The 72089-nt window shown below is 42.1% G+C and overlaps 5 protein-coding genes across 5 annotated transcripts; 4 read left to right on the forward strand and 1 right to left on the reverse strand.

Annotated features, from left to right (window-relative positions):
* Positions 1-16691: 16691 nt before the first annotated feature.
* On the forward strand, positions 16692-18422 carry LOC135491597 (ATP-dependent DNA helicase pif1-like). Its single transcript, XM_064777568.1, has one exon. It carries the CDS (start codon positions 16692-16694, stop codon positions 18420-18422), a length of 1731 nt encoding a protein of 576 aa, XP_064633638.1.
* Positions 18423-34929: 16507 nt separating this feature from the next.
* Positions 34930-35577, forward strand: LOC135491598 (uncharacterized). Its single transcript, XM_064777570.1, has one exon. It carries the CDS (start codon positions 34930-34932, stop codon positions 35575-35577), a length of 648 nt encoding a protein of 215 aa, XP_064633640.1.
* A 6751-nt stretch (positions 35578-42328) lies between these two features.
* Positions 42329-44412, forward strand: LOC135491599 (zinc finger protein 862-like). The gene is made up of 6 exons (XM_064777571.1): positions 42329-42560; positions 42995-43255; positions 43521-43690; positions 43783-43938; positions 44035-44205; positions 44359-44412. The coding sequence occupies exons 1-6, from the start codon at positions 42329-42331 to the stop codon at positions 44410-44412; spliced, it is 1044 nt and encodes a 347-aa protein (XP_064633641.1).
* A 7803-nt stretch (positions 44413-52215) lies between these two features.
* LOC135491600 (putative nuclease HARBI1) lies at positions 52216-53028 on the reverse strand. The gene has a single exon (XM_064777572.1). It carries the CDS (start codon positions 53026-53028, stop codon positions 52216-52218), a length of 813 nt encoding a protein of 270 aa, XP_064633642.1.
* A 1407-nt stretch (positions 53029-54435) lies between these two features.
* Positions 54436-56465, forward strand: LOC135491601 (uncharacterized). Its single transcript, XM_064777573.1, has 2 exons — positions 54436-54445; positions 56005-56465. Exons 1-2 carry the CDS (start codon positions 54436-54438, stop codon positions 56463-56465), a joined length of 471 nt encoding a protein of 156 aa, XP_064633643.1.
* The last annotated feature ends 15624 nt before the right edge of the window (positions 56466-72089 follow it).

Here is a 72089-nt window from a genome sequence, read left to right on the forward strand (position 1 = left end):
TTTAGACTATAAACACTATGGACTAATTACCGGTATATGAGGCTAACTTAGTCTCAGGTGGCAAACTATAGTTACAGGACCTGGACCCAAACCGGATCCTGCAAGCATACTACATTGCATTAACATGCCATGAATATATCTACCATCCTACTTCATATCGTGTAATCTAATCGCATACAACTCAATTGTAAATTGTTTCTGGCTACTCAACGCAACTAATTACAATTGTCCACCATCAGTAATACACTGCTCTCAGCGGTCAATACTTGGGTAGTTCCCCCAAGAAAACATTATCCTTTGTTACCGGCCTGTATATTTATTACTTTAACATCAGTCTTGGTCAGGTGGTATTAACGTTGGCTTTTTCTAAGGCTCTATTATGCGCCAGCTGTATGGTGGGGGCCACATTAACCCTTTTAACATAAAGTGTAGGTATGTGACAATCCTCGCATTCACCGGCGGCCATTTTCTCTGATCACTGCTGCTGGCTATTTTTAGACGATGCACAGAGGGCTCCCTCAAAAAGCCTGGCTGTGATTGGTTCGCTTGGGGTATGTCCCTGGGAAATACCCCATTTCGAATTTTTCGCATTCGTCAACTTTTTCACGAAGATCCAAGACGGTGAAAAATTTTGTCAACTTTGAACCGATAGTACTCACTTATATGATAAATGACACATATATAAGGTAAGTGGCGACGTAAAACTATATTTTAACTAATAACTGATGAGGCTTCAGAGGAATGTGATGATCAAGAATGACTTAATTCGCTCCGGCGTAACCCATGGTCGGCACGGTCGAGGCCTGATACAGTAATGGCGGACGTAAAATCAATGAAAATAGGCTACAAATTTTTGCCGATTAGCCCTATAACACCTGGAGGCGCCCTATGCCGCCCGCCCCTAGAGGCGCCCTATGACGCCCTGAAATGCCACATTCAAATTTCGCTCGCTGTAAACTTTAGGCTGACGAAACTTCGTCAATGCGCCGCCTAGCAATGATCTATGATACTAATGCTTGAAAATACCCGGATGTGTCAAGGTAGTTGCTGTGGAAGTTTTAGGAGAAATTAGCGATTAATTTTTTTTGTTTACAAAGTGAAATTTAAAGACCCGGAAATGATCGTTAGACATATGAATCGATCGAATGGCTGCCTTATTTGATTCTGATTCGGACTCTGGCTCAGACTTTGGTGGACTTGATCATTTTGACGTGATCCAAGCGGGCAGAGGTGTGCAAAATTTTCAGGCTTGGCAGAACATTGACGATAGTGATATTGACTTCAGTAGTGGTAGTGATGACGACTTCGGTACTTCTGATTCGGATTCCGATGGTGACAACAGGCAAAAGACCAGGCCCAGACCACAGCCTGTTGCAGCAGCAGCTGCACCAAACATTCAATGGCAAGAAAATACGAGATTTGAACCAAATAAAAATTAATTTAGTGGTCCCCAGCCTGGCCCAACTAACGTTCTACCTGATGATGCCCAACCATTAGATTTTTTCTACCAGTTGATGCCGCATGAGTTTTTTGTTTATTTGGCAGAGCAAACTAATTTGTATGCCAGACAGATGCAACAAGAGGCTGGGCCAGATAAATACTTGACTCTAACTTCACCTGAGGAGCTCAAAGCTTTCTTGGGGGTACATGTGATAATGGCGATAGACAGTAAACCTGAAATTGGTTGCTACTGGTCCGAGAACAAATTCATTGGAAATCAAGGCATAAAGGAAACCATGACTAAGAATCGGTTTGAGAAACTCCTACAGTACATGCATATTTCAGACAATACAAAGCAACCAGCCCGTGGCACCCCTGACTATGATCCCTTATACAAAGTGCGCCCTATTATTGAGCAAGTCAAGCTGAGTTCACGGGAGAATTTCAATCCCTTCTGTGAACTCAGCATCGACGAGATGATGATTAGTTTCAAAGGCTGTGTATTCTTCCGCCAATACATGCCAGCGAAGCCAACCAAATGGGGGGTCAAAGTCTGGGCTATCGCAGACCCAATAACAGGATATACATTTGATTTCAATGTATACACAGGGAAGGGCCAAACTGGGTAAGACAAAGCCCACGGTTTGGGTTACAACGTTATCATGGATCTTTCCCGCCCTTATCTAAAGAGAAATCATGAACTCTTCTTCGACAACTTCTTCTCTTCTTCGGACCTTATGGTAGATCTCGTCCAAAAGGACACATATTCAACAGCAACTACGCGGCCAAATCGGAAACAGTTTCCAGAACAGCTGAAAATGCCTAAGGGGAAAAAAAAGCGGGCAGCGGGAGAGAAGAAATGTGTACAGGTTCTAGGTGAATAAGCATGGCTGGCTGGAATGGCCCTAGGTGTTATAGGGTTAAAGTGTTCCATTTGCTTTCTAAAGTAATAATAGCACCTCAGATATGTTTTTTGATATCCTAATATTCTATAAATGTGTTTCACTTGGATGATTTTGTGATCATTTGGCAGATGTTAGCGGATTTATGAACAACATTTTTGTCCATGTCTTGCATTTCTAATGAGTGTCTGATCACATGACCCGAATGCTAGCGTGTGATTGACTGATGATGGTTGTTTTGTAAACAAATGCCATGTGCTTTTTGCATGTGGGTCCAACTCACCTACTTTCCTAGCATTATTTGACAGTTTTCTGACAATAGATTTATAGATTTCACTATTTATATATTTTCCACAGCTGTTTTAGCTAAGCCTAAACATGACATCGAAATAAACCATTCTGCCTACTAGCCTGCTGCCCAACGATTGGTCCATGCGAAAAGCCTGTTAACCGCTATGTAAACATTGTCGCCAATACACATCTCACACATTATCGCAATACCCATTCAGCCAAAGGGTTAATGCATTGGCATCGTTCAAACATCAGCGCGCTTCTGTACACGTGCTCGAATTAGATACGACGGTTTTCATTGGCTTATAAGTTGTGTCACCTGACCATTCACCCGGCTTGAAAATTTCATGAAATTTGGACCAAAATTAACGAAACAGTGGCGATTTCCATGCTTTTTATCGATTTTTCGACAAGTTACAGATTTCGGAATTCTTCAAGACTAGATAGCCAGGTAGGCATAATATCATATATCATAAATACCCCGGCTGTTTTGCATAACTCATTTCAGTTTCGTACAGAATCGTGCGTTTATTCTGAAATTTCTCAAACTTTGATCTGCTCAAATTCAAAATGGCCGACTTGCAGACGGAGATTGAGATGGGGTGCCAAGTTCATCGTACAACATCGAATTCCCTTGATCGTTATTTAGCAAAACGAGTTACTTCCAGTATTCATTTAAATCTTTACTTTTAAAATATATATCTATTTTATGTTAGTTTGCTGTATATTCATGCAGAAAATGCATTTGAAAAACAAATGTCTAAAAATAGTTGAGTTTTGAAGTTCGATGGTCGGGTCTATTTTGGTGAAAGGGGTACAGCATGGGTAATAGTACAATAATAAGTCATGATCGTGCTTATGAACAAGCCATGAGTTAGCATATACCATAGTTTATGTTGAAAATATCTTTACAGATGTAATTGATATATATAGCCTTAAGAATTCGCCAAATATAGAAAAGTTCTTGGTATATTATCCACCTGTTAGCAAAATGAACTCGCCCATTGACCCACATTCCAGTTTGTTGTGGTATTTTTGTACAGGGTGATGCCAAAACAGTGCCTTTTGTTGACTGGTAAACATTCCTTTAGTTACTAAAATGCCTTTTTCTTTAATTTCAGCTGGTTGCATGGTGTGTACTGCAGATAACTTCTCGACTTAATCGGGCTAATGTGATGCTTTAGTTGATTCGAGAGGCTACATGTATATAGGCCCAGTACGTCGACATCATTGATCCGGCGGTGAACAAGATAAGACAAGAGGTAAGTTAAGCGATGTTTCCCTTCATCTATGTATTCACAAACAGATGATTGAAATCATTATACTGTATTCCCGTAGGCTTTGTATGCATGTATTCTATTCTAATAAATTACTCTTTATTTCAGGTTCAGCCTCCAAGATGTGTCACCAGAAATGCATACAAGAGGACATATGCCTGTGTCAGGGATTCTGAACTTCAGATAAAGTTGTTGTATTCCAATCATGCCCTTCGCACTACTGCGAATCTAGGCAATTTTAAGAAGAGCGAGAGAACTTGCAAGAAAGTCTTGGAAACTGGCAAGGAATGTCCTGGTCGTCTAAAAAAGTGTCCTGCTGACAACAATGAAAGGATGTGTCAGAGCTGCTTCAAGCATTTGTTCACCAAGTAAACTCCCCTTGCTTTAATTAGGAGTACTGCGCATGATTTTCGACTCTGATTGACTCTGGCTGGCACATACATACTTTGTGTATTGTTCATTACCCTTTTGTTTGATTATTTACTGTAGATTTAGTTTCGAGTCTAATCTTGAACTGTGATTTTAATAAATTGAGCTTACAGTTCCACAATTTGACAACAATATTCGTGTATACTTTTAGTAAGAAGAATTGTTCATTTGTCTGTTGAAACTTCTATAGCAAGGAATATGAAGATGTGAACTTTGTATTATTATTTTTTGAATGTATGAGAAAGGATTGTTGCGTCACGGCTAAATGAACACATGTCACGCTATGATATGCTCGATGTGAACCAGTCAGCATATCGAAAAGGACATAGCACTGAGACTGTACTTTTGAAGGTGTGCAATGATATCCTCAAGGCCATGGATGTAGGGAATGTGGGTGTTCTTGTTCTGCTCGACTTGTCATCCGCCTTTGATACTGTCGACCACCACATCCTCATCAGTAGACTGTCGAGCCGCATTGGCCTTTCCGGAAAAGCTTTGGAGTGGTTCTCCTCCTACCTCACTGGACGGGAACAGTGTGTGGTGGTCGATGGGTCAAAGTCGGCTTGGTCCCCTCTTTCCTATGGTGTGCCTCAAGGATCTGTGTTAGGGCCTTTACTTTTCACTGTGTATACTCTACCCCTTGGGGATATCATGCGGTCGTGGGAAGTGCCTTTTCAACTTTATGCTGACGATAACCAGCTCATGAACTTTTTTCCTTGTGGCTCAGGAGATGAGAGAGATATTGCGATCTCGAATACAGAGCAGTGCATTGCCAGCATAGAGAAGTGGCTGGTTGTGAACAAACTTTCCTTGAATGCCCCAAAGACAGACATGCTGAACTTTGTTTCGTCACGCAGGACTGGTTCTGTGGAAGGTATCAATGTGGGACAGCAATGGGTTGCAAAGTCAAACAGTGTTCGGGATCTCGGGGTGTGGCTGGATGAGGGCATGACAATGCAGGAGCAAATTAAGGCGATTTGCAAGAATGTAAATGCTGCCTTGTATAAGATAAGCCGAATTAAAAAATTTCTCGACACAAGTAGCATCGAGAGGCTCATCCATGCCTTTGTCATGTCACGCCTTGACTCCAATAATGGGATTCTCTACGGTCTCCCTGACAAGGCGCTGGCTCCCCTCCAGAGACTCCAGAACCGGGCAGCCAGGATCTTGACCGGGACGAAAAAGTATGTCCACATCTCACCGGTTCTTAGGTCTCTTCACTGGCTCCCGGTGAAGCAGCGTGTCATTTTCAAGGTCCTCCTGATGTGTTTCAAGGTGGTCCGGGGTTATGCACCTGCATACCTGAGCCTCAAACATGTTGAGAGGCAGCGTGTCACCAGGTCATCTAATGACACGTCATTGGCGTGTATGCGGATAAAGACAAGATTCGGTGACCGCTGCTTCTCATCATGTGGTCCCCGGTTGTGGAATGCCCTACCGGAGCACATCAGGTGGGCGGACGCGCTGCTTGCTTTTAAACGACTCCTAAAATCCTGGCTGTTCGAGGAAGCATTTCTTGGTGGGGAGGTAGCGCCTTGAGCAGGTTTACCTGGAGTTTGGCGCTCTATAAGACATTGTTGATTGATTGATTGATGAGTCTATTGAATGTAAATTAAATGTATATTGTGAATAACTAATAATAATAATAATGTGTACATTGAAATCATGACTTTTTCATTTTTGTGTACTGGTACTACCTTGATATGTTGTCCTCTGTGACTGTTGTCTCATCTCTCGGAATAACAAGACCCCAAGCTGGATGAGACACCTACATCCCCTGCATATAAAAGATAGGTTGTGACATAATGTCCTCTGTGACTGTTGTCTCATCTCTCTTAATAACAAGGCCTCAAGCGGGATGAGACAACTACATCCCTTGCCTATGATAATAAAGGTTGTAACATATACCGTATTTTCCGGCGTATGACCCGCGGCTTTTTGCCCTCAAACAGGCCCAAAAAGTGGGGGTGCGGGTAATACAAAGGTGCGGGTCTTGCGTGGATTCTGAGAGGGAAAAGCCCCAACCCCAAAGAAAAAAAAGGGGACCAAACTGGTTACTTGATAAGGATTTATGTCCATCGTTTTCGCATTGTTTTCAACCAATATTTCCGCCATGATCGCATAGTTTGTGATGTCTCCGCTAGGGAAAATAGTTACGGCCATGCTGGAATTGATCCACTTTGGTTAACAATTAAAAAAACATGGCGGTTCTAGGATGTCAACATCAATGAATGGCTTACTATTTTTGGAGAATGCGGGTCTTGGAGCAGTGCGGGTCATAATCAGGTGCGGGTCTTGCGTGGCTTTAGGTAATGGTCAAAGGGGGTGCGGGTCATAGGGCAGTGCGGGGGATAATCCGGAAAATACGGTAATGTCCTCTGTGACTGTTGTCTCATCTCTCGGAATAACAAGGCCTCAAGCTGGATGAGACAACTACATCCCTTGCCTATGATCATAAAGGTTGTGACATGTCCTTGGTGACGGTTGTCTCAACTTCACTCCCGGAATTACAAGACCCCAAGCTGGATGAGACACCCGTTGTCCTGCCTATGATATCATAGGTTGTGACCTGTCGATTTTTGCAACTAACTGTCTCATCTTGGTAGGCCTACAATAGGACACATTTGTCCTGCCTATATTTACCATAGGTTAAGACCTGTTCTTTGCAACTATTTGTCTCATTTGTGTACAACAGGGCACCAATCTTTCATACCACAACATAAGTAATGGGCATGGCATTTTCAAATGACGACCATTCTTCACAACGAATAACGAAGTAGGCCCTTTTAAAATGCCTTTTATTTGTCTTTGCCTGAGTGTAAACCTAATCTAATCACAGCCATACAAAGCTATGTTATATGCAGAATATTAAAATGCTTTTTACAGAAGAGTTGGTATCTGGGCTGAAACATAATAGAGGTGCAAACAATCATTAATATTTTTACAGAAAAACTCCATCAAAGTCATCTTTTATACACTACACAGTGCAGGCCCAAGCCTATCCAAGATGGCAGCCGGAATATAATACACAAAGCTTGGTTCAGGTCAAGTTGGTTCTAATAAACGCATGCAATCTTTATTACTACTAACACAATTAAGGGGCATACATGGGTGGATGCAGGCCTTTTATGTAATCCTTAAGTGGTTGGGGTGAGGAACTGGGTTGTTTATTGGGGTAGCAATTAACACCTTCATGCCAGCACCTCCCTAAAAAGCGGCGTCTGGTGCCGTCTGATTAAACTTGCATTTCTATTCTAGCTGAAACAGCTGTGTTTCAGGTAATAATGCCTTCAAAGAAGCGAAAGTCTAGATCGTTTAACGTAGAGACTGGGGTGGGCAGAAAACATCTGCTTGAAAATTACAGCAGCCTACCTGATGCTTCAATTGAATTGAAGTGTGGTCATGTGCTCCACATCTTCTTGACTCTCTGCAAGCAGTCCCGAGCTGATACTGAACGCCATTTGAGGGGACACTTTTCTTCCGAAATGCTGTTACCATCGCTCGTTACGGACATTAACAATGTAGTCTACCATTATCGCAAATTCAAAATATTGACTGACTCTACTGAGTTTGAAAAGTATGTTCAAATGTATGAGGAGCCATTCATTGTGAAAGCAGATGAACCTTGCAGCCCTACCTCGCCTAGTATTTAATCAGTCTTGACTCAGACTGCATCAGCTTTTTCGTCTCCTACCATGACATCACCAGAAGATGAACCTGTGCCATCAACCAGTGCCGAGTGCTTGCCTCAACTCAAGCCACTCCAAGTGTCAACACCACCACCGAATGAACCGCGTTCAGTAACTCCATCCTGTGCTGATCATGTGACGCCTAGCCCTACTGCTCCCCCAGGTCCTCCATCTGCGACTCCAAATTCTGCCACTAGATACTGCGTGAAACTCAACGAGCAAGAGTTAAAACTCCAGCAACGTTTGGACTTTGTGACTGCCTCTAAATCAGACATGAGAGAAGAAGTGAAATCTTTGAAGAGACAGTTAAAAATGCCAAAACGAGTTGTTAACCAAGCAGCAAAATGCAATATAGAATTAATCAAAAATAAGGACTAAGAAATGTCGATGCTGAAGAGAAAATTGGAGGGCAGGCCTCTTGCAATAGAACTGAAAGAGACTAAGAAAGAACTCACTAATCTCAAGGATGCTCACAGCAAACTAAAGAACTATAAAGCTAATAGAAAAACTGTAGCAGCCTCTCTACATAGACAATTCCAACATAAATTGACAGAAAAGAATCAAAGCATAAAGACATTAGAGAATGATAACATGATTCTGAAGGAACAAGTTGAAGAGCTGCAATTCAAGGACAACACTGTAAAAATGAAGTCCGACGAAAAGTCATATTCAACCATGACGAGAATGATGGTGTTTGACCACATTGTAAACCAAGTACTGACAGCAAACATTCCTAATTTGATTAGCCAGAGCCAGACCAGAGCTGGATTGAAGCCAGATGCCATACCACAAAGGAGCACCGTGGAGTTTATGGCACACAAGTTAGGTCCCATATCTGAATTGCAAACAGCTGAAGCAATTTTAAAAACAGAAAATGCAACAGTGGGTTTTGACGCCACAACGCAAGAGGGTGTGCACATTAATTCTGTACACTTTACAACTGAAGAAGCTTGCTGTGCGGGTGTTGTCGATGAACTGCCGGGGGGCACCGCCCAAGACTACGCCGAGTCATATTTGTGATAATGTGGACAGTCTTAGTGAAACTTATTGTCACTTTACGGAGAGCGACTTTCAGGAGACAAAGAAGCAGATGATCAGAAACATTAAAAATTCTATGAGTGATCGTTGTGCTGCAAACCATGCAGCCTTGCAAATTGTAAGTTCTAATTGGAAAAAAACATTTAACGACCTAAACTGCCACCTTCACCCCCTTGATAGCTTTGCTTCTGCTACTCGAGCAGCCTTGAAAAAGATAGAGATGACCAAGGGCAAGGTTTTTGGATATGACTGCATTGCCGCAAATCTGATTGTCCAGATTAATAAAATACGTTACAAAGATGGCAAAGGTGACCCCCGCGGGTTCATCTCATTCTTGGACAAACATGGTCTTCCTCGGTGTATTTTGCCACGTTACCGCGGAAACAGACTTCATATCCTCTACTACATCAGCGCTATTCTACTTGAGAAGCATGATTTATTTCTGGAATTTTTCAGTTCTGGAACATCTCTTGGCAACCTACGTGGTGCTGTTCTGCATGATTTCTCCTCTGATACTGCTAAGATGGAATTGAATGTTCTTGGGCTCATTGGAAAATTGCTAACTGCCCGCTGGATGAAGACGTTCTACACGTCCGTCTCCACTGAGATAAACCATGCTGAAGGGATCAATGTTGTGCGTCAGGTCCTTGAGAAGTTGAAAGTCTTTGCTGAATCTCCAGAAGACCTTCTCACTACTGATGTTGACTTATTTGGAGAGCCTCTTGTTGTCAATCCCATTCTTTCTGCCTTGCGCCAAGGTCCTTTGAACGATCTTTTAAGTTACGCTACCATGATGAAGTCCTGTCTGGAGGCTTTTATTGCAGTTATTGAACGCCAGTACAGCAAATATTTTAGTTGGGACATTGATGAAAAGTTGAGAGAAGAAACAAAATCTGCACGCTCGCACAATATTGATGCGGAGGAGATCATGGGGATGTTCTCTGCATGTCAAAAACCGTCTCCCAATGCAACTCTGTGCTACTTATCTTGCCAAATGCGAGCCAAGAAGAACAAAACGGTTCAATACCTCGATAGCCTTGATGTTGACATCTAAATCTCCATGTACATTTACACTAGGCCTTCCTGTACAAAACCGGAGTAAAAGCATTTGCTAGTCTTTATTCATCACCCATTGTCTGTAAACCAATAACAGAGTGCAATTGGATTACAAAGCTAAATAATTAGAAATAAGATTTGAAATAAAAGTATAAGTTCATCTATAAAGGTTCTAAGTCTTACAGACCAGATACATGTACATTAAAACAATTTGTAAGAGACATGTCATTTTACCTTTGATTGTTACATGACTGCCTTAATGCAGCATAAATTAACTCTTGAGTTAAATCGCACTCAATAACAATAGGCTTCAGCAGCATGAATTAGCCGAGGTACATTTAGATGCACTCTGAAACGTCTAGTTATACTGTACATTTATGTGCATAAACCTTAAAGTTATACAGTCAGCATTTAGCAATATCTAGCATCTTGACTTTCAAGAAACAACTCTTAAAATCCTTGAGGCATCCTAACCAAGTAGAAAGCGGTTAATCGTCAATGCTCCACTAACATTCTCGTCTTCCATAAATCTTAAAACATCCATGGCTATCCCTGTCATGTAAATAAACATGTTGAATAGAAAATGGTTCAAATTGACAACGCCCCACTGTGCCCTGTCTTTCTTAAACAAAAACAATAGTTGCGCTCTTAAAATCCTAAGCTACTGCAGTCAAACAGAAGTGAGTAATCCTCAAGACTCCACTGAAACACTAGTTGCGGCGCTCTTAAAATCCTTAAAGCTACTGCAGTCAAACAGAAGTGCGTAATCCTCATGGTTTCAATAGGAACGTTCACATGATCAGTTACTCATCGTTACCATTCTCATCACTGTCACTGTGGGCTGGCATGTCCACAAACAACACTGCATCACCATCATTGTTATTCTCATCAGCGTCGTGGTGATCAGCGTCCACTGGCTCTGCTTCCTCTGCTGCCCCGTCGCGATCCAACAGGACCTCAAATCCACGGCGTGGTCGATCCGGTGAAACATCAGTCCAAGCGTTGCTGATGATCGCTACTACATCTCGTAGTCTGATAGGATCGCATTGGCCATCCATGCCCGTCCTCTCCTTTTTCCACCTTTTCCAATGCCTTCTAATCTTTGACTTGAAGGAGTACATGACGGCGATATCCAAAGGCTGAGCCAGTGACGTGCAGCCTGCAGGGACGAATTGCAGGATACCCCCAAGGTTTGTTACTGCCATACCAAAGTCCTCTGACCGATGCACCCGGTATCTGTCGACAAGAAGTACAAAGTTCTCATTCTGTCTATTCTCTTCAACGTGTGGTTCAAAGATTTCTGTCATCCAGTGCAGAGCAGTTTCAAGGTGCATCCATCCAGTTTGAGATGAGGTAACAACAACATTATCTGGAAGGTCCATTACTTCTAGCTCTGCCAGCTGTCCCGACAAACCCTCTGCGAGGAAATGTTATGTGGGCCTTGAGCTTGTCTCCCGCTCTCGAGATGCATAACAAGACTGTACATCCTAATTTGACGTTTGTTCTGGAAGTACGTACATCAATGTTCATTTCACCACGCGTGCTACAGGTGTAGAGGCAAGGAAAATCAAACAATACAAAAGTCTGGTCCATATTGAATAGCTCCTCTGGCCTTAGGTGATATACAACAACAAGAGCGTTTAATTCATCTCGTAGAACGGAGATGCGAGCTTGAGCATCGGCTGGGATAAGCGTGCTGTTTTTATTCTTCTTACGAAAGGAAATCCTTTTCCTCTCCTTGAAGCGATCACACCATCCCACCGACGCTTGAAAGCGCACGTGTTCTGGTCTTGTCTGAATGAGACGGTCCCTTTCTTCCTGTGGCAGATCATCCCACCATTCGTTAAAGAGATGGGTGGCTTTCTCCTGTATCTCTAAACATGAAACTGTTATTCCTTTGGCCCTTTCGACAAGAAACCACCCGTGTAGCATGTGTTCAATTTCGGGCCAGTAACCATCATGATCATAATGTAGTCTGCGGCGAGCTTTCTTGTGGTCCGTTGCAGCTTCTTCAAACTTTGCTCATTGCGGTTCCCACTTTCGGAATGTATCAAATGGTATCCGGTAGTGTTCGGCATATTCACGAGCAGTCTGTACCGTTCCAGCAGCCAGGACATTTTCGAAGTCAGTTAGATGTTGACGTTTTTCTTTAACTGTAGAGCTTCGGCGGCGGGCAGGTAACCCACCTTCCGCCATCATTGAGTCTTCGATTTGTACTGATCTGTACGTCTCCTTCCATTTAGATGTTGTTTTAAGCCCTTCCTAACTAAACGTTTTTTACCAATGAAATGGAAGCATTAATTTTACCAAAGCATGTTGCTTTAAAGTCAACGCAAAGCAATAAATCAAAGAATGAGGAATCAAACTCCTAACAATGAGGCAGCTTTCTTGGTTCAAGAAAGATGAGTAGCTATTGATCAAGCATTGTATAGTGATCACCACCTATTGCCTAATCAATAGGATACTGTAGCCTGAAGAGCGTGTCAATCATTCATGACATTTCCAAATTTTGACAAGGCATTCAACTTGGCTACCCATGGTGAATTAGTGTAGTATTATCATTTGAATGACATTTCTGGGAGGAGCTATGACTTAGGCCAGGCCATGCCTACCAGACCTTATATCTGGGATTCTAGTGTATATATATCACAACCATGAAAAGATTCTGTTCTGTTTGCAATTTTGAATAATAAAATATCTTTCTTTTATGACATTATAAAACTTACTCATTTGCCATCATATCATTTTATGACCGTGTATAAGTTACTTTGAATATTTTTCATAAAAAATGTGGGAATGACCCAATAAGCCAGGAATTATTGTCCCCATACTCTCTAACAGAGAGATGTCCAATAACATTTCATAGCCCATTCATGGCAAATGCACGCACCTATCCATAACTAATCAGTAAAATACAAAAGCATTAAGCAAAGTTACATGCACCAACCAACAGTCCCACATCTGCACTCTGAAATTGTACCTTTTCTAACAAAATATCTCTCCTTCACGCCACAGCAATAATGGTCAAACGCAAGTCATCGATTGGGGCACAAACCCGCCGAACACAACAGGCTCGAAAGAGACGGCAGCTACTGCCAACCGAACAACAACTTCAGCAACCACTACAAGTAAGCAACCATCCCAAAGCCTATGGACATGCATCCTGAGCTTCAGGTTTTTGATACTCCTACGTCCCATACAAAACCCTGAGAAAATCCATTAGAATCGACAGCGAAGGGTGGCTGTTCTGATAACCTGATACACTGTGCGTAATGTATGTATATATAGTGTTTTATATGACAATAAAATGTATATGAATAAAGTTTAAGATAATCCTATCGTTAAATTGTTTTATACTTCATCGATTCTATGCTGTTAAACATTGTGTAGACGTGTAATTGTGTTTTAATTAAGTAATGAAATAAATTTGCAGCGGGGTGCGCGCAATACGAAGGAACAGCACTGAAAAATTCAGAATTTTCATAAATACCCGGATGTTCTAAAAATAGCAGCTAATGAAAATACGCGTTTCATGGCGCTGATTGACCTTTGACCCTCGCAAACATGTGGTTTTATCTGTCATCATGGCGTAGTAGTGTTTACATTTTTTCGAGGACTCTTTTTGATCAAAATACATCGATATGTGCTATTTATTACAATGTCTGTGGAGTGTTCCAGACGGTGCAGGTTATGTGGGCAAGAGGTGCCGAACCCTAAGAGTAGGAAAGTGATTTTTAACCCAAAATTGAAGTCAATCCTCCCTGTAATTGCTCGTATTGAAGCTGGCCTATCACCATCATTTACTGCATCTGCATCTTTTACACCGGTACCAGGTCATGGCATTCGTTCGGTAAAGTTTAGGGAACCTTACAAAGGTGATGGTAAGAGTGACATTGTCTGCATATTTTCTCCTCTATCCGATCAAATTCTACAAGCGACTCCATCTTTGAAATTTAACTAACCTACCTCGGACCCGAGCCCTATGGCGCAAAAGACTATACAATTGATAGTGCATCTGAGAGCATTAATTCCTGGGTCCGTGGTTTACGAATTTCCGAGACTCAAATACAACCGACGCTCTGATTGGGCGCTTTTTTTTCTACCGCTACAATCCGTCTGAAGGGCATGGATTTCCCCAGGGGTTTGTAATAGCGAGAGCTGGAGCATATGGAAAACCACTGGGTGCCGAGGATGATGGACATGCAGAGGACAATGTTATCATTCAAACGAACATTGGCGGAATGACGAGATTCTGCCCAGAGTGTCAAGCTTCAAACTTCACTGACGAACCACCAGGAATATGCTATTGCAGTGGAAAAGTTGACCTGCCACTTTATCCGCGGCCACCGGAATATTTGATGTCATTGTTGCAAAACAATATTCACTTCCTAACGAACATAAGAAAGTATAACTCAGCCTTTCAAATGACAAGCTTCGCTTGCAAGACCAGGGATATTCAAGGTTGGGACCCCACTTTCACAGTTCAAGGCCAAGTCTTCCACAATGTTGGTGCCCTCCACCCACAGCCAAATGAAACACCGAAATTTCTTCAAATATACTTCATTGACAATCAGGCAGAACAACTTCAAACGCGACTCTCCGTCACTAATGACCTACAACCACGAATAGTGCAATCTTTATCGACCATGCTCCACGAAACCAACCAGTATGTGAACGCTTTCAAAACAGTCGCTGACATCCTACGTACACGCGATGTTCCTGATTTAGCCGTTGTGATTCATGAAGACAAAAGGCCAGTCAATGAACATGCCCGCCGATTCAATGCCCCAACTGGCAGTGAAGTTGCAATTCTCATGCCAAATGAACCAACTGCCAATCGCGACATCGTTATACACCAGAGAGATGGTCCACTCAAACACATCAGCGAACTCCATCCCGCATACGACACTTTGCAATACCCGCTTCTTTTCCCCTTTGGCACAGATTGATACAATATATATATAACTTGCGGAGAACGACAAAAGAAAGTCACCCAAATGCAGTACTATTCATACCACATCATGTGCAGGGAAACCAATCATCTGCTTCTATGCAGACGATTATTCCAACAGTTCCTCGTGGATGTTTACTGTAAGATTGAAACTGAACGTCTCCAGTTCCTCCGCAGAGAACAAAAGACACTCAGGGCTGATAACTATCAGCATCTTAGAGATAGTCTTTCGACAGCAGACTCGGATCCACACAATGTCGGTCAAAAAGTCATACTTCCGGCTACCTTTACTGGTGGCCCACGATACATGCACCAAAGACAGCAAGACGCCATCACCTACGTTCGTGCCTATGGTCGACCTGACCTCTTCATCACAACCACAACAAACCCCAAATGGCCTGAAATCATCGCAAATCTTCTGCCAGGGCAAACGGCCCCTGACCGTCCTGACATAGTTACACAAGTGTTCAATCTGAAACACAAGAAACTTATGAAACTACTGAAAAATGGTTCATTTGGAGAAACACAGGCCTGGCTTTATTCAGTCGGGTTCCAGAAGAGGGGGCTGCCACACGCCCACATACTCCTATGGTTGAAACCACACGCAAAGATCAAGCCAGAACACATCGACCTACTCATATCTGCAGAAATCCCATCGCCTGCTACTGCACCTCTTCTCCATGATTTAGTCACAACACACATGATCCACGGACCATGTGGTCCCTTCAACAGGAACGGACCATGCATGAAGGACGGCAATTGCACCAAATTATTCCCGAAGGCTTATGTTGACAACACACAGGTCGGACACGATGGTTATCCTCAATACCGAAGACGTACACCTGAAGACGGCGGCTTCACCTTCACGAGAACTAAGGAACACAACGGCAACACCTATGAAACGGTTATTGGAAACCAATGGGTTGTTCCCTACAACCACTTTCTGCTCCGACAAATGAGCTCGCACACTAACGTTGAACTGTGTATGTCGGTCAAAAGCATCAAATATGTCTTGAAGTACGTCAATAAAGGAAGCGACCAAGCCATCTACAGCCTCCAAGAACGAAGCCAAACAGATGAGATACACCAGTACCAACATGCTCGATATGTAGGGAGCACAGAGGCAGCCTATAGGATTCTGGGTTTCCCAATGCATGAGCACTACCCACCAGTTCTCCAATTGGCAGTGCACTTAGAAAACGGTCAAAGAGTGTATTTCACTGAATCAACAGCGCAAGAACAAGCCAAAAAAGAACCACCACAAACCACCCTGACACAATTCTTCACCCTGTGCTAAAGAGATGCCTTCGCTAAGGCACTCACATACCCGGATGTACCACAGTACTACACTTGGAACAACAAGACATGGCAACGCCGCAAAAAAGGCCTCCCACTACCGACTCATCCAGGCATTTTCAAAGCACAATGCCTTGGCCGCATCTACACTATCTCTCCTAATCAAGGAGAGTGCTACTTCCTCCGCATCCTCCTTCATGATGTTCCTGGCCCTTGCAGTTTCCAAGATCTGAAGAAAGTCGACAACACCAATTGTGCTACATTCCGTGAAGCCTGCCTTCGACGTGGCCTCATAGCTGATGACAACCATCTACACAGAGCAATGTCTGAGGCAAATGAATCCAACAGCCCCGCCCTACTCAGAAAACTCTTCGCTGTCATACTAACTTCCTGCGAACCAGCAGACCCCTCCTCGCTTTGGGAACAATATCGTAGCAACCTAGCCGGAGACCTCTTCTGTCCACATAACGTTGAACTCCTCCATGAAAACCAGTGCGAAGAAATCTACAACTCCTGCCTGATATTAATAGAACACCAAGTTCAACAGATGAGGGGACAGCACCTTGCCAGCTACGGATTACCAATCAAGCGTCACAATTCAGACCACAACATGATCGAATATAATCGCTACACACAGTACTCTATTCCACAGCAGGAATCCTTCATTGAAGAAAACCAGCACAAGCTAACAACAGAACAAAGACAAATATACAACCTCTTCTGTTCTCAAGTCCACTCTTCTCAGCCAGGTATCACCTTCCTTGATGCACCAGGTGGCACTGGTAAAACGTTCCTGCTCAACCTCATCCTAGCGACGATACGTTCCAAACAAGCCATTGCTCTTGCTACGGCCTCAAGTGGAATTGCAGCCACACTTCTAACAGGCGGACGAACGTTGCATGCCACTTTCAAGATACCCCTGGATGTGCACATGAAAGACATGCCGACATGTGCAATAAAGAAGAACACTACCCTAGCTAAGGTCATCATTGATTGTAGCGCTATTGTCGTTGATGAAGCCCCAATGACCCACAAGGCAGCATACGAGGCCATAGACCGGACCCTGCAAGACATCAGAGGCAATTCATCTCCCTTTGCTGGAATTCCAACATTGCTGTGCGGTGACTTCCGCCAGATATTGCCAGTTATCAAAAACGGTACACAGGCAAACATCATCGATGCATCCCTAAAGAAATCCTACCTCTGGAAAGACGTCCAAGTCGTACACCTACAAACAAACCTACGTGCTCACCTCACTGGAAATGCTCATGCTGGAAGTTATTCACAGCTCCTCATGTCGATTGGCAATGGAACATATCCCTTGCTTGAACCACCAACCACCATTACCGTTCCTCCCAGTCTACCGAAAGCAGACACAACAGAACAATTGATTCATGCTATCTTTGCCGATTTACCGGAACAAGGACAGAATGATCAATGGATACTCGAACGTGCCATTCTTGCTCCTCTAAATGAAACTGTCGACAACCTCAACCACACCATTCTTGCAACTTTGGACCGTCCAGAAATTACCTACAGGTCATTCGACACAACATTGACAACAGAAGAAGCTACTCATTTCCCTGTTGAGTTCTTGAACTCTCTCAACATTGCTGGCCTGCCACCCCACAAACTGGCGCTTAAGATTGGCTGCCCCATCATTGTACTTCGATCCTTGGACCCACCAAGTATCACAAATGGAACTCGATGTCGCGTTGTAGCTTGCCACACCAATGTCATCGAGGTCCTCATCTTACATGGCCCTGCTGCTGGCAACCATGCCTTCATTCCACGCATTCCATTGGTACCATCGACATCTGACATGCCATTCCTCTTCCGCAGATTGCAATTCCCGATACGCCTTTGTTATGCAATGACTATAAACAAAGCCCAAGGCCAGACATTTCAGACCATAGGTCTCGACCTCACCACGCCGGTCTTCTCGCACGGCATGTTCTATGTCGCCCTGTCCCGCGTTGGAACCGCACAACGGATGCATATCTATGCACCAGAACATAAAACCAAAAATGTGGTGTACCAAGAAGTACTCTAAACTCACACCACATGAAGTTTTTGTGTGGGTTGCAGCACGTGTAGAGGTTCCATCATATTACTTTCACTGACTGTTCACTCATGTTACACTGCTCGATAATGAAGCACCCTTATCCAAGGTGACAATACATAATAATGATTGCTGTTGTTTCGACACTTCTGAATCACTACTCAAAGTTGAGTAATGTAACAATAATGATATTTCCATGAGTGAATGATTAATATATGACCTTTGTCCAAAAGGCTATTAAACATTGCATACACATTTTATATCTGACTTCTCTTATTCTTTCCTTTGGGCGGTTGCAGCACGTGTAGAGGTTCGATCATAGCATAGACAAGAAAGATGTGACTTGGTTGTTGACTAACTGCTATCTCACTTCTATTTATTGGTCAAGAAACATCAGTCATTTCCCCCGCATTGCCTTCACTCAATTCGCCTGACAATTCACAGAACCCCTGGCATGTCCACATCATCCGTCCGCAGGACGGGTACCTTTCTAGTTCATGATAAAACTCCTTCTTTCAGTCGCATCACAAAGGCTGTACACCAGCAGGAAACGTGCACTGAAGGATGGAGAAATGGATGCAGAAAGCACTGCAAAGAACAAGAAATCGAAAAAACAGCGTTCTAGGAAACAAAGGGTAAGATGAATTTTAATATTTAATATGTTCTATACTATACATCAGCTTGAGAAATCACCAGCAATTCAGGTGGAAAGGAAAAAACAAGAAATGTAAGTCATATTTGTTTGTCATTTCAGCTCTTTGATACAAGACAAAAGAGGCTTAAAACCACTAAAGAGAAGGCGACGTGGAAGGGGGTAAAGGAAGTCGACATGTCGGAGGAGGAGGACGCCGTCGAGGGCGGAGAAAAAGTTCTCCGCCGAATAACCAACCAAAGAAAGCGGTCCAGAGACATAAACGACCTAATCGCCGAACTTGATAAGAGGGTGGAGGATGCGGCGCAGGGCCCCAAATTAAGGCGTATCATGTAGCTGTATACTTACTAGAATAGATAATGAATCAAATAAGATCAAGAGTTTGTTATTCTATCTGCATGCGCATGCTAGTAGGAGATGGCATGAATATCAACTATGAGAGCACAAAGCGGTTGTCAATAGCATATGAAGACTTCAAATACTGACATATTATTCCGGCTAAAATGGAATATAATGGGATGTCACAACTGACCCATTCAATATGCTGAATTATACCAGAATAATTAGCATTATATCAAAGGACACGGACATAAATCCAATCATACTAAAGGATATCACATCAATATTTCTCAGAAATCGTGAATATATCACATATAATTTAATTGCATTACTGATATATCCTGACAATATAATGACATGGACTGACGTTATTTTGAGATATCCCGACATATAATGTGATTTCCCAAAGAATCACTGGAATATCCTGACATATACTAGAGTATACTGAAAATATACTTGAAAATATTGGTTCAGTGTCCCTATGTTCCGGTTATTCAGTTATACAAACAGGCGCTGAGTCAGGATACCTGCAATATACCAAAAATATATGCCATTTTATCAAGTAACATGCGATATATATTTTGTTATTAAGTCAGGATTTCAACCCATTTCGTGCAGTGTTGTTTACTCCATTCTTTATAAGATAAGTACAAGCAAATGTGATGATTACGATTGAATGAATTGTTGACTTGAATTTTCTGAGAGTCTTTATTTCTAATGACCTTTTGCTATATTTCAGAGACAGCTGATGAAACATCTGTGCCAGACAGAAGCAAGCAAAAGGAACATCCTCAAGCAGAACCACAGGAACTTCCAGGTAAGGTTTGCATTTTTGTAGCACAAGTTGGCCGACATCTGTCACCAGCCACCATGGCACATTACGTATGCTCGCTGGCTCTGACAATAACTCCGTAACATATAGACTATTTCACCCCATGTTATCATCAGTTCAGCCACCTGGGAGCACTTAATCAAAATGACAAAATTTGCCGTATCGATATGAAATGTTTGATGCTATGGACATCTCAGAAGCATACACAAGATGTTAAACAGGATTCTCAGTTCATCTGCTCTTCAAATATTCTTATGTCATTCCAGATGCTAATGAAATAGTTGCCCCATATGAAACTGAATTGCTACCTCAAGAAGGCATACCACACGATGATGGTGGAGAGCTACATCAGCAAGCTGTTCCAATGAGACTTCCTGGAACCAAGCGGAGTAGATGTCCTGAACAAGAGGCCCAAGGGCCTGGCGCTCAGCTGGATGACCTAATAACATAGGACTGAGGGTATACTATAAAGTAGTAAATATCGGCTTTGTACTACTGTTTGAAGGTCAAGAGAACACGTTATACCACTAAAATTTCCAATGCAGAGCTGCCAGCTGGATGAAATATGATTGAACTAATCAGCCATGGTATGTAAATATTACAGGAGGCAACGGAAGATATCCCTAGTTCAGTATGTTGTATCAGTAGCTTTACAGAAAAAAAGTGTCAGAGAGGATGAGACTTCTCCATGGACAACTGTGGTATGTCCAGGCTGGGTTGTACAGCACAAGGATACAAAATGCTGTCTGTAATTGAGAGGTATCCTGATTTAACAGAGGTCAAAATAAATAGAAATTACCAGTTTGGGACTAGCACCACTTTCTTTTTTTTTTAATAAGGTAGAGATTACAGGAGTCAACAAAATTAATTTTATTGAGAGAAATTGACCTGTCCTGCAGGTGATTGGAATTTACAATACAAAGGGTCGTTTTTCATGACATTGTGCTCTACTGCGTATTCCTAGTCATAGTGAGTCGATCTGGAACCAATCTATCCTTGGCGCAGACAGGTTCAAATTGGCTATATCTTGAATAGATCGAATTGCGATGAAAATCTAATGCAATAAAGGAGCAATATCGAAGAGACAAATTAATCAAACCAATTGTCCACAGACTCGGACCCTGAAATGGCACGATGTATACGTGCATATAAAAGTATATCAATTGGTCCCATAGAGATGATGAGGCAATGTCAATATGCCTTGTTCCTTAGTCAGCAATATGCCCCTTTTTATACGGAGAAGAAGGAGAACCCAGAAAGGCCTTCACATGTCGGCTTCCAAATGGCTCGAACCAACTGTACTATCACTACTATAACTTTAAAATGCGTGCTCCTCCTAGTCCTACATGTAGCAAGGTCTCAGCCAAAAAGGCAAAGTGAGCAGCTCCTTGGTAAGGCCATGTCAGGTTCCGCGCGCCTCTTCAGATACATCAAGTATTGAAAGCTGTGGTGAGCTGAGCACATAAAAGACCATGGTCACCTTAATTTGAAAATCCCTTCATAATCAAGTGCTACCTCTGACTAAAACAGCACAATAGACCACCAATTTGATCCAGCTCCTAACTGCGGGAAAACCCAAGTCCAGCAACCAAAAGTACCAAAAATACATTTTTGTTTACATTTGAACTGCACACATGCGTTTGTTTACAATTTCATTTCCCGCGAAATCTCGAAAATCAGGTGACCTGCAATCGTGGATTGAAAATAACATTAACCTCGGTTCAGCAGGTCAGCAGGTACACCGGGTGTTCCAATCATCCCCCTACAGCCAGCCGTTCAAAAGGTAATGTTATTCACCCCACAGGGAGTGCAAGTAATTGATTAAGCCCCTGCATAACTTAACAGCAATGGCTTGGCTTCTGTGAGTGGTAAGGAGAATTGACAGTTTTTTTATGGGAGTAACATTATTGTGTTGCTTATTAAACGTCTACTTTTTACTCATGTAAGAATCGTAGTACTAATAATAACTTCAGCTTATTTTCCAGTTATGATAACACATTCTAAAAGGCCTTAGTCACAGTATATCATTGTTTCTAATACAAAATACATTACGCCTCGTTTTGATCGGAGCGGTCTTGGTATCGTAACCAATGACCGCCTGGGTAGGTATAAAATTCTGAATTTTAGCAGACGAATTATTTTCACCAAGAAGCAACGACTCAGCCCCACAAGACAATGTCAAGAACACGAGATTTTGAAGTATTCCCCGATATATTGGGATTTGTGAAGTAGGGAGGATACCCGAGGACTCTTTCGAGGTCGTCAGTCAGGATTCAGAAGAGGTCACAGACGAGGAAATGGTAGAAATCGAGCTAGCAGACTGGGAATTCCCTTGCTGCGTGACGTCATCTTCACAAGCAACAATATGGCGGAGTTCCGGACACCAGGCTGGATCATTCTTTGACGAAAACGGAACATATATACCTTTCAAATCGTATTTAATTTGTTTAATTTTGAAACCTTTTAGAATAGAAATTAATACCGAGCTGGCGGTCATTGGTTGTATAATCAAGACCGCTCGGGTAGACCGAAAATGCAGTCCAAAACCCGAGGCGCTTGCCTCGGGTTTTGGACTGCATTTTCGGTCTACCCGAGCGGTCTTGATTATACAACCAATGACCCGAGGCGCTTGCCTCGGGTTTTGGACTGCATTTTCGGTCTACCCGAGCGGTCTTGATTATACAACCAATGACCGCCAGCTCGGTATTAATTCCTTAAACACGCATCTTCATGATCATGATCTTTCTCAAACTAACTGAATGACCTAATCGCCTTGGACGCACAACCTAACCACATATCAATCCGCCCCGACGATCGACACATCCATTCGATTCGATAACCCTCGATAAAGTTTGATAAATAAACTAGAACTGAGATTTCACAGGAGCACCTGTGAATTCATGACTCCAGGGTTGTTTTGAGGGCGATATTGTAAGAGTTGGTCTTGAGTATGGGGACGTGAAGGTCCGTGAGGCACCTGGGGAGAGAAGACTAGTTGAACGATGGGATCATGGAGGTATAAATAATTATTTATACCTCCATGATGGGATCTGACACGGACACTACTATTGATCTCATTATATGAATACCATTTAATTACAAAAAAGTGAAAACAGATCATATCATATTCCTTGGCATAAATTAAAATAGGAGTACGGGAACAAGGTTTTTTAGCAGGAGGAAAGCGAGAACATTTTGCGCCGTCGTATTCCGATTTGGCTGGTTAGTGGTGAAATCTGCTTTTAATTTTGCAAATTAACATTTCTAACGTTGTCTGAATTAAAGATGCTTTCCCAATGCTTGACTGGTCTGGCAAGAGACATTGCCAGGAAAACGTGACGTCATTTTGGCCATTCTTCTTACCGCACGCCCTCTCTCTCCGTAAAAGTTCCTGACATGGTGTGAAGTGGGAGGGCGCACAATGGGAACCACACTGCCGCGATGTTAATAGTTTCTATTTATAGAATTCAGCGGCAGAGATTTTAGGCACGGAAAAAGTGGATTAACTCGGCTAATCTCAATGGATTTTACCCAGGAATGTTTTCAAGGCGAGAGAAACATCTGATTTAAGTACTGCGCTTATTAGATTTCATGTTCAGGCCGAAGATTGGCCTAAAACGTGGACGAAAAGAGTGCATTATCGAGTGTTGGAGAGGTCACGTGATTGGACGAGAAACCTGAACAAAGTTTTCGTGCTTTTAGCTGTCAACATCAATGGCTATAATATACTCCTGCAGAATAGTAGAACTAATAGAACTAATTTCCGAAGTTTCCAATAGTTTGAACACAAATCAGAACATCACCCATCAGCTGGACTCAGATCTGCATAAATTACGATAAATAATGAGGTCGTCGCTTCAATTTCGCAAAGAAAGTTGACTCCATTCGAAGGTTGTTTTGACCAAATTCTGTTGAACTCATCGTTATGAGGCATTTGAACACATTCTCGTTGATCTTTTCTATAAACGTGTGAAGTTTCGTACCAAAATACGTTTCCGTAAAGGCTTAAAAAAGAAAATTTGTCACTTACAAAATCATCGCTCCGGTAGAAATAAAAAGGTCACCGCCATTTTCTTGATGATAGTACTCCAGGTAACCTCGGCGGGAAATTTAAAGCGGGGTCATCCGGGGTAAAACAACAGTTTTGCTCACTACCGCCAACTGGTGATATAAATCGACACTAATCTATTTTATATCAAAACTTCTGTATCATGAAGACCTTTTCAACTTTATTTCAAGCTTTTATCTGCTGGAATAGAGCGTCAAAAAATTGTTTTTTCATTTACGCATTTTGCCCCCTGGGGAGCTGAATTTGAGTCGAATCGCCCAAATTTTTTTCCGTAAGCAACATTTTCTGCGGTGTTTATAAGCAAGACTAGATTTGAAGTGCCTCTGTTGTATGATTACAAAATGCCCAACGTTGTCTACAGATGGCATGATGGAAGGATGGGTGGAAGGACGGACACCAATCGAATAGCTATTTGACTAGCTCCGCTGACTTTGTCAGCTGAGCTAAAAATGGGCCATAAATGTACGAAAGAAAAAAAGAAACCAAGGCCAGAAATACAAAAATCCTGTGGGGATTGTCGTCCCTGCAAAGAAGGTTGGACCAGCTTGTAAATGCAGAAGAAACTACTTTGCTACCATTGGTGATGAAAAAACCGATAACGTGTTCAAGTCATTCTGGGCTCTTGGTAACAAAAACATTCAGGATAGTGTATTATTTGCTGGATGTAAAAGCGCCCCAGTTGCCCGTAGGCGTAGAAGGAATGGTGAGGGAGATGGGCGTAGAGCACGCAGGTGTAGTTTCAAGTACATTATTTGACTCCCAGATAAATGTGATGTGGAGGTATGCCAAGCTGCGTTTATGTCAATCTATGGTATTGGAAAAAAAACCTTCGAACGAGTTCGAAACAGCACAAGCCAGATGACACCGCCTAAGGACAAGAGGGGTTATCATAACAAAGGGCCCAAGGGCCTGGCGCTCAGCTGAGTTAATATCATTAATATCTTCCCGGTGTTTAGTTCATTATGCATGAAAATGGCATGCTCCATGGTATTTGATATCCTTTTGCGTTCACTACGGTACCAATGTTTTTGGTTGACATAATTATGCCACTGTTCATTCCTCAATCCTGACCATAATTCGGGTGAAATCATCGTATGAAAATATTTACCGAAACATGAAGTTTATGCCATGAATGAGGATACTCATTGTCATAGCCTCGTTTACAAGTACGAAGTATTTTCCCGCGAATATTCAAAACTGCTTGGCTCCTTGCCAGTTAAATAACATGTGACTATACACAAAATAGAAAACTTTGATGGAAATTGTAAATCATTTTTTTATCTATCAGGGGAAACAAGCTGATGATGATCAAATAAATCATTCATGAGAAATCGTTTTGTTGCTGAAGCTTGCATGACGAAGTTAATGCTAAACCTTTTCTTGTGCTCCACTGCGCCACCGTAGTTTTCTATTTAGACCAGCGATGACGTCATTTCTGGTGATTCCCTGCGTTGTCCAATGAGCGCTTTTTAAAATGTGCCATTTGGTATTGTACAGTATGCAATGTATTTTTTCAGCGCTGCCAGTTGCCGAACAGAATGCCGTAGCTCCCTCAATTTCCAATCAATTTTTATGGGAGTGACATTATTGTATTGCTTAGAATGTCTACTTTTTACTCATGAAAGAATCGTAGAACTAAAACTTAATAGGCGAACAGAATCATGCCGATTCACTGCACATACTGTGGGAATTCTCCACTTCAAAATACATCGGCGATGTCATCGCGAACAGAGCATGCACTTCCGATATCGTTTTCACAGAAATGTGGCCAAATTTTCAAGAACTAATTTCTGAAAGTAGTCCCTAAAGACCTTATGACTACCACTGAAACGAACTAGTGATAATATCGCCTACCAGACTCCTTTTTAAGCAGAAAATTGGGTACTTGAGTGTCATTGAGCTCCAAGATTATTGCACATAGCGTAAACAACATGCCGCCATTTTGTCTCCGCTTCGGTATTTCGTACGCCGCTTATAATGCACCTTCTCAATTAAAACCAACATAATAAGGCCTTACATCGTTGATTGAATAGGAACACCACACAAAACACAATAAAGTGGGGGTACAATCGATTACGAAGCTGAAGTGAACAGTGATTTATTCCTGGAGCTACTGCTTTTGTTGTTTGTGTAGCTGCCATGTTTTGAGAACTGGCAAATAGGAGACTTAATTGATGGCTGACGTCATCGGGCGGGAATTTGAATCGGCAGAAATAATTAAAAGGCAGGTAGCGCCCTCTCCTGTTAAAATTTTGAACTTTTTCTCAATAAAATAGATTTTCAAGAATTTTATCTTAATATTAGAGCATATTTCGACTAATTCTGCTGCTCCTAGGCCGATATAGGCCAGTTTCCTTCATGCACTCTAGCTCGCAGGAAGTAGGTCGAATGGCGACAAATTTTGTTTTGAAAGTAGAGTTTGACCAGAAGTATCCAGAAATGCAAAATTGAAGTCTCTAGGTCTTACGGTTACAAAATGTGCACCATGGGTTTAACGGATGGACGGACGGATGGATGGATGGATGGATGGATGGATGGATGGACAGACGGACGCCACTGAACAACTTATTTGACAAGCTCGGCTGACTTAGTCAGCTGAGCTAAAAACCACTCGACAACACCTGATGATGTTAAGGAGCGTGTTCGCCTGCATATCCGTTCATTTCCTAAACGGGTTTCACATTACAGCAGAGAACACAACAACAGGCGCAACTACCTCCACGAAAACCTCAATATTCAGAGGATGTGGTTGCTTTATCTACAAGAGCATGAGCCCGATGAACTGCTTAAGTTACGAAGAAAGAAGAAAATCCATCCTAAGGTCAAGTACTGGTTGTACACAGACATATTCGTGTCAGAATTTGGCTATGCATTTGGTCGACCACGCACTGACACCTGTAACAGATGTGATGAACTAGAGAACAGAATCAGTACTGCCAAAAAGCAGGGCCTGGTAAATGAAGTCAACGAACTCGAGAAGCAACGAGAAATACATCATCGCAAAGCTGAATGAAATGGCCAGGGCCATTGTGCTCACCTCATGTGGAGGAAAGATGGATAAAGAGCATGGTATTGTGTCATGTAGTGTTAGGTTTGATGTAGGTCCAAGCAATTACAATTTCCCCAAAATGGCCAATTTACAGTACATTCGACCTCTGTGACCTTGAAAAGTAGGTCAAATCAAAGAAGACCCGGGTGACACATTGAATGGTTGTTAGAATTAGATGTACCTATGATATAAAATTGGTGCCAATCGGGCAAGTCATTACTAGGAATAATGGCATTTTGAAGAATTTAGGATTTGGCCCCCTCCCTGGAGGCCAAACGGCAAATCAGATCGCACCAAACTTCGGTACCTGAGATCACCTGACCAAGGGGTACATGTGTACTTAATTTGTGATCAATAGTCATTGCAGTTAAGAAACGTGCCATAGTTACGGCCTGACGGCGAATTTACGCCATTTGACCTCTGTGACCTTGACAAGAAGGTCAAATTAAAAACCTGTGTGACATATACTGTATTGTAGTTAGATGTACCCATGATATCAAATTGGTGGCAATCGGGCAAGAAGTTAAGGAATAATCACTTTTTTAAGGTTTTGGGATTTTGCCCCCTGGTGGTCAAGTGGTGAATCATATTGGACCAAACTTCGGTCCCTGAGATCACCTGACTAAGGGGTAAATGTGTACCAAATTTGGTATCAATAGTCATTGCAGTTTAGAAACGTGCCATCGTTACATCCTAACGGCCAATTTACACCATTTGACCTCTGTGACCTTGAAAAGGAGGTCAAATCAAAAACCCGGAGGATATATGATGCACCTTTGCTAGAAGTACCTACCATATTTTTTTCAAAATTTCCCGACTACTATTAAGGGAGATATTGCATATTTTCACTTTTAACGTTTGGCCCCCTGGTGGCCAAACCATGAAACGAATCGGACCGAAACTTGGTCTCCAAGGTGTCATTACATAAGGGTACATGTGTACCAAGTTTCAACTCAATAGCTCTAACAGTTACGAAACGTGCCCTGCTAACGGACGACGGACGACGACGGACGACGACGACGACGACGACGACGACGACGACGGACGACGGACGCCACGGTATGGGATAAGCTCACCTCTGCTAAGAGGTGAGCTAAAAAGGCTATGCCACTCTTAGGCACTTCACTGAATGAAATGGCCAGGGCCATTGTGCTCACCTCATGTGGAGGAAAGATGGATAAAGAGCATGGTATTGTGTCATGTAGTGTTAGGTTTGATGTAGGTCCAAGCAATTACAATTTCCCCAAAATGGCCAATTTACAGTACATTCGACCTCTGTGACCTTGAAAAGTAGGTCAAATCAAAGAAGACCCGGGTGACACATTGAATGGTTGTTAGAATTAGATGTACCTATGATATAAAATTGGTGCCAATCGGGCAAGTCATTACTAGGAATAATGGCATTTTGAAGAATTTAGGATTTGGCCCCCTCCCTGGAGGCCAAACGGCAAATCAGATCGCACCAAACTTCGGTACCTGAGATCACCTGACCAAGGGGTACATGTGTACTTGATTTGTGATCAATAGTCATTGCAGTTAAGAAATGTGCCATAGTTACGGCCTGACGGCGAATTTACGCCATTTGACCTCTGTGACCTTGACAAGAAGGTCAAATTAAAAACCTGTGTGACATATACTGTGTGGTGGTTAGATGTACCCATGATATCAAATTGGTGGCAATCGGGCAAGAAGTTAAGGAATAATCACATTTTTAAGGTTTTTGGATTTTGCCCCCTGGTGGTCAAGTGGTGAATCATATTGGACCAAACTTCGGTCCCTGAGATCACCTGACTAAGGGGTAAATGTGTACCAAATTTGGTATCAATAGTCATTGCAGTTTAGAAACGTGCCATCGTTACATCCTAACGGCCAATTTACACCATTTGACCTCTGTGACCTTGAAAAGGAGGTCAAATCAAAAACCCGGAGGATATATGATGCACCTTTGCTAGAAGTACCTACCATATTTTTTTCAAAATTTCCCGACTACTATTAAGGGAGATATTGCATATTTTCACTTTTAACGTTTGGCCCCCTGGTGGCCGAACCATGAAACGAATCGGACCGAAACTTGGTCTCCAAGGTGTCATTACATAAGGGTACATGTGTACCAAGTTTCAACTCAATAGCTCTAACAGTTACGAAACGTGCCCTGCTAACGGACGACGGACGACGACGACGACGACGACGACGACGACGACGACGACGACGACGACGACAGACGACGGACGCCACGGTATGGGATAAGCTCACCTCTGCTAAGAGGTGAGCTAAAAAGCCAGCCAATGAAGTCAAACTACTCACATTTGACTTTCAGCAGAATCTCCCATGCCCAACACTAAAGAACAGCGACATATTCTATACCAGGTTGCTATGGACATACAACTTTGGTGTTCATGACTGTCAAGACGATTCTGCTACGTGTTCATATGGTCCGAAAGTGATGCCAAAAGGGGGTCTGCTGAAGTGTGCTCCTGCTTAGACCAATACCTGAAAACTCACCCAACAGACAGCAGACACCTTGTTCTGTTCTACGATGGATGTGGGGGACAGAACAAAAACAAAACGATGGTTGCGTTCCTCATGCGGCTTGTGAAACAGAAGAGATTCGACAGGATAGACCACTATTTCCAGGTCCGAGGTCACACGTTCCTCCCAAACGACAGAGACTTTGGTTGCATTGAAAGGTAAAAGAAAGGCGAAATGGCCTATGTTCCAGAGCACTATGCAAAGATCCTTGAGAATGCCAGAACAGCCAACCCATTCCAAGTTGTGAAATTCTTGCCAGACACATTCTTTGATTTTGCAAAACTTTCAAAGGACTCTGTGAAGAGCACCACATTCAAGTCTACGGAAACCAATGAAACCGTGAAAATACGAGATATCATGTGGTTTTCATACGGTCAGAGTGAAGTGATGGACTTCACAACTGAGAAACCGGTTCTTGTAGAGCATCCAGACGAGGTGTGGGCACGTTGTACATTCAGCGACTTCGAGCAGTGGAAGAAAATCAAACCTCTGAAACGAAATGCAGACCTGGAAAACAACTTCCACCGAAATACGAACGACACGGTTCTGTTAAGATCAAACAAGCCAAGTATAAAGACCTGCAGGACAAGATTGTGTTGAAAGGGGTACTGCCTCAGCAGTATTGTGACTTTTTCACCAACCTGCAGCATGATGGTCCAGAAGGAGCCAACGCACCTAGGCATCCAGATGATAGTGATGGTGGTGACAGCGACGGTGATGACTACGTCTACGATTAAAATCCATTAGGCCAATGTGTCTAAACCAAAAACTGGATGTACCTGTTGCGATGTTACTTGAAGTCTCTTGTTGTTCTTTGCTAGTTTGGGCATATCGGTACTTCGTTGTAGCCACACTTGTATTTCAGTGTTAGAAATCCTTTGCCTGGTGTTAGAAGTCATAAACAGGAAGGCATGTTACATTGTTGTGATATTTTAAAAGTTTGGATGGACTTGTGATTATCAGTTCAATCATTCTTAATTAGTATTGAAGAGTTCACAGGGTTGACATGTTTAGTTTAATGCCAGTTCTTGGTTTTTCTTTGTATCTGTTTAATCAATGTTCTACATCTTCTTGTCAATGTTGGGAAGTTTTACTCCTAACGGAGATAGCTTTATTAGGCATACTGTGGACATGTTTGGTAGAGCCCCAGACAAATTACGGGTTTAAGTCAAAAAGGGGGTTAAGTCCCTAGGTGACTTAACCCCCTTTTTTGATGAGCAGTTTGTGAGAAACCATAAAATATCAAGAAAAAATATTTTGTCCATGTTTTTGTTAACAACATTGTTTCGGACTCATTACTTATGCAAGAATAAAAACAGAAGTGAAAACAGCTGTTATTTTCTGCTGTTGGTTTTAAAAATCACGTTTTCTGTCTTTTTCTCAAAAGTGTCTAATGTGACTTAACACCCTTGTTGTTCTGATGGCTTCAATTATGATATTCATTGACTACGTAATGGCAATTATGCTAATCAGCTGCTGCCATTACCGAAAAACCTTATTTTTGACATAACTGTACGAGTAGTTGACCAAATTTCTCACAACTGATGGCAAACCATATGTTTTCATGGTCAAGGAATCCAATGAGGCAGGTTAAAAGGTCATGGAATTGCTATTACTGTAAGGTACTTCAAGAGCCATCAGATGAGTTTCTTGGGTAGCATTGGGCACCTCATGACTGTAGTATGAGACACCATAGTATTGGTTTGGATGATGTCGATGATGATAATTATGACGTCCAACCCCAAAGCCCACGTAATGATACCGATGCTACTGATGTCAGTTTGGATGATGCTGAGGTGTGTAATACTATAATGTTTATCGTATAACTAGTACTTGAAGTAACATGCTTAGCTCTTGGCAACCTCTGCCTTGTGTCTAAATTCTTGGACACTTTTAACCCTTGAATACAATCAGCTGTCCATCAGCATACATGTACATATGATTATCTGACTGAATCAAAAGTAGACTGTACAATCAATTTTTCCAGGTGTCTTCTGATGCTCAGGCATCTGATGTGAACTCGATTAGCAGTGGTGGTTAGAGTGAACATGAAGAACTGGGTGACTCGTCAGGAGATGAAGGTGACCATGATCAGCTGTTATCACGATCTCCTGAATACAAGAAAGATAAGAGAAGACGGGATGACTTGACTCTGCTCAGACTATACCCGGACTTTCTTCTTTGTCCTGATGGATTCTTGTGTCAGGTCTGCTCCGCCTTTGCCTCACCTGCAGACAGGAACAGCAAGTTATGAAAACCATTTATTTCAACAGGCTCAGATTTGGGGGATCACCCCTCTCGTCGTCTTCAAGATCATTTGACTTCAAAATTGCATTTGAGATGTCTTGAGAATGAAAAAAACGTCAAAGTGTTGATAAGTAAAGGTGGGCTGGCTGGACTCTTCGACAAAAGAACCCAGAGCACTGTGGAAGCCAACAGGGCATATTTAGGTCAGCTGACAAAGTCCCTGCATTACCATGTACACCATTATATTCCCAAATCGCAACTTACTGAGTTTATTCCTTTCTTAGCAAATGATTTGGGGGAGAAAGTCACCAAGGACTTTCTGGCGACATCAAGCAAGAGCTGGTCAAGTACATTTGTTTTGATGGGGCGAACACTATGTCTGGGGCAACTGGTGGGGTGCAAAACTCTGGCGTGACGATGAGCCATCAACCATCTACATCAATTGTCGGAACCACCGATTGGCCCTAGTGTTTGTACACCTTAAAAAGAGATTCCCTTTTATAAATGAATTCGACCAACTCCTGCTTGATATCTATCTCAGTATCGACTACAGCAAGGTGGCAAAAACTATGTTCAGCCACATTCAGGCTATCAATGGGAAAAACTGCCTCCATATTGTGAAGGCTGCCATGACCAGATGGCTCAGCCATTTCAAAGCTGTAGAGCGTGTTCTGGCCGAGTACAAGCACTTGCTTGATACATTTGATAGTTTGTACTTGAAAACCAAGGATACAAAATACGGGAGTGTCAATCAGCGCCTTAGTGAACCAGAAAATATTGCCGTCCTCATCTTGATGCAATTCATCCTGGAAAATACAAACCGCCTGTTGCTTGTTCTCCAATCAAATGAGGCAAAGATGAGCTTGGTACTTGACCAAGTGGGTCTGCTGAATGACTTCTTGGAGGCTTTGCCTTCTAATCAGCTGTACAAGGACAGATGCGATGAATTCCTCCAGCAGGCGAAGGCCTACAGAGATGACAGTGCACAATTCATCCGGCAGACCAGGGGTCGTGACAAACCAGCGTTTGATTTCGAAGAATTCAAGAAAGAATTCATCTCCCCCTTCTGCAGTGCTCTGTCGGATGAGTTGAACACTGCCTTCTATGATGACATGAGCCCAGTTGTACAGAGCTTGCACAAACTTTTCATTGCCCCTGTCAGGTCCACAGCACTGTCTGCATCACTGTCTAGTGCTTCAGTAGATGTTCACCTGAAACGACTCAATGATCATTATCACCTGGTTGATGCTGAGGCAGAGGGGAATCATGATAATGAGGCCCAGGGCGAGGTACCTTCTGACTTGGTCAAAGAGTATGATCTGTTCTCAAAGCATTTGTGCCTCATGAAAAGAAGGCATCAGAAAGAAAACGATGCAGAGACATCTTCTTGCTCCCAAAGGTTGGATAACAAAAAGAAAGAAAGAGAGGGAGAAGAATCCAAGGCCAGTACCACAATATGCTCTTAAAAAGATTGAAGGTGAACTGAGCAACCTGAAAGAGAAAAGACTGCTGAACCCCCTTGATGTTCTGACATAGATGACAAGGGATGAATTGAAACAGGTGTACCCTAGCGTCTGGTATTTCATATCTCTGTCTTCAATTCTTCCAATGTCAAATGCTATATCAGAAAGGGGGTTTAGTTTCATGCAGCTCGTTTGCAGAAAGCATCAAGGATCAATGAAGTCCGATACCATTGACAAACTACTGAGAATTAGATTGTTCCCATTGCCATTGACCCAGGATGCAATTTCTGAAATAATTCACATTTTTAACACTCATTTTAACAAGTCAAGATACATCCAACTTTGAAGAGCCACCCAGACAACACTCTGCTGGCTGTGCATGCTGCAATAATTGAAGTCATTGGTCAGATTTTGAAACTCGAAGAAATCGGAGATTTATACTTACTGCTGTCTTTTGTATCATTTATATGTAGAATTCACTTGACTTTACATTGTAATATTTCTAGACTGACATTTGGTATTGAGCTAAGGAATCGCATTAATAATTTGAGGTCATACATTCAACTACAGGAATCTGAGATTCCAGCAGTTCTGGTAGTTCTTAGTCATTCAATTTCCAACTAAGTCCAAGTTCGTTGTATGTGAAGTTGTTCTTTATATGTGAATGAGAAGATCGATACTGCTGCTGCTTGAAAACAAAATTTTAAGTCATTTAGATTAGTGCAATATTTGTGTCAATTTCTAACCAAGTCCAAGTTCGTTGTATGTGAAGTTGTTCTTTATATGTGAGTGAGAAGGTCGATACTGCTGCTGCTTGAAAACAAAATTTTAAGTCATTTAGATTAGTGCAATATTTGTGTCCATCACTCAGTCATCATTTAAATAGTATGTTGACTGTATCATGAAACTGTGCAATTCTGACTTAGTCCTTACCCACTCGATTCCTGGAATTTAAAGAAAAATAAAATGAAGTTACCGTAAAAACACATTGATTGTTGAATGATTTATTCACTTGTCTTCACTCACCGACTGGGGCTTTCCCTTAGGAAAATGACACTAGGTGACACCTCAAGTCATTGTACTCTCCAGCCACCAGTGCATCATCAGGCGCGGATCCAAGAGGTGCCGCCACGACAGTCAAAAAAATAAAAGAGTGCCTAATAAAAAACCCTACTTCAGGCATTGAATTATTGGTGAACATTGTCTCTCAGATGCCTGGAAAACGCATCTGAGAGCATCTAGTTTCCAAAATTTCCTGGGGGAGGCCTCCCATGCCCATAATAGGGTAAAAAGAACAGGGTGTATTGCTCTTCATGCAATGGAGAGGCCTGGTTATGTCCATAAAGATGAGCAGCTCGGCTATAAAGACGTCCAGGAGACGTTCTGGACAGACAGCAAAGTGGTATTGGGCTACATCAGCAACGAGGCTTGCAGGTTCCATGTCTTCGTCGCAAACAGGGTACAAAAGATTAGAGACGTCACAAAACCAGAGCAGTGGCATCATATCGCAACCAAGGAAAATCCGGCTGACCTGGCATCCCGAGGTGTTACCGCAATGGACCTTATCAACACCAAGCAATGGTGGAAGGGCCCAATCTTCTTATCAAAACCTGGCCCGATACAGCCCAACACAAACATCTTCCAATCAAGCCAAGAAGATCCTGAGATGAAAAAGGTCAAGGTCCTAGCCACACAAGCAAAGCAGGATGAATCAGCTGACTTCCTGTCCCGTCTTGATCGCTTCTCCAGTTGGCACCGGATGAAACGAGCAGTAGCCGTGTGTCTCAGGATGACAAAGGGATTGAGAGATGGTAGGATCAAGAAACATCGTAACGCCGGAGACTTGGAGGAAAACCTAAAGCAGTACAAGCCGGTGGATGTAGCAGAAATAGAAAACACAGAGCTGGTAATCATGAAAATGGTACAAGCCCAAGCCATCTCCAAAGAAATCACCCAGCTTTGCTGAATGAACCTGTTGGGAGAACCGCCACAAGAAAGGAAAGGAAAAAAAGCCATTGCAAAGAATAGCGGAATCTACAGATTGGATCCGCACATCGATAAAGTTGGCGTCCTGAGAGTCGGAGGCAGAGTTCAGCAGGCCGATGTACCCAAACGTCAGAAACATCCAATGGTGCTGCCGAGGACGAGCCACGTCGTTCAAGTTCTGATTGCTCATCACCACCGCTGCATTGCCCACTCAGGAAGGGGCATGACGCTAAACGCAATCCTGCCAGCAGGCTACTGGGTGTTGAAAGCAAGAACTGTTATAACGACATACCTTCAGAAATGCGTGATCTGTCGAAAGTTGAGAGGTACTCCACTGGGACAAAAGATGGCCACACTACCGGAGGACAGACTACAGGAGGTGCCGCCATTCACCTACAGCTCCGTGGACTACTATGGACCATACCTCATCAAGCAAGGACGGAGCAACAACAAGAGATACGGAGCAGTGTTTACATGCTTGAACTCATGCGCCATCCATATTGAGGTCTCAAATAGTCTCGATACAAGCTCATTCTTGAACGCACACCGAAGATCAAAGCATTTCTGTCGTGGCCTATCGACCACGGCAATTTTGGCTATAAAACCTCACCAAACGATCCCGAAAACCTTACACTTATACACTGCCGACTTTGCTCACGCCATATAAGAATAATAGAATCTAGCAATATTGTGAGAGGGAAGGTGCTGACTGAATTGAAGCGGTCATATATCCAAGGTAGGCCTAGGCCAAATCAAATGGTAATGTTTGATGAAATGCATTGCATAGCTAGGCATTGCATTCCATTGCATTGTGTAGGCCTAGTACTTCATGTAAGGTAAAGTGGGGGAAAAACAACCCCTACCTATGTTTTTGATTAATATCTCCAGCATAATGGTACTAATCCCCCCATCGAAGCTCAGGTATAAATGTTTTAACTCCAAACAACCATGACATAAACAGTTTGTTATTATGCAATCTATTGTGTAAGAGCTGTGATCATCAGAAGTAGTCAACTTGGACAACTGCACAAAACAGGTTGGGATCAAACTTTCTGCAGGTATGAATTTTGCACACTTATAGTTCATGGCCATGTTTGTAACTTGCTTGAAGTGAATCAGTATTGAGTGGAGATCAGGCTGCAGGTCGCATTTGATGTCACTGCTATCAGCAAAATTTTTAGAGTAAGTTTTCTGAGTGAGGTACGCTAGGGGTAAAAGCAGCCCCATGGGTCAGGGTAAAAGCAACCCTTTTGAATGGCTTGTAATAACCTGTTGTAAAACATAGATATGTCTTCGTTCTCTGGCCTGAATTTTATCATTTCTTTATGTTTGATAATAAATTCTGGTATAGATGCAGTGTTAACCCCTTTAGTGCCAAAATGTGAGCTTACAACTCTAGTTAAATAGGACTTCGTTACTTTCAGTAAAATGCCTCGCAAATACCAGAAGAAAGGAGCATATTGCAAGTACACAAAAGATGACATGCAAAAAAGCAATCTTGGCGGTTGAGAAAAAGGAAATGGGCACAAAGCGAGCGGCCAAGTTTTTTGGTGTGTGTAGATCAACTCTACAAAATAAACTTTCAGGGGTGCATTCCAGAGAAAGCTATGGTTCAGGACGTCCCGCTATCTTGCCCAAAGAAGCAGAACAGGAGATTGTAACATGCTTAAAGGTTCTGGCAGAATCGGGTTTTGGAATAACACGAGAGGAACTTATGATCATTGTTGGTGAATATTGTCAATCTGCAGGGATACAAACAGGCTTTAAAGATGGCATTCCTGGCGTTGACTGGTTCTATGGGTTCAGAAAACGACATCCAGATCTTACTGAACGGATGCCAGAGCAGTGCCCTGCTAATCGCTCCCGTGCTGTCACTAAAGCAGTCGTAGACGACTGGTTTAAACTCGCATCAAAGACAATCAAAAGTTGAAATTGGAGAAAAGTCCTAATCGCATATATAATGTTGATGAGAGTGGAATGCCTTTAGACCCATCCAAAATCAAGGTCCTGTGCGAAAAGGGCATTAAGAGGCTCTTCCGGATGATTGGGGGTTCAGGAAGAGACAACATAACCGTCCAAGGTTGTGCGTCAGCTGCATGGCAAGTTCTACCTCCTTATGTCGTGTACCCAGGAAAGAATTTGTATGCACAGTGGACATCCGGTGGTCCACAGGGAGCACGGTACAACACATCCAAGAATGGATGGATGGCCACGCATGTTTTCTATGACTGGTTTAAGCATCTTTTCATCCCAAACATCACTCCAGCAAGGCCTGTTCTCCTGATATTTGATGGACATACTTCGCATATAGGAATTAAACTCATCCGGCTAGCTATCGAGAATAATGTTCACATCCTTCGTCTGCCGTCTCACACGACCCATTTCCTGCAACCTTTAGATGTTGGTGTCTACGGTCCAATGAAGAGTGCATGGCAAAAGATATTAGTAGACTACACGTGAAAGCACATTGGGAAAGCTGTTACGAAAGCAGAATTCCCAGGTATTTTGAAACAGCTTTGGGAAATCGGTCTCTCAGAGGAGAACGTCAAATCCGCATTCAAGAAATCAGGTCTGGTTCCATTCAACCCACTGGTTATTCCTGATAGTAGTTACGAAACATCGGCTCTAATGGGGTATGGTAATGTGGTTGAAAAATCTGCAGCCCAAGACCAAGGTGATGTCACTGTTGACCAACAGTCAGTTGCACCGGTTGCTGTGATGAGCAAAATGCCAACTGCGCCAATGACGCCAGATGTGAAGCAATTCTTCCTTGATAAGCTAAATGTCGGCACATCTGGCACATCTGTCGATAAACCAAACCGAAAGAGTGCGAAATTACGCAGACAACGATTTGCTGAAAGTCTGACAAAAGAGGAAAGTTTGAGGAGGTTGGAAATTGAAGAGGCTGAGAAGAAGAAAAAAGAAGACGAAAAGCAGAAGAAGCAAGCAGAAAGGGAAAAGAAGAAGGAAGAGTGCAAAAGTAAGAAACGTGAACGCGAAGAAAAGAAACGTGAATGCGAAGAAAAGAAACGAGAACGTGAAGCAAAGAAACGTGAATGCGAAGAAAGGAAACGTCAACGTGAAGCAAATGAATTGCCTGAGCCGAGAGCAAAAAAGCCACGTCGGAATTGACTTCCAACAGTAGAGGATCATAGCTACGATGTGTAGCAGATTACGAACTTTTTTAGAACTTTACCGTAATGGCGGAGCCGAGAGAGAAACGGCAACGTTGGAATTAATTTTCAATTCTCCAGGATCTTTGCTATGTTCATTTTTATATCAACATTTTATAGAACTTTATTGTTACCAGTACCGCCAAAGGATTTTGTGTATTGTTGCTATTTGTTTACATTTGTTTTCATACAGTTCTGCAGTGACTGCCTTTTAAAAAAGCCAGGTGCATGTTTTTCAGTGCACCATAAAATCCTAGGTGCACTGTTTTTTTTACCACCAACCAACTTTTCTTCTGGTATCCATCGACAACGTTAGTCTGGTGGACACGAGGTTGGCCTTAAACTTGCTTGAAATCGAAAATTTGGACAACACACGTGTACTACAGCGCAAACGGCAGCATTCTGACATATAGAAACATGTGGTCTGATTCTATTTTTACTTGTCACTAAGTGATCACGCGTCCAACCTCGTATGCAGGGTAATGTGGCTTTCTCATTGGTCGAACGTTAATTTTGTTCACAGCCTTATAAGGCACTTGAGCGCAAAGCAGTATTTCTCTGAAGGAGAAAAGCTTGATGGGTTATGTCCGGTACGCGCGAGACTACCGCAAAGATATTTCCAGAACTGCGAGATTTACGTCGGAGTACCGGTATGTCTTCTCTTGAGTATATAATTTCGGCGGGAATATTGCATCTCGGTTCGTGCACCTGCGGCAGTCGCGTCCGATTTCTATAATTTCTGTCTATCATGGCCTAGTCTTTAGCACAAAAATAGTTCGATAATTGAAATGTCTGACTTACTGACCCCTGTGTAATTAGCATCACTTTCCACTGCGTCGCAATCATTTTTCAGGCACGCGATTTTTTAATGCATTTTAAAGGGCAGGCGCGCGATGTTTCATTCACCTAAAAAAAATTGAGGCGCGCGATGGTGCGCGGGCGCGATCGCGCGCCTCAAAAGGCAGTCACTGGTTCTGGTCAGCAGGAGAAGCGCAGATCTGACTACTTCCTTGCATATTCATCAATATTTGAAACAATCAGTCTCTGGTGATATTTTATGTTTTTATATTTGAATCCGGAAAAAGGCACTGAGCGTTGTGTTTTACTCTCAGTTTAGACCAATCTGATTTACTATGATTCGTTGATGTGCGCTGAGCATCTTGTGTGAGCTCATAGATAAAGACTATTTCATGTCCACTGATACCAGAAAACATCATTGTTAAACATGAGAGGTATGAAAAAGAACGTTTTATCACCAATCAAGGCTATATAATATGTTAAAACGTGTTATTATGCATAGAAATCAAGCAATGTTAAATTTTGGTCAGGGGTTGCTTTTACCCCAAAGTCACGGGGTAAAAGCAACCCCTGACATCAAGACTTGCATTGTCTTTCAGAGGCATTGTTTCAGACACAAGGCCTTCAATTGCTGGCATTATGATCATAAGATGGATCACTACAAAATGGTGGCAAGTTTTAATGCACACCCCCAAGACTTCACCTATCAAATTGGGGTTATATTGGAAAAGGGGGTTGCTTTTCCCCCACTTTACCTTACACAACTTCTAAATTTGAAAAGATCGAAAGTCAGTGATTAGAGTGTGCTAGTTATTATCTATAGGCTACCATTGGCACCCCCCCCCCCTGCTGCAGACAGCAGTGCCAGTGCAGTGTTTCAGTCATAAATTATTTTGGTTTTTTAATTTTCAGGCACAACAAACACAACAAAAGATGCTGTTGTGAAGCATTTTCACTCAAAGGCCCACGACATCGCGGTAAGGCATGAGAGAGAACTCACTGCAGAACAACATCATGAACATGACGGGACGACAGCTGCTAGTCGGACTGCTGGTACTGGTAATGCTTCAAAGCAAGCAGATGGCGCAACACTTCCAAAACAACCAAGAATCGATGACCTAATGCGGCACCAGGCAAGAGAGGCGTACAGAAAGCTGTTCATAACAGCTTACATGCTTGCGGCAGATGGCGCCCCTATGAAAGGTAAAAAAAGTAGAATGTTTGGCGATTTCCTGGGACTTGAAAACGATGCAGTGATCTTAGTAACTTTCTTAGTACTGACAACATCATTGCTTTGGTAAATCATCATTCTCTTTTCTTCTGTTAAGTTTTAGTCAACCAAGTTGTAGTCTGTCATTTGTCACTGGTCAGTCAGTAGGCCTAGCTACAGTACTCTAGCATGCGTAACACTTGCTATTTGTCTCTTTCAGCTTTCACCACTGCTGTCAAAATCCAGAAAGTGAATGGGGTAAAACTGATTAAAGGAGTACAGAGTTCTCAGAAAGCAAGAGGGTTTGTCCACTACATTGGCCAGAGCATTCGTCAGAAGCTGTCGAAGATCGTGTCAACCTGTGCATATTTCTCAACACCAGGAGATGGAAGCCAGCCCAAAAAAAACTGGGAGTGAAAAGGAACTTGTTTATATACGTTGTGTCAGGAATGGTACCTCTGTCTATTTATGCTGCAGCTCTAGCCAATATCGATGACTTGGGCAATGCATCGGCGGACAATGTGAAGAAAGCCATTGATGAAACCTTCATTACGAAATTAAAGTGCACAGAAGAAAGGTATTTACTCTATTTCTCGACTCATGTAGTTAGTGGTTGTAAGTCATATGCAGGGTTCTCCACTAATACATCAGTCCGGGCGCTGCGCCCGGACTAAACGCAAGTGAGACCATCACCGCCCGGCCTAAAATCCAGCGCCCGGTCAAAAAAAATTGCCGCCCGGTTGAAACATTCCCAACATACAACACCGAAAAGATCGTCGATTACTCTCTTCACTCAGTACTTGTGACCCATAACCCATAAATCACATAACCCAACAGCCAATTATCACGTTCTGTGCCGCGATCATGCGATATGAGCCTTTGAGGAATGCCGACAGACCGATGGTGCTACGATGGTGCCTACTTAGTATGTGGGAAATAAAACCAAGCGCCGCCATTAGATCTGTCAGTCATATGCTTCGTGCATTCCATTGGTTGTTTCTACTGACGTCACCGATCCCAGCCAGACCGCGCGCGTCATTTGCATTAACAGATTACGCTGGCTGAATGAAAGTGATGCCGTGCGCCTTCCCGCGCTCTAAACAAATTTGTTTATTTAAAGCAGACGGTACTACTGCGGATTGACGATAACTGATGGCTTCAAAAATAAGCAACTTCGAAGTGCTATAAAATGTAGACATTAGTAATATATTAAGTCTTTTGAAAATAAATAATTCAAACATCAAACAAGTCGTGTTGATCTTGAAGTTTCATTTCCTTTTGTTTATTCTTTGGTGGTATGAAGGATTAATGGGATGCATGGTGACTGCACTGAGTAACCCATCCTTACCGCCATATATAAGTTGATAAAAACAAGCAAAGGATTATTGTTTTGTACTTAGATTTTCACCAATCAGAATCTGCATTTGGCGACCAGATGCCGCAGTAAAGGGCCTGGGCTGTATATAAGAAGCCAAGCTGTGTGATCTTCATCCACTCGTAGTTTGGTAATTGTGCAGCATCAATCGATATTTACTCCGTTTTCTTCAATCATGCCCAAAGAGAAGGATATTCGAGGTTTTTTTTCTCAAAAACGAAAAGCCCCCGATTCGCCACCACTAGCTCGGTCTAGTAGCCCTCGATTGACCCAGGTGGACGTGGAAGCTGTGACTGAGCCGGATTCAGAGGATCTGACTTTGGTGGATGATGATCCTGATAGTGATGTAATTGTTGAGCCTAGAGTATGCGTGCCAAGAGTAACCAAAGCAGCTAGGCCAAGTTCTCGTACGCAAGTGACTGCTAATTAAGGGTCGGAAAACGGGCAGTCGATATCGGACCACTGGATTTGATTCGAGCTGGCTACGTAAATACAAGTGGATTGAATATAAAGAAGTTCGATAGTTCTAAATCAGGGCTAGTAGTCGCTGTCAGATATTTGAGTGAATCTAATAGGCCTAGTAGGCCTACTATATATATTTAGTTAATTCATTTGAAAGATAATTCTCGGGAGAAGTCTGCGCATGACATAAAGAAATAGGCTAGGCCTTATAGCCGAAGTTTGCAGGTTTTAAAATAGCGTCCCCCGTCTCTGTTAGATGAAATGTCAATTCGCCAAACACCTGTCCTATTGAAATCAAATTAGCAACCGGCATATTAGATTTGGGCCTTTTGTTTGAATATTTCGTTAAAAGTTATAGACAGAACATGTTTTTTTGCAGGAGTGAATTGCAAAATATGCATCCGGCATGGGCAGAATTCGAAGTCTGGGGTGCGCTATTGGACGTCAGTTGCATCCACAGCATACCGGGAGGATAGGTTGAACGACCATGCCAAAGCCATTCACCACCTGGTAGCTGTTGGACTTGAAGCCCAGCGAGAGGCCAACGCGAAGAGCGGAGGGGTTAAGGCGTCCCTTGGAGCCATGAAGTCAATGAACTGGCTCGTAAAGCAAGACACGGCCTACACAACAAAATACAAGAGTTTGCTGTCGTTGGTTAAGGACCTGGGGTGTAGTTATTTTGAAACGCTAAACGTTGATAAAGTAACTAATTACACCTCAGAGAGGACCATGCATGAAATGGTTATTTGTATTGGTAAGTTGAGGAAACGATCAGCTCAGCCTAATTCATTATATAATTATACTGAATCACTGGCAGCTCCGAGCATTCGATGACATATGCGTTTTGTTGTTTATTTAAGGCCTACTTCATTCATTGTCTTAATTATGTTCAATTAATATTTCAGGACAAGCAATTAAAGAAGAAAAAATAGAAGCCATCAAAAAGTCAGTTGTGTTTGCCGTCCTGATTGATGAGTCCACCGACATCACCACCATTGAGCAGATGTTGATTTATGCCAAGTATCTGGACCAAGCGACCGGGGAGACGAAGATAACTTTACTTGGGACAGAGGAGGTAGGCCTGTCACTCAAAAATAGCTTCCCCGCCGGCAATAATCAATAAACAAAAAAATTGTTTTCTTCAATTGGTGATCTTATATATTTCAGATGAGATCAGTGAACGCAGATAACATCACCAGGAAGTTAGTGGCGTTCCTTGAGGATAATGTCGGCCTCGATGTCAAGAAATTGGCGGGCTTTGGAAGTGACGGGGCCAGTGTTATGGCAGGGAGGAACAATGGTGTCGCAACTCAACTAAAGCGTGTAAGTTGTCTCTCAGAATAGATGGGTTAACGTTCTCTCTTAAATTCGTTACTGTCTGTCAAAATTAATGAAGATGAAGATCCGTTTCTGTTACAGCTTTCACCAATGCTTGTGAGCTGCCACTGCGTGGCACACCGCCTTGCTCTAGCCATGTCCGATATCGGGAAGAAGGTGCCATACATAAAAAAGTTCAATGAACTCCTGCAGATGCTGTTTCAGTTCTATGATGCATCGACGGTACACTATGCAGGTTTGAGGACAATTAAAGTAAGTCACCACTTTTAGAATTTATTAGGCACTCGTACATTACATTATTATTATGATAAATAATAATCCCAATTTGCCGGTTACTGACGTTGGTATTTTAATGTAGGCTGGCCCTCTACAGAATTAATGATCGTTTTCTTTATTTTCCTCCAGGAGGCAATCGAGGAACAAGTGCTCAAACCGAAACGAGCGCTAACAACCAGGTAGAGCTCGCACAAAGATGCCTGCCACACAATGCGCCAGATCCTGGCATCGGTCCCCATCAGTCTGGACAGGGAGGCATCTGAGAGATCTGACCCCAAGGCTATTGGGCTGCTGAAGCTGGCATCTGCCTGGAGATTCGTTGCCACGTTGCAGACAATGTGCGACATTCTCCCAAAGATTTGGGACCTGTCGTTACGTTTTCAGGTGAGCAGACATGACTGTAACGTTTAGGCCCCCGGGCAGCAGTAGATCACTAATTATATATACTGCACTGGAGTGGATGCGTCAACCTACCCTTCTGTTTTTCAGAAAAGAGACATCTCCTTCACCGACATTGGTGAAAAGATAGAGGAGACTGTCGGCCAGCTCGAGACGGCCCTTGCTGTACCGGGGAAGTACACCAAGGAGATCATGGAGATGACACAGCGTTTGCAGGAGGCAACGGATGTCAACCTGACGCATCCCATGTCGATGGAGGACTATATGAAGCAGGTAAGTTTATGAACTAAATGAAATGCTTTGCAAGAAGGATTTTTGATTCTATAAACCGGCTCCGTCCTACCACTAAATTGGGATGTTCAAAGCAGATCCTTTTCTATAAAATATTAATAAATATTCTTTCAGATTCATGATCCATTCATAAAGGCAATAATCGAAAACATCAAGGAAAGGTTCCCCAGGCGGATTTGATAGATAAACTCCGAATATTCGACTGTGACCCTAAACGACATCCAAGGTTACATCCCGTCACCATCCTTGAGGCTGAACAAACAAACTTTGGGGAATACGAACTACAGGTAAGTGACTCAAATTTGATCCTATCTATCTCAGAATAATAGTTTTCTTAAGGCCGTTACCTTAGTCAGAGTTACGTTTTTATTTCAGGAGTTAATCAACCAGTATGAGGAGGGCCTTCATTTATCAGCAGAAGACACACAAAGCGAATGGCTCAACCTCCGAACTCAAATGGTTTTGAGACCCGACCTATACGGAGTCCTACCAGAAACACTGAAGATTCTGGCTAAATCAGAAGTGTACCCCAACTTGGCTAAAGTAGCGGCTGCTGCTCTCATCATTCCAGCTTCTACAGCAGGTATAATACCTATGATTACATGCATTTTGAATGACTGCTCTAATTATGGTCTAATTCCTTAATAATTGCAAAGGCCTACCACTAGATTAAATCTTAGATTTAACGCATTTTAACGCAATTTAATTAGTGATCTACTGTTGCCTATGACTAGATTTAAAGCATTTTACTTTATTCTTCAGACTGCGAAAGAGGATTCAGCAAACTTAAGCTAATTAAGAACAGACTGCGGAACCGAATGCACCAGGACACACTCAATGCTTTGCTGATGGCAAGCATTGAAGGGCCAGCAGTGGATAAGTTCCCTTACGCCAAGGCCTGTCAACTTTGGGGTAATCTTCGCAACAGGAAGATCAACATCAACTTTGACAAGCTCTTGGCAGCACCGCCGTTAGAAGATGATGATGAGGAACTTGATGACAGCCTCGCCTTCGCAACCAGCTAGAAGAACAATGACATAGCACTGCCAATCGCTAGCTCACTGTGTGTTTACCCAGGCCTCTCCACTTCTTTGTAATACAAATTGTATGTATCTGAAATAAACTAAAATAAATATTAGAAAGAGATAAATTAAACATAGTCATAGTCTTCGCTTTTTTCAATTTCCTTCGTTACTTACGATAACCACATGGCTGTGCTAAAAATAGGCCCGCAACTACTAGTTGACGAGGCTGCGGGAGGTCAATGCATTTGATAGAACAGCCTGCTTCATTCATCCAATGTATGCGGAGTGGTAATTCTATTTTTAGCCATGTTAGCTGGTCTGCGCAATAGACGGAATGGACAATTGATATCTCGCTACAGAACTTGTGCATGTGTGTGAAGGCGGGAGCTTGTAATGTGGTGTCGGGGATTACTTTTTTGCTGGACTGGACTTGTAAATAGATTACTATTATAGGACCTAGGTCTATTCACGAGGTCATATGGATGCAAAAGCAAGTAATCAGGTAATCTTCTGGCCGCTATCATCCCCCTACCTCCCTTGCAATAATAATACCATATTAAAGCAGTTTTTGCGGAACTTCGCCGGCCACGCGGCCGGTACGTTACTGGTTTGTTTTGCGCCCGGGTTTTGCAGTGTCGTCACAAATGTTCCTGTAAGAAATTGCGTCCTTGAAGCGCATTTAAAACGGCATATGAAGCACTCAGGTGCCAGGAAATCGCATCTAAGCGGTTTCAAGTAAAAAAATTTTCTGGGGGAGACTACCCCAGACCCCCCGTTCGGTGGCGCGTCTACGGCGCGCACGTCGGGCTGCGCCCGACAGAATACACAGTATTCCTTAAGTTTTAATGATGGGCTAGCGCCCGGTCTGTTTCAGACCTAGTGGAGAACCCTGATATGGTCCTTGAACAGAGGTGTAGCCATATATAGCATGGCATTGTGTAGAGAATTAATTCAGGAAAGTGTGGAGTTGTGATATGAGGCATTAGCGAAAAGCAAGTAGGTGACTTTGTTCATATTCTGACTTAGATTTTTTTTAACAATATGACAATTTATCATTTATTTCTTACTTTTAGGTACAACAGTCACTTGGTTGGAGCTACTGCTGATGGAGCAAGTGTCAACTTTGGCCGCATCAACGGTGTCCTGACACAGATGAAGGCAGAAAGAGGCTGGTTGGTGACAATCCATTGTGCTCTTCATAGGACCGAGCTTGCCTTGGGTGATTCCCTGAAGCAACAGAAGCCTTTCAAAGACATGTTTGACTTCATGGTCATGTTGTTTTACATCTTCAAAAGGTAACTGCAAAGGCCCTAGGCGTCCAGGTGTATGTTTTTCCAAAGATACACGGGACAAGATTCATCAGCCACACAAATCATTCTCAAGAATTGGATCCCCCTTGCTATCGCCCTTGAGAACATGCAGGCAAATCATGAGGAGGGGCAAATGAAACAGCTCAATGCTAAAGTTAGGGGCATTGTGAAACGCCTTCATGATTTAAGATTCTTGGCCTATTGCAATTACTTGAAGCACGTCTTAGACATTCTGGGAGAACTGTCTCTGAAACTTGAGCAAAATCACTTGCTTGTCTTTGATGTTTGGCCACTGGTAGAAATGACAGAAGGCCAAGTTAATGATCTCTCACAGGATCCAGCAGATACTCAGTTATCTGAGGATGGACACATCAGGTCATCCAGTGTTGATTTCTCACTAGTTGATGACACAACATTGAAGTGTGACCTTGTTAACAATGGTGACAATAGGAAAAAAGAAGAGAATAGGTTGTATACCAGTGTCCAATTAGATGATATGAAGTTTGTTCAGCAGGCTGGTGAGGTGAGTGATGTCACATTGAAGAGGCAGTTGAATGAGGTGAGTGAATGTCTGAATTCTCGCTTCGATTCATTTCAGGGGGATGTCTTTCCAAACATGTGTTCGGTTGATCCAGCCAATTGGGCTGCAAGTCCAGAAGGTGATGTACCAAAGATTGAGGCAATGGCTGACCACTTTCAAGTGCCACTTCAAGCTGAAGGTTTTGATAGGACCAGGATTACTCGGGAGTGGAAAGACTTGCGCATATTGGTAAGAAATTACTATGCATCAGTATCTTCTGCTAGGGAGCTCTGGAAGAAAAAACTCCAGTACAGAAGGAAGTAATTTCCAAATATATGTCTTCTTGTGGAACTTGCATTCAGCATTGCAGCAACAACTGGGGTGGTTGAGAGTGGCTTCAGCCACCTAACCTCATTGCTGAATGACAGGCGCTTGACTACCAGACAGTTGAGAACTTGTTGCTTATCAAGCTGAATGACAAAAACTGGACTCCTCAAGACAAAGATGAAATTCTTGACAATGCTCTGGATGACAACATGCAGAAAATGAGAGTCCTTAGTCTTGAAAGCACCTCAGCAACAGGAACTCAATGGGCCTGTGGACAACTTGATGAAGATGTCGCATTGGATGACGATGATAGCGGCAGTGATTCTTCAGATGACGATTCAGATGCAGAATCTGTGCTTTCTTCAGATGACTGTCTCTTCCTCACAGACGAAGAAGAGGATTTGGATCTTGGAGATCTCCCAGATGTTGAGGACTTCTCCTACATTCTTGATGCAGACAATTCACACCCTGATCATGTTGAGGACCCCATTATTGATTCAGACCATACACACACTGAGGCTGACCCTACTGGTACTACTTCTGCTCAGTAATGCCTATATCAAATAGGTCTAGGTAAGTTCCAGCTGCTTTTCAACATGACTTAAACCTACAACTTGCTTTCCGTGTGATGGCATAGTAATTATGCCAGAGAGGCTGGGCTTGGCCTAGATCTGATAAACACTAGTGCTCGTTGATAGGCCAGGTGTAGGTAGCTTGTGTTCACGTCATTGGTGCCAAATAAACACGTTGCAATGCTTCTATACAAAGGATGGTTTTCAGAAAATAGGCCCTACATGTAGAATGTACTTTTTCTCTATTTAATTGCTTTCCCCCAGAGTATCTTTGGAATGCATTATATACATCCCTGTTTATGTCTACCCAGACCTAGGCCTATATCATTTCAGACTGGCATGGCATTACTGTCAGGGTCACATCTGATGAGGTGTTACTATGGGAAAGATGATTCTAAGGCAGTAAAACAATTCTTTGAATGTGACATTTGGGTCATTTTTTCACTTATCCAATAAACACATGCAGTCAGTTCCTGATGTTGGATTGCAGGCCATGAAAAAAATAATATTTTTATTGTCCATTATCTTTTACTGACCACATTAATTCAGCTTTATACTATGACACAACCATCTAACTTGTTAATAGAAATACAATACTGACCTACCCAAGACTTGCAGAAGCCCCTTTTATAATCACCGGAGGGTCATATCCCTACCACTGTCTGAGTTGAGGGACAATAAACCCAAAAATACTTTCTTTTCCCTGACTTGACTTAGTGACAATCTGATACTGATATGGCCTGTTTACCAAATATCAAGGACAGTTTCCACAAAGAAGCTTCAGAGAAAGTTCAGTTACACTCAGTTCTAAACCAAGCAGCCATCATGGCAAGTAATGCTGAAGACGATGAGACCCTTAATTTCATACGATTAAAAGAAATACACGAATTGCAGAATCCAAGGAAAAAACGGCCATCCGATAGTCCGAGTAAGCAGAAGGAAAAACGGCAGAGAAGAAAGGAATCCGGCATTGCGATCAGCAAAGTTCGGGGGCACATTGAATTTTCTTGTGATACGTCTGAGGAGAAAACAATACTAATGAACAAAATTGACCATATCAAAATGATACTTGGAGGAGGCCGAATTGCTGAGGAGAGCAATTACGCCCTACTGTCACAGGTTTTGGATTACTATGTAGAGAAGAATTTAGAGAAGGACATGACTAAGAGAAAGGAAGAACAGGAAAGGGCGAGTGACGTTCCACTCCCTGGATCGTACCATCATTGCAACGAAGACTCAATGGATGAGCCAATATTTTTGTGCACGCAATCCGCAATTAACAATCTTTTTAATCGTTTGCAGTTGCACAATTCTTCATGCTCCAAACCAATGTCTGGTAGTGGATTTAAAAACGAAGATGGACATATTGGGAAGTCTGTGTTCAGTTGGAGGACGAGCGTGACAGCTGTGCTGATGAAGCAGAACGACTGTTGAGTGTTGGTGGCAAGGGAGGGTTCGGAAAGTCACACCAAATGTTGACAAAATCCAATGCATACAGGAAAAAGCTCAAGCTCAAGCAGCATGACTTGGAGAAGTTGGAGGAGGAAGTTGATGTGAAATCTAATGAACTCAAACACCTCATGCACAATTAGCAGTGAACTGTTTGACAAACTGAGAACATATTAGTTGACATTGATTCAGATAACATTACGTTACATGCATCTTATGTAGAAAATATTTACCAAACTGATAACTCGTTGAGTGGACACTTCTATCAATCTACCTACAGAGTGTGGAGTGTTGAAAAAAACTCACAACAAAATATTAGTGCCAATGTAAATGTCAAGGAAGTGACAATATTTTTAGTTGTGTCATGCTACAAACTGGTCTCAAGTGCTCATTTCCTCTTATATACATGTATAGGAAAGAATTTTATCAAAACTTCTAATATATGATAAAATAATTCATCAAAGAACTATGGCTTTGTGTTATTCGATTGTTGTGCATGATTGAGGGTTTTGAGGGCCAGTTTTTATGCCATCAGAATGAGTACTGCATCTCCTGGCCTTTGCGAATTCTTTAGCTATTTTGAATTTTCGGTTAGAAATCGGTATTAAATTGGGGGTGAATGATGGCATTGTAAGGCATTACATGGGTATTAAATCCATCCTCCTTTAAGCTGCAGAAACCATGTAGCCATACATGTACCACATCAGACGAGTTCACTAACTTATCATCTTTCTAACTGTAGATGTACACAACACCAATAAATTTCCCAGCTTTCAACTATGTCAGCTATAATAGTACTTCTAGTACATACAGTTAATTAAAGTAAATGTGAACTTAAACTAGTTTCGTGTTTCATCACTAACTTGTGTTGGAAATATTAAAACTTTGCCTTTTTGGGGGCTACTTGGTGACATAAACAAGATGAACATGAAAGACATTGCGTAGTTTCTTTTAAATGGTTATTCTATCAACAGTATTATTTTTGATTAAACTCATTGATTAGAACATAAAATAAAGTACTGTTGATGGAATAACTTCTTTTTAAATGGACGCGATTTTGTTATCTGCATGTGGCAAACTAGCCCCCATAAGGCACAGTTTTACGGTATTTGAAAGTTTGAAGGTTCAAAGGCGATTTAATGATCACTTCTTTATGAAGAATTATCATGCTTATATGGGGTGTCCCAGAAAGTTTGCCGGTAATGTATTTAGGTAAAAGCGAAAATTTACACCTAGGGAGTTATAAAGTGGGGGAAACGAATGGGGAATATGAAAACTTTTTTCAGTTTAATGCACAAACGATATAATAGTAAATTTGCACTTTACTGAAATGATTTGTCGAATGAAGATAAGAAATAAATATGTGAAACTGTTGAACCCGACCAACTTTCTGAGACACCCTGTATAGATACATCAGTATCATGCTATTCGACCTTAATTTGCAAAGTGGTTTCTGATTATCCCATTTCTTATTATTTCACCATCGTTTGGGTTATTCGGAAGAGGAGGGTTCACGTCATTGTCTGGGTTGTCGTCGACATTTGGGGGTGCATTAGGCTGAAGGGGCACACCATTTTCCTCACATATGTTATGCAAAACAGCTGTAGCAGTAATGACTTTTAAGCATCTCTCTGGTCTCAGTGTTAGAGCTCCACCTGAAATAAGAAATAAAGAAAACTGCATTTTTGTCGAAGATTGTTAGTTCGGGCACAAACCGTATCGGTTAATTTGGTGAAGATGACGCATATGCTCTCAACACCTTTGTTAAAAAAATATACTGTTCAAAAGTACTTTTTGTATAGTTGCAGAAAGATTAGCCGGTAAAAACCTAGTGATCACCTTCGACACTCATAAGTGAAACTTAATAATAAACTGATGAAAATTTACGTCGCAGTTGAGCATTTGCACGAAGATCTGTTTAATTGCTTGCGCCTAAACTACAGGGTTACCCAATAAAATGTCCAAAAGCTAATGGATTCACCATTACATTTGGACATTTCATTGGGTCATCCTTTGTACAGAAACATATTCAAACTAGTAAGAAAAATTAGAATGACGGAAAGTTTTACCATTTCGGTGAAGGCATAACCACCTCATTTTCCATCTACCAAATGTCCCTTCAATCTTCTGTCGAGTCCTTCTGTGATTCCTGTTATAACTCCTTTCCGCTTCGTCTCTAGGGTGCTGGATAGGGGTAAGAAGCCAAGGGCGCAGCGGATATGCACGGTCTCCGAGCAGCTGGCCAACGGGAAATTCTCCATGCTCAAAACGTGTGCTAAGGTGACAATTATTCCAGATAAATGCATCATGAGTAGCCCAGGCCATCGGGCTACCAAATTTGTGAACTTCATGTCACTATCACATATGCCCTGAACGTTTATTGCATGAGAATGCTTTCTTGAAACATACGCATCTTCATGTAATGATGGTGTCACGATTGGCACAAGACTTCCATCAACACAACCGATCACATTAGGAATGCGACGACGCGGACTATAGAAGCCTTCTTTAATGGCTTGTAGTCTATATGGATGTCTAGGGAAGGTAATGACGTTTGGAGCGACTGCAGTGAGGGCAGTTGCTACCCTCAGAATTATACGGGAAACCGAGCTCTGAGAAATGCCACAGAGGTCACCACTCACATACTGAAAGTTTCCATTGGCAAAGTATCGCAATGCACACAGTACTTGTAACGTGGGAGGAATCGCATGGTTTCGCCGTGTGGGATGGTCTAAGTCATTCCCTATCATGTCCACCACTTCAAGCAACACATGTCGTGGCATGCGATATCGTTTGATCATGTCTACGTCATCGTACAATTCCAAAGGATGAATACGGTCCCTAATGATGCGATTTCGGCGTAAAGCCCTCCTGTTTTCGTCTTCGAGCAGCAATGCGACAGCCATTTTGCGTGCACTCATCTGATTTGCGGGAGATATTTCAGATCCGCGAGCTGCGGGGGGAGATGCGTAAAAAATTGCGTGCTCGTAATTTGCGCGTGCTTTATGAATCCGACTTGCGGGCACGCAAGTAGCTTGCATGAAGTTGGTGAATAAGGCCCCTGCAGTCCTCGGACCTGACTCTCTGCTAACCATTTGGCAATGTGGATTTCTATGTTGGGCTGGTGATATTATTTTGGTAAGTTACCCTGTACATGCTGTTTATGTTCCTTTCTTCAGAAATATATTGCTGAACTGATAGAACTGTTTGTAAGCTTCATTTCGGTGAAAATTTCATCCAAATCCTCCAAGAAATAAGGAAGTTATGGCCAATTTATGTCGGCAGTCAACTGTTGATTAATTAATTAATTAATTAATTGTTAATTAATTAATTTATTTATTTATTTGATTCTGTAGTGCATTCCATAAACTTTCAGCTGATTCAAACCTCATGGAATTCTGTTTACATTTGAGAAAGTTGTGACAGGTTAAAGGCATGACTAAGCTATTTTCCATTAAAAAGTGATCACACTCAAGTCTATTGTTTTTCTATTAAAACAAAGGAGACGTAATTACCCCGACTTTTAAAACTTCAAAATGCCATAACTTCCCTAATCTTGGGTCAATCCTCAATATTTAAAGACCATTTTCTTTCTTTATTCAGGCTCTTTCCATTGGTGTTAGTGTCGTGCATGTTCAGAATGTTTGAATTTTTTTGTCACATACCTAGGCTATGGAATGCCAGGAGTGCTTTTGTTTTCCATGTGTGCTTCAGTTCCCTCAAGCTTGGTTTGGCAGGCAACATCAACCACATGCGAGGAATAATGCAATTCGCAAAAAAAGGTACAAGTTATTCTGGAGGATGCTTGATCAAAGAGGGGCATGGTGGGATGACGAGATGTTCTAAAGAAAGGACAGAGGGCCAGAGATGCAAACTTTACTGTCTGGAGTCGGAGGGAGGTAATGCCAGATTGCGTGATTGACTTTGTCAGAGGATTGTACCCAAATTTTCCTGGGAGACCATACATGGGCCACAGGTGGCAGTAACGATTTTTATTGATTAAATCTCAATTCTGACTTTATTAGGAATATTTGGTGAATTCTATATTTAACTGATCTGTATATTATTTGGATTACACATGTTTTAACACTCTATTACGACTGACATGACACAACTTACTGTTGAATTGTGGAATATTATCATGTTTTTCATATAAATAATAACTCTGTGGATGTTTCTATGATGGATTTCTTGATATAGACTTTGGATAAAAACTTATCTATGAATGATTTGGATACACATTTGGATATTAGTACTGGAAATGAGAGATTTAGGTAGGAAATAGATATTTATGCATGCTCTCTTTACTAAGCATGCCTAATGGTATCCAAGCAACAAGAAAACAATAATAATGTCACATGACATATTCTGTCAATCAAATTTCTAACTGATCTTTGAATTTGCCTATTTTTCTCAAACAAGTGTTCTTTTTGACTGATTGGGAATCCTACTACAAATCCTTTTTTGGTTACACATACATTAGATATTCACGGAAAAGGGAATCATAGAAATTTTTTACATAGGGCAAAAAGTACTGAGTAAATCATGAAAACATGACAAATTATACAGGAGCTCTGTTTTTGAATTTACCTGGCTGCCATTTAAATACTTTGCCCACACCCCCTCCTTTTATACCGTGGCTGTAGGTTTAACCAAATAGTACTGACTGCAGTGCATGATCAGATGCCACCTGTATGAGGTAGGCAATGGTTAGATATATTTTCACTAGTCAAGAGCAAGGACAATGGTTTAAGATACTTTATACTAGATATACTCTGTTCTGGTTAGACAGTGTGTGTCGAGGTAATTCTTTTTTTATTGCATTCTTTGAACTAGTCAAGAGCAAGGACAATGGTTTGAGATACTTTATACTAGATATACTCTGTTCTGGTTAGGTGTGTAGTGTGCAGAGGTAATTCTTTTTTGATTGTATTCATTTTTCTGTGATCAACATGGCATCACCAACCATTTCTTATGTTCCTGTTCTGCTGTTACATTTTTAGTTTAAAATAAACATAGTTTTTGATGCAAATCCATTTTCTCTTGTCTCCTTCATTCCTGTTCCAGATTAAAAGCAGCATGCCATGGAGTATAGTTATGCCACACAGACTGTCACTGTCAGAGAGGAACCACCATTACCATATTGTAGGCTCTCATTGATATATTTGGCCGCCAATCTTTGCCCCCCTGTCTCAGTACATGACCCTTTGGTTGGAAAAGATCAAGAATACAAGAAAAGTCATGAATTACTGAAGATAGCTATTATTTATTTAAATCATAGCCAAGGGATATAATGCCTCCCGCAACATGCATAATAGCTCCTGCGGCAAGAGTTTACTGGAATGAAAAAATAGCTCCTGCGGCAAGAGCTTACTGGAGTGCAAAATAGCTCCTGCGGCAAGAGCTTACTTGAGTGAAAAAAATGGCTCCTGTGGGATATCCCAGGGGAGTGACCTATCTGTTGAGGATTGCTAGTACATGTAGTCTAGTATAGTAGTGGGTTAACGTATGCTGTCGCCATCTGGTGTTCTTTGTTCTTACTAATCATCAAGTGCTCTTCTGTGATTCTTGTGAAGGTGCTTTTATTCTATAATTAAAGACGATCCCGCCATGTTGGTGAAAACCTGAAGTTGCTCAATTTTTATCGCTCAATAAAACCACCAGTGTCGAGCGTTGAGCTTTGGTCCTCGACATTTTGGTGCCGAAACCCGGGAGTACAGGAACTGTAGAATCAGATACACCGGTTAGATAACCCTGATTCTAAGAGAAACATGGACGGTGGCAAAGATTGGGCGAAGGCGAGAGCCGATCCCGAGGGTGGCTAACACGTGCTACTAAAGCACTACGGCAAGCATGCAAAGATGCACGTCTACCATTTGCAGTGGGCGCAGCCAACAAGGTGGCATTAGAGGCTGCTGTAAATGACTTCGATAGGCATTTGCTTTCACTTGAGAAGGTGCAGGCTGAGGTTGAGTTGACTTTGACTGCTGATCAGTTGGAGAAAGATATAGATGAGGCGTTCGATTTCATATGCAATGCAAATAAGGCCCGACAAGAGGCAATGGTGCTGTTGGACGAGATTGCGAGGAAATCGAAAGAGAAGTCGAAGGAAGATGATTTTGGCGATAACTACAGCAGCCACGGAAGTAGTCACGGTGGTAATTCGGGAAGTGTTCGTCTTCCAAAACTCCAATTGCCTACATTCAGTGGTACGATAACTGAGTGGCAGTGTTTTTGGGATCAGTTCGAGGCTCTTGTTGATCTGAATGACACGATCCCGCAGATTAGCAAGTTCTCCTACCTGCAGTCCTTGCTGGAGGGAGAAGCGAAAAATGTGATATGAGGTTTAGCTGTCACTGAAGATAACTATGAGGTCGCCAGCAAGCTGCTTCAGGAACGTTATGGCAGGAAGGAGCGGGTTGTCTTTGCGCATGTGCAGACTTTGTTACAAACAAGTATGCCTGGACAAGGCCAGGCCAAGAGCGGTAGCAAGGTTTCTCAGTTGTGGAAGCTCCAAGACGACCTTTTGCTTCATATTCGTTCATTGGAGACGTTAGGAATTGACGGTGTCCAGTATGGTTTTCTTATGACCCCTCTCATCTTATCAAGGCTTCCCAATGACATTCAGATGGAGTGGGCACGGGAAGGAGAGGGCAGGGAGGCAGACTTAGAATACTTACTTGATTTCCTGAAGAAGGAAATAACCAGAGGAGAACGCTCGGAAACATTCAAAGTGTTAAATCCTCCTAGTGGAAAAAGTGAGAACTCTGGCAGCACTGGAAACGAGGAAAGGCCCGTTGTGATACCTACTGGTTCTGCGTTGCAGTCGAGTGTGGTCGAGGAAAGCGGCTGTGGAGTGTGTGGCAGAAGTCATGGAACTGAGAACTGTCGAACTTTACTCCGTCTATCTCATGAAGATAGGCATAGCAAGGTTCAGTCGAGCAAGTTGTGTTTTCGGTGCTTGGGCAAGTTTCATTTTGCTAAAGGGTGCCTAGCTAGGTGCTCAAAATGTAAGGGCAGGCATCACTCAATTTTGTGTTCGTCTGGTAAAACAAGGCCACCCAAGACGGAAACTGTTGCAAAGAGTGATTGTGTAAAATCTGAGTTCCACTGATCAGCAAATGCATTCTGCTTGTGTTTCAGGTGTTAGCAGGGTAAATACAGTATTGCAGACTGCTACTGTTAGGATTCAGGGAGAACAGGGCTCCACAGAGGCCACTCTTCTGTTCGATAGTGGCTCCCAAAGGTCGTATATGACCTCTTCTGTTGTAAAAAGGGTAAAACCCAAGTGGGTTACTGCTGAACCAATTTCATATGCTGTGTTTGGGGGTGGTAAGCCTAGTAAGGAGGTATTACGTAACATATACAATTTTCATCTTCAGGGCAAGTCTGGTGAGAGCATTTCAGTCAGTGCTACTGAGGTCCCAGTCATCTGCAATCCTTTGCACAGGCCCCTTGTTCCTTGTGAAGTCCTCAATCTCCTTGGCTCAGACGTGGAATTGGCAGACAATACATCTGTCAATGAGAAGATCAAGGTCGACATTCTGATTGGGCTTGATTTGTATTGGAAACTCATGATACCTCAAAGTGTACGGCAAGTAGAAGGGTTAGTTGTTTAGAAATCGGTCTTTGGTTGGATACTTTCTGGGTCATTTCCCGGTACCTCTAGCCATGGTAGACCAATCAAACCAGTTAAAAGGTTGGATTTGTAATTTACCACAAACTCGTACATATAGTGAATTTTCTGACTCTTGTTGTTTGCTCTTGTTAAACGGACTCTGACACATAAGGTTTAATTTCATAAGAGCTAATTTCTGGACAATAGGTACATAAAACATTGTATTTTTGGAGTCCATTTTATGGTTACTGTGCTTACCACTTGTAGTTTGATGTTGTTGCTCTCCCAATTTAGTAGGTAAAGTGTTAAAATCAACATTTTCATAAGATATAAGTGTGTTCTTTTCAGTCTGGATACACATGTGTTCATGGTAACTACATGTATTTGTAAATAAGGTTGCTTGTTTGTGGGTTAAAAAGAGAAACTATATAGTATTTGATAATTTTCAGATCATGTTGCTGATTCTACTTGTGTTTAGGTTTGCATAAGTTTAGTTACAGTGTGAATAGTGTATGTTGTTTAATCCGTTAATTCTTGTCTTAGTTGGTAATTATCAGCATTATTCAATTTGTCTCTCATTGCATTAGTGAATAGTTACTTGGTGTATGTAAATGAAAGGTAGAAAGCTTGAATGACTTGGTTGAGTTGCAGACAAGATGAGCATAGTAAGTTATGTTTCCTTGAATTGAGTGTCTTTCAATTTCATTGTGTTGGGTACTACAGACAGGTTTAAAGCAAGGACATTTCTACTTGTTGGGTTCCTGGTTATTTGGAACGTCAGTTGCTATGTAAGAGTTGAGTCATTTGAACTCCTGAGTTGATTTTCTTTGAAATGTTGCTTCATTTACTGTGTAATTTTGGAATATTATGTTTCACATCTATGTACATGCATATGATTCTTAAATCAAGGTGTTAAATTTGTCAGAAATGTGGCACAGCTGTTGTTATAAGGTCTCTAGTAATATAAGTTGGAGTGATACCTCTCTCCAAGGTGGGGAGTGTTGAGGATTGCTAGTACATGTAGTCTAGTATAGTAGTGGGTTAACGTATGCTGTCGCCATCTGGTGTTCTTTGTTCTTGCTAATCATCAAGTGCTCTTCTGTGATTCTTGTGAAGGTGCTTTTATTCTATAATTAAAGACGATGTTGGTGAAAACCTGAAGTTGTTCAATTTTTATCGCTCAATAAAACCACCAGTGTCGAGCGTTGAGCTTTGGTCCTCGACACTATCACTCCTGTAAGAAAATCTCCTGGTAACCATGAAATATCCCACATCGCTGTGCACTTCACCCAAAGAATTGCGTGAAAATGAAACTGCCACGGAGAATATTACGTTAGCTTCAACCAACCAGGAAACGAAAACCTGTTCAGTCCTTCTCAAAACCGCAGTCGCTGATGTCTCGGAAGTCATTTCTAGCCGAACTAGGAGTGCCATTATTTTATTCGACAAAGGAGCAACCAGATCTATCATTAGGAAAGCGTTAATGGACCAACTGCAGCTGAAACCAACGCGTACTGAGGAAATCAACATTTCCGTATTTGGTGATGACTCATCGGAGGCCAGACACTTTGACATTGTTGAATTCATGGTGAAAACGAGGTCAAAGCAAACAATCAAGTTGTCTGCTGTTGTTGTCCCAGATATCTCAACGCCCATCCGCAACCTGATCACACGGGACATCTCCAAATTAGCCTATCTCAATAACGTAACCCTTGCACATCCGCCCAGCAATACCGGATCCTTCAGTATTTAGCGATTATGAAATAACCCTTACAGTGGCCCGTGCAATTCACATCATGGCTAACACCAAACAAGAGGATGACATCACTCGCTTCTGGGATTTAGAATTACATGGGATTACACTGCCAGAAACCAAAGAGCCAACGAAGAAAGACAGCCTAGCCGCTTTCCAAGAATACATTGAGAAGGGAGATGAAATGGCCAGGGCCATTGTGCTCACCTCATGTGGAGGAAAGATGGATAAAGAGCATGGTATTGTGTCATGTAGTGTTAGGTTTGATGTAGGTCCAAGCAATTACAATTTCCCCAAAATGGCCAATTTACAGTACATTCGACCTCTGTGACCTTGAAAAGTAGGTCAAATCAAAGAAGACCCGGGTGACACATTGAATGGTTGTTGAAATTAGATCTACCTATGATATAAAATTGGTGCCAATCGGGCAAGTCATTACTAGGAATAATGGCATTTTGAAGAATTTAGGATTTGACCCCCTCCCTGGAGGCCAAACGGCAAATCAGATCGCACCAAACTTCGGTACCTGAGATCACCTGACCAAGGGGTACATGTGTACTTAATTTGTGATCAATAGTCATTGCAGTTAAGAAACGTGCCATAGTTACGGCCTGACGGCCAATTTATGCCATTTGACCTCTGTGACCTTGACAAGAAGGTCAAATTGAAAACCTGTGTGACATATACTGTATGGTGGTTAGATGTACCCATGATATCAAATTGTTGGCAATCGGGCAAGAAGTTAAGGAATAATCACATTTTTAAGGTTTTTAGATTTTGCCCCCTGGTGGTCAAGTGGTGAATCATATTGGACCAAACTATGGTCCCTGAGATCACCTGACTAAGGGGTAAATGTGTACCAAATTTGGTATCAATAGTCATTGCAGTTTAGAAACGTGCCATCGTTACATCCTAACGGCCAATTTACACCATTTGACCTCTGTGACCTTGAAAAGGAGGTCAAATCAAAAACCCGGAGGATATATGATGCACCTTTGCTAGAAGTACCTACCATATTTTTTTCAAAATTTCCCGACTACTATTAAGGGAGATATTGCATATTTTCACTTTTAACATTTGGCCCCCTGGTGGCCAAACCATGAAACGAATCGGACCGAAACTTGGTCTCCAAGGTGTCATTACATAAGGGTACATGTGTACCAAGTTTCAACTCAATAGCTCTAACAGTTACGAAACGTGCCCTGCTAACGGACGACGGACGACGACGACGACGACGACGACGACGACGACGACGACGACGACGACGACGGACGACGGACGCCACGGTATGGGATAAGCTCACCTCTGCTAAGAGGTGAGCTAAAAAGGGATACACTGCCAAGTTACCCTGGAAGGAAGATCATGCCCCTCTGCCAACAAACTATGCAGCATCACACCAGCGCACTCGAAACATGATACGAAAGTTGCCAGATGACACGAGGGATGTGTACCACCGCATTATCACTGACCAGCATCAACGAGGCTTCATTGAACGAGTACGAGATGATGACGTAACCACAGGACACTATCAACCGCACAGATCTGTGAAGAAAGATTCAATCACCACGCCCATAAGTATCGTGTATGACTGCAGTGCCAAGTCATCGAAGCATGAACCAAGCCTGAATGAATGCCTGGAGAAAGGACCAGCGCTCTTGAACGAACTAGTTGGGATGCTCTGAAGATTCCGCCTGAATCCGATAGCCCTGACAAGTGACATTGAAAAACCGTTCCTAAACGTTGCGTTACATGAAAGCTGTCGAGACTTCACCAAATTCCTATGGATTAAGGATCCAAATGACTTTGAAAGTGATTTGATAACATTTAGGTTCAGCTCAGTCCTGTTCGGCTCAATTTGCAGCCCCGCTATTTTGAACGCAGTCGTCCGCACCCACTTGGATCAACATGATGACAACAAAGTTGCACGAGACCTGAAGACCAACATCTATATTGACAATGTGGTGTCAGGCGTCGCCACACCCGAGGAAGCACTGTCATATTATGCGCAATCAAACGGATTACTTGAATCAGCAGGATTAACACTACGATCACGGGCTTCAAATGATCCAGGATTACGCAAAGCCGCTCAGCGAGATGGATTGGAACTATCCGAGGAAACCGTTCCACTCTTAGGTCTGAAATGGAACACTTGCTCTGATACTTTAGGATACAAGCAATACGAAGCACGCGACGACTCCACCCAACCGGTCAATACTAAACGGGAAGTAGTAAAGCATGTCGCTAGCCTTTACGACCCACTAGGATTATTTGCGCCTGTTCACATCAACGCAAAGATTTTCATCCAAGATCTCTGGAAGAAGGAACTAACTTGGGATGAACCGCTAGATGAGGAACTCAAAATCAAATGGATTGGTCTTGATGCTGAATTATCAAAGGCCTCCACGAACATGACAATCATGAGGGAATACTTCGCAGATAATGGAAATCACCCAGTTGAAATCCACTGTTTCGCCGACACCAGTACGAAGGCGTATGGTTCTGTAGTGTATTTACATCAAGGCCAGAATGTCAGTGTCATAATAGCCAAGTCGCGTGTTGCGTCACTTTGCCAAGGCTAGAGTTAATGGCAGCCTTGGTTGGGGGCTAGACTTACAAATTTCGTATGTGAACAGTTAAAATCCCATGTTGACATTGCGAAAACAGTACTCTGGTCCGATAGCCAGATTACACTCAGTTGGATTAGGAGTGAGAAACAGCTACCCATTTTCATCAGGAATAAAGTTAATGAGATCAAAACAGTCGGTTTGGGGGAGTATCGCTACTGTCCTACATCTGACAATCCAGCAGATCTACTCACACGAGGTATCACTAGTCAGCAATTAGGCCAAGAAGACAAGTGGTGGCATGGACCTAAATGGCTACCTGACAGAGATTGGCCTATTAGCAAGCACAGTGATTCTGTTCTTCTCCAAGTTGAAACAGACTCCCATGACAATCAATCAGACTCTGCGGACACTGAACCTTGCACTGTTGACATGGATCTTACCAAGATTATGGACATAACCCGTTTCAGCTTCTGCACGCGTTCTCAAAGCTGTCGCTCTCTACAAAGGGAAAAAAGGAGAGTCAGTTACGGGCGCTCATTCTGTTAGAAACATTGTAGAAGCAGAAAACAAGTGGATTATATCAATTCAGAAGAATTCGTACGCCCGCGAAATAGCTGCCCCGAAGGAAAAAACTGTTCAATCGCCACTAGTCAGACAACTCGCGCTGTTCAAGGATGAGGATGGCATTCTTAGATTAGGAGGTAGATTCCACAACGCGCCTGTAGACTTTAAAGCTAAGTTTCCAGCGCTAATACCACGCGAACATTTGTTTTCCACACTTCTCATTCAACAAGCTCCTCAGCATCTGGCACACGCTGGAATGCGAAAGTGTGTCATTTGCAAGAAACTATCTGGGAAGCCGTATCAAATGCCAATCTCGCCACCGCTACAGGCCTTTCGCGTAAATGAAGCAGCACCCTTTGAAATCACAAGGGTGGACTTTACAGGACACTTGTTCATTGGCAAAGACACAAAAGCCTACATATGCCTATTCACCTGCGCCGTGACTCGTGCGATACATCTAGAGGTGGTTTCTGACCTGTCAACAACTACATTTCTGAATGCGTTCAGACTTTTTGCCGCGCGCAGATCTCTGCCATGTAGAATGGTATCTGGTAATGCGACTACGAATATCTCTGCTGCTCAAGAGATAAGGGAACTCATGAACGCTGAAGAAATCAAAACATACATGAACTGTCACAAAGTAGAATGGACCTTCATACCTTAGCGAGCTCCTTGGTTTGGAGGATTTTGGGAAAGAATGATAGGTGTCAAAAAAAACGCATTGAAGAAAGTAATCGGTCGCGCAAGGATAACTCTTGATGAACTTTGTACTCTCACTGCAGAAATCGAAGTAACGTTGAACGACCGCCCACTTACCTATGTGGGGGACGCTGAACCGCTAACCCCCTCAATGCTCTTGCATGGGAGATTGTTAAAACCACTCCCGCGTCATTTAGTGGATGATGATGAACTTATGGACCCTAGTTTCACTGTTCAATCAAACCAAGAAAACACTAGAAAAGCGCGCGAAATACCTCAGTAAAATCCAAACAGACTTTTGGAATAGATGGCGAATGGAATACTTGCTATCACTCAGGGAAAAACATTGTGTGAAAGGACAAACTGAAAATACCATAAAAGTTTGCGATGTAGTCATCGTACACAGTGATGAAAATAAGCGCATTTGATGGAATCTCGCTATCGTTAATAGATTGAATTATGGTAATGATGGATTAGTTAGATCCGCGCAGATCAAAACAAAAATGGGAATAACAAGCCGTCCCATCACTAAACTCTATCCACTGGAAGTAGCTTGCAGTGAACTTTCAACATTCCCCAAGGACAAAACCAATGATGCCACTGCTGCACCTTCTGCAGACGCTACCAATGATCAGACGCGTCCTGTCAGACAGGCCACACGCCAAGCGAAGTCCAAGATCAAGACTCTCAGCAGAAATGAGTCAAACTGAACTTATATTGGAATACAAGTGACAACTTGAATTCATTGGAATAGTCAATATAATCGTCATTATATACATGCATAGTCAATATTGTGGATTATGAATCAAACATTAGGATTTAGTGAATGTACAATGTATGTCATTTTTCAATTTTATATTTGCAATATAAGAGACCTTGCAGTGGCGAAAATAGACACTGAGAAACAATATTAAGGCTCTATCACGAGGTAGCTCGTCACCTGAAGTTGACAAGAGTTCAACCAACTTCCTCAGCTGACAATAGCAACACATGGTCGATGTCTTAGTTCTTGTTATTGTTTACCTTTCTGGTCTTAGGTTTCTGATAAATACAGCCATGAAGTGTCTTTAACCCTTTAGTATACACAACGCATATCTCTATAATCTTTATACCACTATACTCTTTCTAGTTATGATGTACTAGTAACTGGGTAATTCTCCAAAAAACGTATAAAATGGTGTTACCATAGTTTAAGAGGGTAAAAAAGTGGTGATGTTGGCACTTTCTACCAATTTTATCTTCTAAATTCCATACCTCAGGTCTAAAATTGGCTCTTTCAGGGTAAAATTCATTGATTGTATCCTTCTATCTCTGTGGGTGACATGCAGAACATATTGCTGTTGGCAAAATATGCTCGTTACAAACCCGTTTAAAAAGTTTCCGCTGTTCTACTCATACTTTGTATGTGATTAATGAAAGTTGTTTCCCTCACTAATGGTGCAGGGGAACCTAAAGAATTGCCCCATATTTCAGTTTGTAGGTTTCAGATTCATTTTCATTAAAAAAATTTTTTTGTTTGTGTGTCACTGAGTTTTCTGTCAGTGGTGTTACTGGAACCAATCAGGGCTCTGAAATAATGAGAAATCCTCCTTAGTTCTCATTTTCAACAATAGAGGGAAGTTTGACCCAAGTGCATTTCAGCAGTCGGGGAAAGTGGTGAGTAATTTCATGTATTTTTCCAAGAATCAGGTTTTTGCGCCATAATTCTCACAGTGTTTTTATTCAGTGTCAGTAGTGTTACCATGATATTTCAAAGAAAGTAAGCAAAACATTCAATCTTTTTCTAGTTGTTCTTGAGAAGGTCTGCCCCTATTGCTCCCTTGCTTGAATCAATATCCAAGATGGCCACTGGCAGGGAGCATCTAGCATTTAGTTGAAAATGTCAGTGGTGTTAGTCGTCAGTGGTGTTACTAGCATAATGATAACACCACTGACTACTGGTAATACCACTGACAGTTCTTTCACTCTGCTGACTATCTTTAAGCTTATAGCATTATTGAGGACTTCATATTCATTTTGATGATATGATAACAGTCAGGGTCAACCTTTTAAACCCTAGTTTTTGCTGTAAATGTCAGTGGTGTTACTAGTCAGTGGTGTAACTAACATAATTTTTTGTTTAAAAGGTTGGCCTTATTTAAAAATGATAAGGAGGCAGACACTCTGATTCAATAACTTGTTCTTATTTCAGGACAAAAAGAAGAAAAGTAATGCTCAGAAGCAAAGAGAATACTGTGAGAGGCTCAATGCTGATCCAGAGAGAAGAAGGCTGAATCTTAAAAAGAAGAGGGAAAAATACAAAGAAGACAAAGTATCTGGAACGAGAAAGCTCATAAAGGACTTGATTAAACGGGAGCAGCGAGCCAGGAGAAAAGAATGGAAAAAACATCAGCGAACTACACCCCCCCAAAAAAACATGGCTGAGTTGATGACGCCGCCAACAAGCCCGGACGCAGAAAACCCACCTAACGTTAATCGATCAAGGTAAATATTTGCATTACACTAATTTAGAACTTCAGTGAGCTTTAAAGTACCATATGTTTAATCAAAACCCTGAGTAATATGATGACAATATAGGTCAAATCGCGAAATTGAAAAACGACAGTGGCCCTTTTTTATTGCATAAGCAAACCAGGTGTGTGCCCAAATGGCAGGAAAACACTCGATCCTATGCACCAAGTGAAATTACTTTGTAACTTTAATTTCAGACAAATGGTTAGAGGACGACAGAAGGTGGCTGCCTCAAGATCAAAAGCGAATACAGAACGGGAGTTGCTGACAGGACAACTTGATAAACAGATCAAACTGACCAACAAATACAAGATGTGGAACTCAAGGCTGAAGAACAAGATGATGTCAGGAGCTATTCAGACAGGAACCCAAAGTCCAAGAACCAAAACACGAAAGTTGCTGAGATGTCTTAATGGGGAGCCCTCCAGGCCTCTCAATTACATAATTCCTACACCGTATAACGGTGTAGGCCGTACAGGATGTCCCCAAATTATATTTTTTTCTTTCTTTTTTTAAAAAAATAATATGACCCCCCTGAAGCGTTTTTTGACCCCTAACATAACCAAATCTCATCCAAATTGCCTAATTTTATAGTTTTACCCTAAAATTATGATTTTTCAGGTGTATGTAGTGATATCAGTCACTAACTTTGATTTATGATGTCGCTGTTCAGGCAAATTGGCGCGATGAAATGTCCCCAATAAGCTAAAAAGCAAAAAATCATGTCGCCCAAAATAGGCTAAAAAAATACAGGGTGTAGAGGTCTCCACCTAATTGAAAGGCCTGCCCTCAAAGTTAGATAAACTCAGGAAGACTCTGGACTTTCATCATTCTATCCTAAAAGATCCAAAGGACAGGTTGGCACAATCAGCAGATGAAAAAGAACGGCAAGCAATTGTTCGATTCTGTACAGGATCTCTGGTACAAAGGTACAAATTAAGAAATCTGGCACAGAGTACAACTGGTCTTTCCCAGCGACGTTTGTATGGTAGTAGCTATCACCAAAAATGTCGTAGTAGAGTATTAAATGCAGAAAGGAAGAAAGAAGCACATGACTTCTCCTTGCGCGATGACGTAAGCAGAATGACGACTGGCATCAAGAACACTGTTACTCGAAACCAAGAAAAAAAGCAGCGTAGAATATTACAAGATACTATAAAAAACATTCACAGAAAATTCATTTCTGAAAAGGACTATTGTCTGTCCTATTCATTCTTCTGTAAACAGAGGCCATTTTGGGTTTGCCCTCCAAAACCAATGGATCGTTTGTCTTGCCTCTGCAAAACGCATGAGAACTTTCAATTTCTTGTCGAAAAGTTGTTTGCGCTAAAGTTGATACCCTCAAACAATGTAGAGGAAATAGTTGGTTCAGTAACCTGTAGGCCCAAAGAAATGTCAAATGACTCCAAGGAATGCTCATACAGTGTCAGTCAGGAAACGGGCGTGACTGCGCCGGCGCCCGTAAACGCTCGTAAAAAATATTTTCTGGAGTGATTCATTGTGCCCGTCGACAACCTACCGGCGCGACCAAGATACCGCCCGTAATTCTGCTTTTTACCAGCTTTATCACGCCCGCCCGTTCCCGAGAATCGCTCTCAACCGCTTTTCACCATTCCAACCACACTGCCGCCATCATGCATAATTAGAACGCTTCCGGGTTTCCCCGAGGTTTCCCCGGAGTGACGTCATGACTGGCGTAAACTTTCAACCAATCAGAATCGCGCTTAATATTATAAGCAGGTGAAGGTTGCGACCATGTGCGGTCGACACAATGAAATTAAAAACATTTCTATCCTGGCCAATCAACCACGAAGGGTTTGGCTACAAACTTTCCGATGACAAAGAGACATCTTACATTGCAAAATCTGCAACAAATTCGACCGATTTATCAAAGCCAAGGGGCTAGTGAGAGGACGAGTGCTTTATGAGTTCAATAAATATTTAGAAGGTGGGTCGTTTTTCTATGCTCGATCGCGTTTCATCGGTCCAAAAGTTATCTTCGGCCGATATGCATCGAAAAATCATGCTACCAATCGAACTGAAATAATGTTTATTTTATGTAGCATCAATGATATCAAGAAGATAATCGCCGTTTTTGGCAGGATAGTATGGATTGTCAGCGATGGTTGGAACCACGTCGTCTGCATCGTCTGCACCCGTTTCATCACATGGCGTCTGTTCCCTATCCTGATTGGCTCTTCGACAATGTTTTGTAAACAGAGCCATGAGCCATGACCACGTGGATTGTGGTGTTGCTTGACAAGTACTAGAACTTATAATATCAATCAAAATCGATTCTTTAGGTTCCTTCTTTACATGAATTTCTGATAGATTTTTAACACCTAGGCCTCCATTCATTTTCATGACACAGATTATTTATACTAAACAATTTTTGGTAGGTGGTTATTTTATTTACTGTGTATATCTTTCTCAGGTGAGGATGATGTAACAAAGATCTTACTTTTTTTAGGGACAACAAACATCACCAAAGATGCTGTCACGAAGCATGTGGCCAAGGGTCCACATAAGTATGCTCAGACCCTGCAGGCAGCTGATGCGGAATCTGAACCAGGGGCTACAGCTGGTGGTGAAAAAGGGATCATCCTCCTCCCCCAAAGCAACCTAGGATCGATGATGCAATCCGAAAGCAAGCACTGGAAGGATATCACAAGCTCTTCAATACAGCATATCTGCTGGCACTTGATGCCTTGCCCCTTAAAAGTAGGTGCATTTCATTCATTGACATTGTCAATGTTTGTTATTATGCAAAGATGGATTTGATTAAATCAACTTTGTGTTAGAGTAATGTTATTGTTAGAGCACCACGAATTGAAAAATATGACCACCATCCTTGAAGACTATTACAGCTGCTTACCAAAACCAAACTTTAGTGCTTGTTCTCACTATGTCTTATATAACAAACTAACTAGAGCGAGATTAGTTTGTCTTTGAACACGATTGTCTGTGATTTATTTTCAAGTCAGAGAATGTGTTTGATAACTTTTCAGCATTCAAGACCCTGATAAAAGCCCAGAAAGTCAATGGGGTGAAGCTGTTGAAAGGAGTCCAGGATGCTAAAAAGGCGAAGGAGTTTCTTTCATACATAGCAGACAGTATGCGCCGAAAGATAACCAGTCTGATTGAAGCAGCCAATGCATTTTTCTGTTTAGCTGATGGCAGCCAGGCAAGGAAGACTGGATCAGAAAAAGAGTTGGTATACATCAGGTTGACACGTTTTGGACAAGCAGTCTATTATGCAGTTTCCCTTGAAGACATGGATCAATATGGAGACGCGACATCAGAAAATGTCAAAAGAGCAATCGATTCAGCCTTTGTGAAAAAACTCGCAGTCACAGATGAAACGTGAGTATACATGCAGTTGGCCTAAATCCTCTGCATTTTGTCTGAAGTTATGCCTTGCCCTGTGTTGATCAGGTTGAGAAGGGCCTAGCCTGAGGTTCCTTAAAATTCCTTCATACCCAAGACCTTTGAACACAAGCATATACCTACATCTAGTATGACAACAATTTGTGGATGGTTGTTTGTATTTTTTGTAGTGTTGGTATGCGTTTTTAAAACACTGCTTTAATTTATTTCCAGTTACAAAACCAAATTGGTGGGCATGACAGCAGATGGTGCCAGTGTCAATTTCGGCTGTAAACAGGGTGTGCTCACAAAGATGAAAGAAGAACGACCTTGGCTTGTGCTGACTCACTGTGTCCTGCATAGAGTGGAATTGGCACTGTCGGATTCATTAAAGAAGGAAAGGACATTCAAAGACTTATCTGGTTTTCTGATATGTTTGTACTACCTTTTCAAAAGAAGTGGTAAACTGAAACATTGTTTCAAGGAAACATGCAATGCTCTCAATGTTAAACCATTCATCTTTCCAAAGGTGCATGGCACCCGATTTATTGCACACACTAGGAGGGGCTTAGATCATCTTCTGCGGAATCGGGTTCCCCTAGGGTTAACATGTGAAAACATGAAGGCAACTGCACAACAGGAAAATAAACCAGTGAATGCAAAACTCCCTGGTGTGCTGAAGCGCTTGCGAGATTTTCGGTTCCTCACTCAGTGTAGCTTCCTTAAGCATGCGATTGATATTGTAGCCAAACTTTCCCTGCGTTTGGAGAAGTCACAGTTGATGGCGTTTGAGGTCTGGCCAGAAATTGATTTAGCACTGAGTAGAATTAATGATTTGGTTGAAGATCCATCAAGTGGATTACCTCAAGATGGTCACTTGAAATCCTCTAGCGTAGATTTTGTCTATTCAGGTGCATCGTCCTCAGTTGAATGTGAATTACCTCAAGTTGTGGGGAATGAGCCAGTTGTGCTGAAGCTGGACCAGTGCACATACTTGACAGAAAATAATCATCCAGGTCTTCTTTTTGGCAGCTTCCAAAGGATTTTGAATAGGATGACAGAGTGTTTGACCGAAAAATTTGAGTCCTTCCATGGTGACACCTACCAAAACATGCATTGGATAGATCCAGCGAACTGGAAAGAAATAGCAGAGGATGACCTTGAAAGCATCAACGCCTTCGCCACCATGTTCGAAGAGCCCCTAAATGTCCAAGGATTTGATCGTTCATTAGTCAAGAGAGAGTGGAAGGACCTGCGGATCATGCAAAGAAGTTTCTACAGCAAATGCTCTTGCAAGGAACTCTGGCGAAACGTTTCTAGCTACAGAAGTAAGTCGTTCCCTAACATCATTATGCTAGTTAAAGTGGTTGTCTGTCTCGGTGCTACAACCGGAACGGTTGAGAGTGGGTTTAGCCATCTCAATGCGATGTTGAGTGACAGACGTTTGCAGACCGGCCACTCGACCATGGGCAATATGCTCATAATCAAATTGAATGATGGCTCCTTCACTGCCAAGGAGAAGGAAGAAATTCTCCAGGAGGCAGTGGAGGCTTACATGACGAAGAGAAGGGTACTTAGAATGGAGCATCCTACTACTTGCAATTCTCTGTCAGTGACTGGTAAATCTTTGGTTGATCTCTCTATTCAGGACAGTGATGATGAGGATGACGAGGATGATGAACCCAGGGTCAATGCAGCATCTGATGACGAGTCTGATGCAGATTCCTTCATGTCTGATGTAGATGAGTTTGACTGGCATGACGACGAGCCGCTGGGTGATGATGAAGATACCCTCTATGAGATTGACATACAGCCCTTCTCATATGTCCTTGACCCAGACCATGGCGATGCCCCAGATACTTCCATCCTGCAGCAGCCAACATTATACTAATACTACTACTAAAGCAACTGTAGGCCCTATTGTACTGTAGGCCTACTCGGTACTGATGACTAGTTGTTATATTCTAGTATTCTTCCATGTGCAAATTGCACTCCATTGTAATTCAAATTGTATGTTTTGTTTCAGATGATTATCTATAATTTTAATATTTCATGTTTGTTTCTGTTCACCATTGTTCTCATCTCTGTTCAGTGAATGGAATGTTGTCAAGTTTTCATATTTTACAACCACTGACTTGCCTTATCATAATCAAGTGAGTAATCAAGTCAAGTGAGTAATATTGAATAAAGTTATTTGTTGGTTATTAATTCCTTAAACCATTCTTATTTTATTTCAACCAAAGTCACTTGACACCAGGACTGGACACTTCTATTCAATAATTCATCAATGCCCAACTTTGTAATAAAAATCCATAAAAAGAATGACAAAGACTGGGTATGATTAAATCAATCTTTATTTCCCTGCTCTACACTTGATGTGCTGCGACTCCAGATCCCTCACCTGTGCCTTGGCCTGGCCCCCTCACACTTAGGCCATAAATGACACAGCACTAGCAGTGAGTGAGTTCATAGCAAGAATGAGACTCAAAGTGATTTGATGGTTCTGACTTGAGACAGGCTGCTCACTCTTGACACTTGCTCTCCATTGTCTGAATGTCATTGATGTCCTTGCTGATACTAGTTGTGGTAGTGATCACTTCAAGCTTTCTATTAAGTAATACTAAATAGTATCTACAGCATATGATTTACAGCAGTTGTTTGTATGAGAATGACTGTTGACATGCAACTTGGAGTCAAAGACAAACTTTTGCTTATCTTCTTAAAAATGCAGTTGAAGCCCTACCAAAATATTGTTCTGGACTTGAAATAGCAGGAGTGAAACGTCTTGGTGGCGGGAGTGATTCACTCCCCTGGGGTGCATCTGGGAAGTGATTTTTTATAGCTCCAGTGGCAAATCCACGGGAGTGACTGATAGCTCCCGAGGAAAAA

Source organism: Lineus longissimus, chromosome 7 (assembly GCF_910592395.1).
Source record: "Lineus longissimus chromosome 7, tnLinLong1.2, whole genome shotgun sequence".
Taxonomy (NCBI): domain Eukaryota; kingdom Metazoa; phylum Nemertea; class Pilidiophora; order Heteronemertea; family Lineidae; genus Lineus; species Lineus longissimus.

Bases quoted from the DNA above. Each gene is read 5' to 3' on its own strand.
- LOC135491597 (XM_064777568.1), top strand. From the start codon at position 16,692: ATGTCTGAGGCAAATGAATCCAACAGCCCCGCCCTACTCAGAAAACTC.
- LOC135491598 (XM_064777570.1), top strand. From the start codon at position 34,930: ATGGAGAGGCCTGGTTATGTCCATAAAGATGAGCAGCTCGGCTATAAA.
- LOC135491599 (XM_064777571.1), top strand. From the start codon at position 42,329: ATGCCCAAAGAGAAGGATATTCGAGGTTTTTTTTCTCAAAAACGAAAA. The intron at 42,561-42,994 runs GTACGCAAGTGA...GTTTTTTTGCAG, and splicing joins AGCAGCTAGGCCAAGTTCTC to GAGTGAATTGCAAAATATGC. The intron at 43,939-44,034 runs GTAAGTTGTCTC...TTTCTGTTACAG, and splicing joins TCGCAACTCAACTAAAGCGT to CTTTCACCAATGCTTGTGAG.
- LOC135491600 (XM_064777572.1), bottom strand. From the start codon at position 53,028: ATGGCTGTCGCATTGCTGCTCGAAGACGAAAACAGGAGGGCTTTACGC.